At 39.8% G+C, this 72089-nt stretch overlaps 1 protein-coding gene across 2 annotated transcripts; it reads left to right on the top strand.

Annotated features, from left to right (window-relative positions):
• Positions 1-14715: 14715 nt before the first annotated feature.
• On the top strand, positions 14716-56762 carry ADRA1A (adrenoceptor alpha 1A). 2 transcript variants are annotated; one of them, XM_070952495.1, is made up of 4 exons: positions 14716-14871; positions 14959-15045; positions 18413-20117; positions 55403-56762. In XM_070952495.1, the coding sequence occupies exons 3-4, from the start codon at positions 19229-19231 to the stop codon at positions 55918-55920; spliced, it is 1407 nt and encodes a 468-aa protein (XP_070808596.1). In that variant the 5' UTR covers positions 14716-14871; positions 14959-15045; positions 18413-19228; the 3' UTR covers positions 55921-56762. The 2 variants fall into 2 exon arrangements, with proteins under 2 accessions (XP_070808596.1, XP_070808595.1); XM_070952494.1 differs by having other exon boundaries at positions 14954-15045.
• The last annotated feature ends 15327 nt before the right edge of the window (positions 56763-72089 follow it).

The following is a 72089-nucleotide window of genomic DNA, read 5'->3' as shown; positions in this document are numbered from 1 at the left end:
ACTACCTGAAGGTCTCCCTGAAGACATTTGGAGTCAAGCAGATTTCACTTACTATTAATTACCTTAATCAATATACTGTTCAGTTTGTCAGTTAAGTGTTGACAATGTCATTTATCTCTGTGGAAGGACTAAGTAATTTCCTGAGGGAACTTGGCAGATCCTTTCGGCCAGATATATTCACACATAACCTTTAAAAAAAAAAAAACATCAGCAAGCCTCTTTCAGGACAAATCCACAAAGCATCGATCTTGGCCAACTGTGGACATTTTTCCACCACAATCAACTAACCCTGCAGATATAAGCTAAATATTAATGTCCTGGAAAAGACAAACACTACTTAAGAGAGACTTTTGTCATAATCATGCATACATTATTCAGTAGTGCGCAGTATTACCTATAAACCGTAAAAGGAGCATTTTTATTCAGATGTAAATCTCGCTTTGTTCAAGAGAACTAGCAGCACAACCTAACATGCAAACTAGGACAATAAATCAGGAGTCCAGTAGCATCTTTTCCAAAGAGCACATTTTATTTAAGGGCACAAGCTTTTCTGAGCTGATTATATTTTTACTACCACAGACTAACAATGACTTTCCTCCTACACAATCTACAATGAGAACCATCAGTGGTGAAATCCAATTTTTTTTTAACTATGGGTTCTGTGGGCGTGGCTTGGTGGGCGTGGTAGGGGAAAGATACTGCAAAATCTCCATTCCCACCCCACTCCTGGGGGAAGGATGTTGCAAAATCCCCATTCCCACCCCACTCCTGGGGGAAGGATATTACAAAATCCCCATTCCCACCCCACTCCTGGGGGAAGGATGTTGAAAAATCCCCATTCCCACCCCACTCTGGGGCCAGCCAGAGGTGGTATTTGCCGGTTCTCCAAACTACTCAAAATTTCTGCCACCGGTTCTCCAAACTGCTCAAAATTTCCACTACCGGTTCTCCAGAACCTGCTGGATTTCACCCCTGAGAACCACCCTGTATGTCAAGTTTCCGAAAGATGGAAACTTCATGGCAACTTGAAAGCTTTGCAAGTTGACACTGCAGAGATCTCTCTGCGGGGATCATCCATGGTATATCTATCCCCAGCTCCATACAATCAGATCAGAATCTGGTGCAGGAAGTCTGCATATATGTTAACTTTTTGACCAAGATATATGAGAATAGAGAAGTTGACTGGTGTGTAATGAATCCTAGTAATCAAAAAAATAAAAACAAGAAGTGCTTCACCATAATGTAACATTTGTATCCTTCACCTAAAGATATTGTCAAGCCATTATGGTCCAGGAGATTCCCAAGATTATCTCTAGCTCAGATGAGGTCATAATCACTTCAACATTTAGAAGCCAACACTCAAAGCCTTGAAGTTAGAATTAAGTGCCTTTCTTATTAAGTTTTACACTTTTTACCCCACCTTCATTATTTTTTAATCAACAACCGAAGGGGGCAAACCAGTGATGAAATCTAAAAATTTGTTACTACCGGTTCTGTGGGCGTGGCTTAGTGGGGGAGGGTTAATGTGACTGGGTGGGCGTGGCCATTTTTTTTTTGCTTTAAAAACCATTTTTTACATGTAAAACCAAAATCAAAATCACTCAGTCATCTTTCATGACTAAGGTGGTGCTAGAACTCACAGTCTCCTAGTTTTTTAATCAGCACCTGACTAAAAAAGGTCCCCGTACACAACAAATAGATGTGTTGAGAAACAGCTTTCAAAAAAAGTTTGGAGGTCCATTTGTCCAGAATGGTATAAGGTCTCCTGTCTTGGGCAGGCAGTTTAAAAGACCTCCAAGGTACCCTATGATTCCGTCTCTCTTGGTTCTAACTTGATTCAAGACAAAGAACAAAAAAGAGACGGCAAGAAAAAGAGAGTATCTTTGTTTTCTGCATCTCTAAGTAAAAACTTTCCTCCCCGCCCCAACTATCAACAACTGGGCAGCCCCTATTAACAAACTGGCAGCATCCCATAGCAATCCAAAGTGGGCAGACTATAATCCGTTTCCATATACAGAAATATATGTTTAAATTGAGGGGGGCAATTAAAAGGCAAAATGAGAATCTGAAACCCTTGAAGACACTCATTTTGTCCTTTAGAAAAATAAATAAATAAATAAATAATAATAATAATAATAATAATAATAATAATGTTGTGTATTATATTATAATAATAATAATGTTGTGTATGATGTATGAAAAACAGTGAGCATTATATAGTGAGAAGGAGGCTATGGTGGCACAGTGGTTGGAAAAACAGTATTGCAGGCAACTCTGCCCACAGCCAGGAGTTCGGTCCTGATCGGCTCAAGATTGACTCAGTCTTCCGTCCTTCTGAAGTCAGTAAATTGAGGAGCCATATGCTTACTCCATAAACCACTTAGAGAGGACTGTAAAGCACTATGAAATGGTATCTGAGTCTAACTGCTACTGCTATTTCCACTATTTTTGACCTTCCTGCTCTTCCAACTTGTTAGCTGATGGCTGGACTGCCTTTTTTTGTAAGCTGAGTAAAAGGGGCAAGAGGAAAAAGCAAGAATTACAGCTCAGCATAAGTGGTCTTTCACAATTCTGCCCATCAAATGCATCATAGGCAAGAAAGTTCCTTGGAAAGAGCTTGGAAAGAGTTTTTTTTGAAGTCTGCTCTCTTTAGATTTAATGAAAAAGTGGGAAGGCCAGAGAGGTTGCAGATGCCTCTGGAAAGGATTATAAGGGCATTCACACAGCTCATAACAAAATAGGTTACACATAATCTTGCATGAGATTTTCTTCCAAATGATCTTCTCCTTTGAAAGAATTTTTAAATCCAATTTAGATTGCAAATATATTACAAACAGCTCTGGGAAAATTCACTTTTGAAGTGAGACGTTTTTTAAATGAAATTAAAACAAAAGAACTGAATTCATACGGAAAATGCAGTAAAAGGTTAAACTTCTGAACATCAGAAAGGTTAACATGTCCCTGTTTGGAACTATTATACAGGTTGCTAATGGTAACTTTTAAACAGCAGTGGAAATTGTCATAATGGAGCTCTGACAGGTGTCAATCTCAATACACTCCAGAGGTTTTGAAATAGCAATTCTGTGAGCAACTGCAAATTATTCTCTCAAGAGCTACATATCAGCTCAGATAGAAAATGTTGCATAAACCAAACAGTAAGGCCATAAATCTCCAATATCACCCCTCCATCTATAACCTGGAACATCATTACTTGTTGCATTTATTTCGAAAGAAAAAAAGAAAAATATTGGCTGGACTTTTGATCCTTCTGGGAAATTGTTGTGCAAAACATTTGCTGAAACTAAAATAAAAACCTTCTCTCAACCAGTCTTTATTTCTCTGGATTCTTTTACGGCATTTTCAGTATTCAGGAGAGAATCTGCTCAACTCTTTCAACCATCTTTCATGGAAAATGAAAAATGAAGAACACAAAAACCTTGCATTTATTTCTTTCATTGATGTCAGTCCTGGGAAACTGATAGCAATGGATACACTCAGCTAAATATGATGGAAGGAACGTTTTGAAATTCTTCCCTCTCCCTTATCTTACCTTCCTTGAATTGGCTGAAGAATTCAGGCCAAACTTCTCAGAATTTTGCTATCCCCAGGACTGTTTCTCTGTTGGGAAACATATTCAGGGAAAAGTTAAGTATACTCTTTTTGGTCTTTTTTAGAGATGAAATACACTTTCATATCCTTCCAAGTGGTGGAGGAGTCAAGATAGCAGCTTCTTAAAAAACTCCTGACTTATGACTAGCCTCTCCACCTTCCTGAAATACAGTCCAGGAGGGAAAAATAGATTCTGGATATGTCCTCACAAGGATACTGGAGCCATAAATTCAGTAAAGTAGAGAAATGTACAAGGTTTGATATCTATCTTGAGAGGAGAAGAGAGGAGAGGAGAGGGGAGGGGAGGGGAGAGAGGAGAGGAGGGGAGGAGAGGAGAAGGGAGGATTTATTAGAATAGAATAGAGGTGGAAGGGACTTTAGAGGTTTTACAGATTAACAGATTAACAGAGTTGGAAGGGACCTTATAGGTCATCTAGTCCAGCCCCCCGCTCAAGCAGGAGACCCTACACCATTTTTGACAAATGTCAGTCCAATCTTTTCTTGAAAGTCTCAAGTGATGAAGCTCCCACAACTTCTGAAGGCAACTTCTGTTCCATCGGTTGATTGTTCTCACTGTCAGAAAGTTCCTCCTCATTTCTAGGTTGAATCTCTCCTTGATCAGTTTTCATCCATTATTCCTTATCTGGCCTTCAGATCTAGTCCAAATCCTTGTTCAAGCAGAAGACCCTATACCCATGATGCTGAATCTATGGCACCCATGCCACCTGTGGCACACGGAACTATATTGGTGGGCACGCGAGCATTGCCCTAGCTCAGCTCCGGAGGGCCTCTGGAGGGGTGGGGAAGGCCGTTGTTGCCCTCCCCAGGCTCCAAGAAAGCCTCTGGAGCCTGGGGAGGGCGAAAAATGGGCTTACCGGGCCCAACGGGCCATCACGTGCCAAAAGCAACGGGAGCGTGGGGGTGTCACGTGCGCATACGTGGGGGGGCGGGGCACATTGAATTATGGGTGTGGGCATGCACGCGTGTGACACCCCCCCACTTCCCCCGCTTTTGGCACGTGACGGCAAAAAGGTTAGCCATTCCAGACAAGTGACTGTCCAATCTCTTCTTCAAAACCTCCAGTGATGAATCACCCACAACTTCTGAAGGCAAGATGTTCCACTGATTGAAAAGTAAAAAGCTGGTGTAAAATAGGTGATTTCTTGGGTGATTGGACCTCAGCTATTCAGGGCTTTAAAATGTCAGTGCTATTTTTGAATGTATCCATTATTAAAATATACTTAGAAGTGTAAGGAGATAGTAAATTCGATGTGGACTAAGTTAAGTGAAATGTGTTACCGCTAAGTTAAATGAAATTAGTTATCACTAAAATCACTGAGATTTAAATACTGACTAACTGGACAAAGTGATTTCCATGGAGAAAGCTTAATTTACTTAGCTTGGATTCAATCCAACATCCAGCCATCCTTCATCCATGTTCAGCTACATTATAAATGTTCCAAGTTGTAAAGACTACATTCAGCACTCTAGAAATTGATTATAAAACATAATAACTCATTAATTCATTGCCTTTGCTTTTTTTTCCCCCCTTCTTCCCGCTACTGTCTTACTGATGAATTTAATTTCTAACATAGTATATTGCAGTTTTTCAATTTCCTATAATTACTTCTAAAAGGGATTTCAGAGAAAGAAAGAAATTTAGTAAGTTAGAAGGCTGATCAGAGGAACATTCAACAAAAGGGGTCAAAAAAAATTTTTTTCTCTCTCTCTCTCTCCCTCCCTCCCTCCCTCCCTCCCTCTCTCTCTCTCTCTCTTCTCTACCTTAAATTGTGAGATGGTTGTGCAAATGGAAAGCTATGTATAGATGAGTTGCTAACCATAATTACTTCCAACCTTGCTTTACCCATTCCTCCTCCAGTTTGGCGTTTGGCATTTGGCATGGCTGTGAATTTACCTTCATTTTATATATGAACATGGGTGCCAAAAGGGAGGTCACAAGGTGTGAGCTGGCAGGTTCCACAATTCAAACTTAAGAGTGCTTTTGGAAGGCAAGGATGTCACGGTTTTCTAAAAACAAAACAGCATCGATGCAACGTACCTCCTTCCCTGAGGCACACAGCAAATGGCACCGATACAGTTGAAAATGGAAAATGAGTCATTTTCTGAGTCACGTATTCATGCAGTGCATCCAATTCAAATAACTATTTAGATGCAGATTTATCTACCACCTTCTCCATTGGGCAGTTTGCAAAGCAGATATTAAAAATCAAAAAAGGCCCAGTACAAAGCAAGTCCCATAAAAGAACCCCAAAATGTAACCTTAAGAATGTCAGCACAGAAGGATGCCCCATTTCCACAAAGTCATTGGGAGCAATATGATCTTCACTTTGAAAGGGTGGAAGAATGAGCCATCGCTAAAAAGGAATGCCACCAGACCAGACGTCTTACTCCTCTTGGGATTGATATCAACAAGGAGGGTTGTCCCAAAGGTGCTTTTTCAGCACCTTTCTTTGAAGATGTTTCGCTTCTCATCCAAGAAGTTTCTTCAGCTCTGACTGGGTAGTGGGGAATCAAACATGCCAATTGCAGCAATGTGGCTGAAGCTATGCTCTTTGCAAATGCATACAACCTTGATGGACGGGGATTGTCATGTTGCTGCAATTGCTGTCATGATGATGATGATGATGATGATGATGATGATGATGATGATGATGATGATGATGATGATTGGTTAATCTTTAGTGAGATTCACAGCCTTTGAGGCTGGTTAATACCTCAACAGCTCGAGTCCTAACCAAGGACCTAGGAACTGTTAAGGTATCGTCGGAGGATGTAAGCTGTTCCGACTAAGGTGGTTTTTTGTAGAGTCAAAATGTTCAAGTCCAGTAAATTTAGAATTTCTAAATAGCGGGGTAGCCCTTTGGGGATGATGATGATGATGATGATGATGATGATGATGATGATGATGATGATTTTGGACACTACTGTGGGAACAGGCATCAGAAGATCTAAATCTGGGCAGCAGACACCGTGGGAACTGAGTCACATAGGGCTTCACAGGCCCAAACCAACATTTTGAGTGGAGCCAGATCACATGCGTACCTGGGGCAGCAATGAGAGCACCAGAATTAGCTGCCACACAATAATATAAGCCCCTACATATGGATCTATAATGGAACTGTGGGGAGCCTCCCGCTTCCACAGAAGAATGAAATATTTTCTTATTGGGAATTATAGAAAGAAAATATAAGAAAGATACAAATTATTTATTACTGCATATACTCACAGCGGCACAAATAGCCTTCGCTCAAAAATGGAAAGAGAAAGATATTCCAACGGAAGAGGAAATATTACTGAAAATCTTTAACTGCGCAGAAATGGACAGACTCACTTTGGAACTCAAGGATAAAAGCGAAACTAAGTACTACAAAATCTGGGAACAATTTTATGATTGGATAGATAACAAGAGGGTAGCCAAGACAAATGTATAGTGTTAAAACAAAAATATAGATGTTATTATAGATAAATGTATGTTTAAGAGATAAATAAATATACAGAAATAAGGGAAAAAGTATTAATATCGTATCATATTATGCTTAAATAGTGAACAAAGCTTAAGAACTATATGTTTATATGAGTACTAATATTATTGTAAAGTGACGGAAGATGTTTGGAACCAGTGATGTCATATCTATGTCCAATTTTTTTTTTAATTTTGTATTATTAATAAAAAAACTTTTTTTAAAAAAAGAATGAAATATTTTGGGAAATGTTTTTAAAAAGGCAGACTATTATATTTCCCTAAAGCAGGGGTGAAATGCTTCCGGTTCGGACCAGATTGCCCAATCCGGTAGTGATGGCGGCGGGTGGTTCAGAGAACTGGTAGCAAAAATCCCTGCGCACCGCCCCCCATGCCCAGCTGAGCCAAAGAGGTTGCAGAAAAAAATGCGTTTAAAAGCCTCTGACGATCCCAGCTGAGCTGCACGATCATCAGAGGCTGTTTTTTTTTTAACTTTTAAAAGCATTTTTTCTACAACCTCTTCGGCCCAAAAAATGCTTTTAAAAGTAAAAAAAAAAAAAGCCTCTGATGATCGTGCAGCTCAGCTGGGATCGTCAGAGGCTTTTAAACGCATTTTTTTTCTGCAACCTCTTTGGTCAAAGAGGTTGTAGAAAAATTGCTTTTAAAAGTTAAAAAAAAAAGTTGGCCACGCCCACCCAATCACATTACCCACCACCACCAAGCCACACCCACAGAACCAGCAGTAACAAATTTTACATTTCACCACTGCCCTAAAGGAGACCATGGAGAAACATGTTTTTAAAGGAAGAAAGCAGCCCCCAATCTTTTTTAATAGCCCACAGCAGATGCCAGCACTTAAGGAGATAAAGAGCTTATTGAAAGAGGAAGCCAACTGTCTAGATGGCTCCATTCATAAGCAAAGCAAATACTTTTTTAGCACAAAAAAAGGAGTGAGGTGGCTCACAAGGTTAGAACTCTGGGCTGACAATCAGCAGGCTTCCATTTGAGACCCATTGCTACCAAGGGGCGGGGTGAGCTCCTGTCACATGCTCCAGCTCCTGCTGGCCTAGCAGTTTGAAAGCGGGCAACCATGAGTACATTAGTGAGTACCACTTCGATGGGCAACTTCACAGAGACACAAAAGGAGTCCCCAACTGGGCATCCCCCAGGGAAAGGTGATGTCACCAGCAAATCCTTTCATCACAGGAAGCACTTCGGTGCTTTCAACATGAAAAAAGAAAAGCACAAGAAGAATTATTTTGAGCTGTCTGCCTAGAACATGTTCCATCATGCAAAGATCCATCTAAAAGTTCCTTCTTAGTAACCCACTTCTGTGTCTGCTGAGCTGATCTGGGATAAAAGAAATTCCAGTTCATTCCCACATTCAGCCATATTTGTGGTTGCAACTGCAATGAGAATGAGTGGACTTTTTTTTTCCTCCGCTCAAATCATCCTTTGCCTCCATATACTAACATGGCTCATCTCTCCTTCCCTCGCATCTAGATACAAGCAACAAACCATATCCAGTGGTTTGTCCATATCCATATCCTAACTTTCAGATTACCCTGCCAAAAATGTGTACTCAGATTTTTCCAGTTTTTTTGCAGGAAGGAACAAATTGGTTGGTTGCAGAGGAGGGTTTCAGCAGGTTCTGACCAGTTCTGGTGAACCGGTAGCAGAAATTTTGAGTATTTCAGAGAACCGGTAGTAAACATTCTGACTGGCCCCACCCCCATCTATTCTCTGCCTCCCAAGTCCCAGCTGATTGGGAGGAAATGGGGATTTTGCAGTAAACTTCCCCTGGATTGGGGAGGGAATGGAGATTTTACAGTATCCTTCCCCTTCCACGCCCACCAAGCTATGCCCACCAAGCCATGCCATGCCCACCAAGCCACACCCACAGAACCGGTAGTAAAAAAATTTAAAGCCTACCACTGATTGGTTGGATGTATGAACTCCATTTCATGCACTTGCTGAATTTTCTGAGTTTGCACAAAGCACTGGATTACAATTATTCAAATCAGACGCCAAGATTGAATCCACTTCCATGACAAAGATTACAGAGCATGGAGGATTTTTCTAAAAAGAAAAAAGGGCAAAATGCAGAATAAAGAAGGAGGACTAAAACAGTAGAAAGACTAGGATGCAAAGAAAACAGAAGCAGCTTAGAAAAAGCTAAAATAACTTAACTATTAAATAAATTAAATAAATACAATCCAAAATTACTGAATGATGAAATACCAAGATATTGTAATTCTGCTTTAATGTTGGCTAAACAACCTTTAAAAATGAATGGATGGATATGTGCATGTGTGAACCTATGCGTGAAAATCATTACAATTTTACTTACTATTTCAAGTGTAAGAAATAGTATTACACAGTGAATTATATGCACCTTAGACAAATTTGGCAAGGTCTATCTGTCTATTCTTAGACCAACAACATAGATGGTAATGACAACATTCCTCAACACTCAGAGGTGACCAAGTGAGTGAAATTGAGCATGTTAAATGACCAGGAGAAGGGGAAACAATCTAATCAGTCACTAAATCATCAACTGATCTAATTAAACAAGCTTTATTATTAAATTCTGATTAGTATCGCTGTTTCCCCTTTTTTAGAAAATCCAGGTCACCCAGAAGAAAATGAGAGGCTCAAATTCCTGACCTAGCCAGAGGGTTGAATCGTTCCCTGTTCTTCCATTCTCAGTTGATATGACTGCTTTCATATCTCCCCTGGTCCTTCTCTTAACTTGACTAGCCATGCCCAGTTCCTGCAACCGTTCATCATAGAGTTGCCAGGTGTCCACTATTTGAGCGGACAGTCTGCTTTTTTCACATTATGTTCACTATTTTTTTGCACAAAATAGTGGACATTTTTTTTTTATTCAAAAGCTTTATGATGAAATGGTACGTAATCTAAAGCTGTACAGTCTAAGAGAATAAGGATAGGAGAATCGCGTTTTGTCTTTTTTTTCATAAGTTAGAATGAGACAAAGATTGAATATCCATTGAACTCGATTCCCCGAAAAAATTAATGATGAGATTAAAATAAAAATATATTATACAATTATGTACAGTTCACATTTTTAAAATGTATTGTAGCTTGTGTCGACCGACCTAAAATGGCATCGAGTGATGAGAGTGACAGCGGCGAGATTTCGAATTCTTTAAAACGAAAGAGAGGAGTGTGCGAATACACCAAAGACTGGGAAGCTACTTTTGCATGGATTACCAACAATGAAACCGACAGAACAAATACAACGGCCTACTGTAAATTGTTTGTAAGAAAATATATAATTTAATTGTAATTTTTTTTTATTTTTTTACTACTTAACACCCCCCCCCCCACTTGTCCGCTATTTTTTGGAAGCAGACCTGGCAACCCTAGTTTTAGACAAATCCCATACCCATCTCTGTCATGATGACTGACCACTAGATAATCTTAGGCTCTAAAAATCTGCTTTCTAAAATTATAAAATTGTTGTTTCTACTTCATCTTCTCCTTTTTCTTCTTTTTCTCCTGCTATTATAGTTATATATATATAAGTATATATATATAATATATTTTTCTCCTGCTATTATACTTATTACTATTGGCATTTAACTTTTTGAGAATGGGGAGGGAGGAAAAAAAAGGGGGGAAGTCAAAATGAATCAACAGAATTTACACGCATCCTAAAATTAAATTTCTTAGATAACAGTTTTCAGTATTTCATTAGCTGGTTTGACATAACTGAATTTAAAAAAAACAATAAAACAATAAAAGCCGGTTGATAAAATTCACTGGCATGTAAATATCAATGGCAATGATCAGGAACAGAATAACTCATAGAGCAAAATAACCGAACATTGAAAGTTAGAATATTTAAGAGAAAGAGAAATATTTCCTTAGATTGGCTTTTTCCATAAAGATGAATTGTATATGCATAATTCTCATAAGCAACGTTAAATCACTTTTGTATATCTTAGCATAGGGATCCCCAGGTTCTTTGTCTTAGAGCCACAGTGATGCATTGGTTAGAATGCAGTACTTCAGGCTACTTCTGCTGACTGCCGGCTGCCTGCAGTTCAATCCTCACCAGCTCAAGGTTGACTCAGCCTTCCATCCTTCCGAGATCAGTAAAATGAGGACCCAGATTGTTGGGGGCAAGAGGCTGACTCTGTAAACCGCTTAGAGAGGGCTGTAAAGCACCGTGAAGCGGTATATAAGTCTAAGTCCTATTGCTATTAAGCACTAAGCTTAGTCCAAGAGATCAAGAGCTACACTCCAAAAGTGAGTGAGTGAGTGCAGTTTATGATTCCAACACTGTGGTGAGTTCAGGTGTTTTAAGACATGAAAAGTTGATTAAAGCTTCTCTCCCTAACCTTCCTCCAGCACTTGAAAATAAAATAAAAGAGTCATGTTTTGGGTATACAGGTAGTCCTTGACTTACAACAGTTCATTTAGTGACCATCCAAAGTTACAATGAGACTGAAAAAAGGGACTTATGATCATTTTTCAACACATATGACCGTTGCAGCATCCCCCTGGTCATGTGATTTACATTCGGATGGTTGACAACGGATTCATATTTATGACGGTTGCAATGTCACAGGGTCAAGTGACTCTCTTTTGTGATCTTCTGACAAGCAATGGGGAAGGCCAGATTCACTTAACAACCGTGCTACTAATTTAACAACTGCAGTGACTCGCTTAACAAATATGGCAAGAAGAGACATAAAATGGGTCAAAACTCACTTAATAAATTCCTTACTTGACAACATAAATTCTGGGCTCAATTATGGTCGTAAATTGAGGACCACCTGTGTCATTCCTAGAGATTAGGAGGACTTCAGATGGAGGCCAATGGTATTTGGTTCCTCTCCCCCTTAGCTATGGTTTCGGTTGTACAATGAAAAATAAGCTCCCTTGAATGCAGTAGGAATTCCTTCTGAGTCCAAATGTGAATGCAATTAATGGTGAGTTTTATAAGCATCAGAAATAAATGGAATTCACTTAGATATAGTTTTCTTTTTTAAAAAAGAAAACTCTATAATGACTGCTTTATCTTTAAGCCTCTTGAAGCATTCTGCCCCACTTACAGAGTCATTAAAATGGGAGAAATACTTAAATATCTCTATTGAATGACCAGACCGGTTTTTTGTTTTTTTCTCTCTCTTTTTCTCTTTTTTTCAAGCCACAGCAGGAAATATTGAGTGGGCACAATTGACAGAATCAGATGGAAGATACGGGGAGCACTGCCACTTTTGGGGAACACCAGCTGCTACCATGCTGCTTTTAAACGAAAAAAGAAAATGATTCAGAGCAAGATTCCTTTCAATGTCAAAATGTTTAAAAACTGTCATTTTATATAAATAAATGTTTATATTATGTATTCTTTCCTGGAATTCTTTGATATACATACTGAATGTATTTTGCCCACAGTGACCAGTTATAGAATTTTAGCCTCTATATTTAAAGTATTTGAGGACCCAGTTTGTGGGGGCAATAATCTGACTTTGTATAAATATACAAAAGTATGAAGGCTATTGCTTAATGCATTGTAAGCCGACCTGAGTCTCCGGAGAAGGGCGGCATATAAATCAAATTTTAAAAAAAAAGTATTTATCCCCAGATATTCTCAGTGAAGAACTGCTGTCTGATGGTATAGCATCTACCTTATGGAACTACCTTCTCCTAGGAATACAGGTGGCCCTGGGATCTGTTTTTTTCTTCCACCAGGCACTGAGGCCCAAATGTTTTGGGGGAGTGATTTGGGGAGAAAACAAGTGATTTGGGGAGGAAACTTCACACTTTCTCTATTCAACACTTCTGTAGGTTTCCAACTTTGCAATGTAATCCTATCCATTTTAGATTTTTTTTTTCCTAGTGCCAATTTCAAAATGTTTTGTGATCTTCCGTGCCAAACTGCTTCAAAAGTGTTTGAAAGAGAGCAGCATATGTATCCTTTTAAACAATCACACAACAGCTAATCAAAAATGTAACAATCACATTAAGGGAAGCCATAAAAGTCTGCCTTTTTGTAAAAGAGATGTCTGGCCAAAATAACCAAAGATTTGGATGGAGAGAGTCAGAAAGAGGGGTGGATATTCGTAGGATGGTGCAAATTTTCAAAGATGTGCTTCATTTTGAGGAAGGTTCAGGTAAAGCTCTCCCTAAAAACTGTCCCATGAATAATGTTGTCATACACATCCAAAAACAAGCTGGAATGACCATGGTGCTTTGCTCTGTTTCACTCTGGAGAAGGTGCTGCTCCCTTATCAAATATGTTGGCATGCACCGTGGAGGGAACAGGATGCCAACTCAATTCCTGCAGCCTAGTTTACCCCATTCATTGACAAGTTATTACAGAAAAGATGCCTCCAACTTCTCTGGTATGCCCTCTCGTAAGCCCAAGGAGACCTTGGGTTTAGGAGAGGTCACCACACTATGAAAAAGATGTTGAGACTCTAGAAAGAGTACAGAGAAGAGCAAATAAGATGAGGAGGAGGCTGGAGGGTAAAACATACGATGAATGGTTGCAGGAACTGGGCATGGCTAGTCTAGTGAAGAGAAGGACCAGGGGAGACATGATAGCAGTCTTCCAATATTTGAGGGGCTGCCACAGAGAAGAAAGGGTCAAGCTATTATCCAAAGCACCTGAAGGCCAGACAAGGAATAATGGATGGAAACTGAACAAGGAGAGATTCAACCTGGAAATAAGGAGAAATTTTCTGACAGTGAGAACAATCAACCCATGGAAGAGAAGTTGCCTTCAGAAGTTGTGGGAGCTTCATCACCAACTCTGTTAATCCATTATCTTTACCTCATTCTGGACACAAGGCTTGGACAGAAGGTTCTGACAGGAAGGTGAGGGAAGAAGGTTCAAAAACAACCTTGATTCTTTGCCAAAATAAAGCATGTGGTGTCATTGGTGCTCTCTGAGCTTGGTTGTTTTGCTTGCAAACATTTCAGTATCTGAGTAGTTAACATTACCAGTGCTCCAATGATGTTACCTAGTCAATCATAAATCACCTGCAAGCAAACAACCATTCTCAGAGACAACCAAGGACTCCATAGTTCAATCCTGAGCTACATATATTCTCTTCTAAAATAAAACATGTTCTTTCAACAAGAACAATTGGGTTCCCTCTTGGTATGAATCTCATTGTCAAAGTCAATGGCAATTGACATTCTACAAATACACATCTACCCACCTACTCAATGTACATCCTTTTCTTCACAATCTTATTACTCCTTTCTTTCCCCTCCCCCTCTTCCCCCTCCCCCTTAACAAACTGCATTTATCTGTAATTCAGAATGTGCAAACACCCAGCATAAATACGATAGGTGGTGTGTAAATGCTAACTAGCTTCTCACCAGCTTGCTGTTGTATTCCTTTGCCACTTAGTTTCTTTCCCCCCCTTCTTTAAAGCAGAGTGAGTAACCAGTATTTGCTCACAGCTGTCAAGCAGACTCAGACAGAAAGAGGGAGGGAGAGAGAGAGAGAGAGAGAAAGAGAGGGAGGGAAAGAAAAGAAAGAGGAGTCAACAGAAAAAAATGTTGACAACTGTCAGAAGTGCCCTTTCTGGTGCTGAAATACGGTAACCAGCAAGAGATTACGGTAAATCACAACAGGGACCGTAGTGCTGCCTGCATCGGCTCCTACAGCACAGTAAAGTTACTGCTTCTCCTTGACAGTCGAGCAGGGGAGCATTATTCACCGAGGAAGAGGGAGGTATCATAAAACCAGCACTCAGCCACCCTTAGCCATTGGGACAGAGGGAATTCATGTAATTGTGAGTCATCAAAATATACTAGGGGGGAGGGGGGATGCTGATTTATTTTTGATTTATTTATTTCATTTTTGTTATTTGCAAGCAAAGTGTCCCACTGTGCCATTCGGATGACTGCCTGTGATTCGTCCCCTTTCAACCAGCCTGCAACAGGAGGCTTTCAGGAGCTTGAAGGAAGTAAGTAGAGGGAGATCTTGGATATCTATGTAAAAGAAGTCCTTAGCTAAAGATAATATACCTGCCTATTTTCCTTCCTTCCTTCCTTCCTTCCTTCCTTCCTTCCTTCCTTCCTTCCTTCCTTCCTTCCCTCTTTCCTTCTTTTCCTTCCGTCTTTCCTTCCTTCCTTCTGTCCTCCAAGTAATGTTGACAAGATTGACAACATTTTTTATTCCCTGTTTGGGATATGCCTCCATCCTACATTTTCTGAATTTCCCATATTTATTTAATTCCCCAAGTCCACAACAATCAACAGAGAAGAAGTAATGAAGGGGAAATTGACTAGAAATGTGTTGTGATGTTTTTATTTGCATGACTGCTTACTAATATTCATCGGTTCCTAACATTTTATACTGGGTCGCATCCCACCCCCCCCCCAAGCCCTGTTTTTGGTGCTGTTGTGGCCACATTTATTGTTTCAATTACCAATTGGCTAAGAAATGTTCTCCCACTAAAGGTATGTCTGGATTTTCACCTATTTTCTCCATTGCAATAGAAGCATCGTCAGCTTTTTAAAGAAGGAATGCCTTTTTTTTTTTTTTAAGGAAAGAAATATGACTGGATGAAGTTTTTTGTTTTACAAAAATTACACATTTAAAATCAAATGATCTTCTATTAATTATTAGTTCAATTATCATTTGTTATCTTGGGGATATCTATTTCTATTTCTATTTGCAGGAAGAGTGTGCCCTATTAAAGACAAGGAGGGTGCTTTTTTTTTTACTGCATGGAATTTAGCTTATCAGATGGATAGATTGTTGTCCTTAGTTGACCAAGCTTCTACCCACAAACATGGATAACAGTTGTAAACAGTGGGTCCAAAGGGCCAGAAAATGCAAGGCGCCCAACAGATCTGTGCTCTATACTATTTGTATGCAAAACCCCATTTGTATCCAAAGAGCAATGACCCTTCAAGTCAGAAACAACTGGCAATAACACAATGTTCTGAGCTTTGCTGCTAATTTGACCCATGCTGTAGAAAAGAAACCCCCGAGCCCTAAAGGAACAAAATCTAAGTTTAAAAAAATCATTTCTAAAGCAGCACCGCTGTGACTTGTGTGTATGCATGTGTATTTGTACTCTGCTTATGGGAGACATGGTCAAACTCATGCACGATTTCATTTTTTGTCTCCCTGCTATTATTAATCTTATAGAAAAGTGTTCCTATAAGAGTTGTATGATGTTATTGTCTCTGCTATTCTTAATTGGGAACAGCCCTTTGGCGAAATCGTAGCTCAGGAACACAAAACACGTTTTGTGTGCTAGGTGCAGTTCTTGGACTGTCCAGATGTAGCTGGAAGGACACTTTGCCGTTGTTCTGGATGCCGATGCCATGCTAATAATCCAGGGGTCTAGAATAGTCCTATGCCTTTTGTTTTCTTTTGCTAGAACAAGCTTAATCAGTCTGCTTTGCACTGCCAATTGTTTTTGTTCTCTGCCTAATAAATTTGGGTTGACAACATCAATGGGCTATCGGTTGGACCCTAAACCTTTTATAGCCTCTGGAATTTCCCCAGATTACTGCACTGAATTTTGGCTGCAAACCAACCAATTACCTTGGGTATGATTTCCAACTGTGTTCTTTTTTTTCTGGGAAATAAAAAGAAATCCATAATAGGCTTAACACACCTATTAAGAATTAATTAAAATCCTCAAGATCACAACCCATAAACCAGAGTTTCAAAATGTCAGTCCTGGTGTTGCTGATGGCATCATCTTCAGACTCCAGAAGCACCCGACAGCCAAAGAATAATATAATAATTTATAATGTAACAAATTTAATCTAATGATAAGAACATTATTTCCTCCCATCAGCCAAAATATGGTTGCCCACCTCTAAAATAAAAAATAGAGAAAGAACCTAGTGACTTCCAAGAGCTCTTAATCTATAATTCCCAACACCTCTAACCATTCTGACTAGCATTAATTGAACTTGGAATACAGCAAAATCTGGAATCCCAAAGGAAGATTAGCCAAACCCAAGTTAAAGGAACTGAGACTAAGAAAAACTCTTGAGAATCTATGAAGAAAAGAGATATCGGTATTTCATGGTTACACAATGGGATGATTGCTTGGGTTTCGCATGGTGGGAAAGGAGGGGAATTTTAAAATCTGGGGACACTAAATGAGTAAACTATGCAACTAACTCCTGTGCTCGCTTATTTGGAGCACCCAAAACTGAATCTGTGGAGATATTGATCTGTCCTCTGTAGAGAGAAATGCATGTACTGATTTCACCAAGGATACATTTTCTATTGTGGTCTAATATACAAACCTAATTGAGACACCAGGAATGACATGTTGTTGCTTTCTTGAAAACATGCATTTGTTCAAAACCTCTATTCTATTCTATTCTATTCTATTCTATTCTATTCTATTCTATTCTATTCTATTCTATTCTATTCTATTCTATTCCATTCCATTCCATTCCATTCCATTCCATTCCATTCCATTCCATTCCATTCCATGAATACCCAATATTCTAACCTTGAAACATGAGAAGCTTTATTTTGCCAAATCAGATATACAGTCCAATAGTGTTTCGTCTTCACTTTTAGAAGTTTTAGATAAGCAATTGGTCTTTATAGTCATTGTTATTTGTTCCTTTTAATTAGAGATCCCCAAATCTGGCCCTGGAATCTCCTGCATGTGTATTACAATAGACATCATCTATGCCGAAGGTATTTCTTACTGAGCCCCGAGCTAAATTCAGATATTTCAAACAGATCATTCCCTGATACTTATCAATCTGTTTTGACCAGACCAAATAAAAACTGAGCTGCAAAGAGAATTCCATACCTAGTAAGCATCGCAACTTCAGCCATGCATCTCAGATGGCAAGTGGAGCTTTCTCTGTTATCCTTTCAGTTAACGTAAGGCTCATTTGTAATGCAGAGCAGGAAGAGGAAGAGAAACCACTGGGATATTGGTTCTGTTGTGTTGCAAACTAACATGGAGATATCCGTGATTTCTTCTTAACATAAAACTGCAGAGTTAACTGAAAGAAGGCTTGTTCTAAAAGACCCAATGTTGCATTTTTATTTTCACCCGGGGGGGGGCTGCAGGGTAATCAATGGCCAATTTGTCAGAGATCAGCATTTTTATTGCCCAGGATTCAGAGGTGTGATTTGATGAAAAAAAAAACGTAAGAAGCAATCAGGCTGAGGAGCATCAATTGATGAGCAAGCAGTGTCAACAGCAGTCTGTACGCAATGATAAAAACTCAATAAAGTTTGATTCCTAATTTTGGGGAAATGTTGCCATCGGGATATTTGCCGAACAAGAAGCCTGATGTTTGAAATGTGTTTTCTCCTTTTGACTTCTTTAGGAAAGATCTCAACTGTCAAGCAGAAGAGTACAGATCACCATCTCCTCCGAGTTCCTAGCAGGTCCATAACCATTGTTTGTTAAAAGGATTATATGCTGGGTCAAGGTGTCACAACTTTAGAATTATTACAGCTTCTTTGGCAACTTGGAATCATAAAGTTAGTCATGGATGAAAAGACTAGACGTTGAGAAGTGTCAGCCAGAGTGACAGACAGCAATCTTCTTTCACCTGGGAAGATTTTTCAAAGTCAAATACGAAGAAGACGTAAGAAAGAGGAAAGAATATTCTGCCATTATTTGTGCTGCATCTTTCCATGAAGAACTTTTAAACAGCCTGGAAGTTGATGGCCTTTCTACCACTGCAATTTTCCTTGCTTAGTCACAAAAAGCATCTTGTGACTCAATGGGTATTATTTTAAAAACTAAACAGCAACTAAGAAAAGGGTCTTTAGCTCAGTCTTTAATATGGTTTCATCATCAAACGTCCAGCAAGGTATGGTAAACTTCAAAGAGACTGTTCCAAAGAGAACCATTATAATTGCTTTGGAATTATTTATGGGACAAGAAACGCCTGTGTTGTTTCTTCAGAGCAAATGCAAAAGAAGAAATGTGGATTTTCAAATATGTTCATTAGTCTAGGGTTTTGCTCTCTCCTCTGCATTTATAAAGAAGCCAGACTAGTATTTCCAATTAATTTCTATCTACAATGTGGAAATAAAGCTTCTCTCAACACTACCAAATATTTGCTCTTGGCTCTTTCAAAAAAAGGGCAGAGAGAACCACAAACACACTGGATGAACATTAACCAGTTTTGATAATGGGACTGACCTCTGAGAATATCTCTGCCCCTGAGTGCTTCAATTGCACCCAGACTGTGGAGCAAGTAAATATTTCCAAGGCCATATTATTAGGAGTCATCTTTGGAGGTCTGATTGTTTTTGGGGTCCTGGGCAACATTGTGGTTATCCTTTCAGTAGCCTGTCACAAACATCTACAAAGCGTAACCCATTACTACATTATCAACTTGGCTGTGGCTGATCTCCTCTTGACTTCTACTGTTCTCCCCTTTTCTGCTATTTTGGACATTCTGGGCTACTGGGCTTTTGGGAGGATCTTCTGCAACCTCTGGGCAGCTGTTGACGTTCTGTGCTGCACAGCTTCCATCATGAGCCTTTGTGTCATCTCTATAGACCGATATATTGGAGTAAGCTACCCACTGAGATACCCAGCCATAGTGACCGAAAAAAGAGGCCTCTTGGCTCTGCTGTGTGTGTGGGCATTGTCACTTGTGATATCCATAGGTCCCCTCTTTGGCTGGAGACAACCAGCTCCAGAAGATGAAAAAAGCTGCCAGATTAACACTGCCCCGAGTTATGTCTTGTTTTCTGCTCTTGGATCCTTCTATCTCCCCCTGGTCATCATACTGGTGATGTATTGCCGGGTATACATGGTAGCCAGAAGGGAAAGCAAAGGATTGTCATGTGGCCTGAAGACTGAGAAGTCCCGTTCAGAAGAAGTGACTCTCCGCATCCACCGCAAGAACAACACTGAAGCTGCAGGAGCTACTCCTTCCACCAAGCACAAATCCAATTTTTCCGTAAGGCTTCTAAAGTTCTCTCGGGAGAAGAAAGCAGCCAAAAGCTTGGGAATAGTTGTGGGATGTTTCATCCTGTGTTGGCTTCCTTTCTTTGTAATCATGCCAATTGGTAAGTAAATTATAAATACACCGGCCAATGAGAATGTGGGGTTGTGTGATGAGGAGTGAATATCTGAGATTCTAGATGAGTTCTTAATCTGACGTTAATGAGGAATTTACGTCAAGTCTCTCTGAGTTAAGTCATATATAGGTAATTTATGAGGTATGAGCGATGTTATTTTTGTACTCCCCTTTTGCTCTACTGTTGAGGATGTACATATACAGAGTTAGGCAGCTAGGGGATTACTGGTACTGGCTAAAAGAAGATGAGATTTTGGCACTGGTCATAGGGATCTAGATAAGGCAGAGGATGATTCTCGTTTTTGACAAGAAATTCAGATATCACATCCTGTTGGAGTCATAATGAAAACAGGAGATGATCAAACAAATGTGGCACACTGGGCATCATTCTGTGAAATCTTCGTATTTGTGGGATTTACTTTTTAAAACTAGGATATTGAGCCCAACCATTCAGAATCTGTAAGGATATATATCAGGGGCCTCCAAACTTGGCAACTTTAAGACTTGTGGACTTCAACTTCCAGAGTTTTTCAGCCAGAGTTGAAGTCCACAAGTCTTAAAGTTGCCAAGTTTGGAGAACCCTGATATATTTGGTCTTAATTAATAACAGAATGCCTCTGGGAACATAATCAGGCTAGGAATTTGTGATCCCTGGACCAGAGCCAAGGTCATAATTCCTTTCACCCAAAACTCCTCCCCTTGCTTCTTCTCAAACATTTATTATTATTTTCAGCAACTTAGTTTATAGGCAATGATCAACAAATCAGCTGTTTTGATGGTTAAGTAAATGGCAAGAGTTTTTGACTTCTAGTCTTCTGCAGGTCACCCAAACATCTATCTATCTACACACAACTATCCCCACATCTATTTGGGGTTCTCCTTTCACAAAGTCCAGGTTACATTTGAGTAAACATGCACAGAACCAATCTTCAAAAGGTTTACTGTCAAGATAGAGCTTTGGATTGTATTGACCTTATCTTACTATTATTTGTAAGAAATTATCTTTTCCTGTGATTTTCAAAAAGTTTATCTTTCTATCAAATGTATGAAACCTATTTATGAGGGTTTATCAAAACTATTTTAGCACCTGTTGCTGGAGAAAATTGTAAAAAAAAGGTCATGGACGACCCAATTCAACACAACACTAGCTAAGGGGAGACATCTTTATTTATTTATTCAATTTATTTATTCAATTTATATCCCGCCCTTCTCCAAGTGGACTCAGGGCGGTGCACAGCCAGAATTAAAACACATATCAATACAAAATTTAAAATTATTAAAAGAATTAAATAACTGTGGCCCAAAAATTTAAAACATTGAAAACTAAAACCCATTTGACAATTTAAAAAAGCTAAAAAGACTAAAAAAGGGGGGAGGGGTTTCACGCCAGCCCTGCTTGATGGAAAAGAAAAGTTTTCAGGGCACGGCAAAAGACCCGGAGATCTGATATCCTTCGTATCTCCAGGGGCAAATCGTTCCAGAGGGCAGGAGCTGCCACAGAGAAGGCCCTCTCCCTGGGGGTCGCCAGCCGACATTGCCTGGCTGACAGCACCCTGAGGAGTCCCTCTCTGTGGGAGCGTACTGGTCGGTGGGAGGCTATCGGTGGCAGAAGGCGGTCCCGCAAATACCCAGGTCCCATGCTATGGAGCGCTTTAAAGGTGGTGACCAACACCTTGAAGCACACCCGGAAGACCACTGGAAGCCAATGCAGCTCACACAGGAGAGGTGTCACATGGGAGCGCATCCCCCGCGCGGCCTCATTCTGCACCAGTTGGAGCCTCCGGGTGCTCCTCAAGGGAGTTCTCTTCTCTTATGTATGTTGAGTTGTAAAAAAAGGGGGGGCATTAAAAATGAGTAAGATACCTGTGAAAGGTCTTAATGTGTGTGTTTCAGAAATGAAAGTGAGCAATTACACAGGCAAAATGCATCTGGAAACAGTTCAAGTCCTGCTTTCAATCAGTGTCATTCCCAGCTTAGAAGGAATGTTGATATTTGTTTTAAATGCTGGATATGATAATGCTGAGGTGTCCTGCTTGATCTCCTTCAGACAGCTCAAGTGCCTTCCATAATTTAGACTAGGGTACTTCAAATTTGGCAACTTTAAGACTTGTGGACTTCAACTCCCAGAATTCCTCAGCCGTTCATGCTGGGTGAGGAAATCTGGGAATTGAAATCCACAAGTTTTTAAAGTTGCCAAGTGTGGAGACCCCTGACTTAGACATTTGGATGGCAATCATACTGCTTGGGTACAGCTTAGATTAGAGTCCACTAACAAATAAATGTTTGCTGATTTAAATGCTAAGCCGTTGAAGAAAAAGGCTGAATGTAGGAAGGGATTCTCCTGGAAACGCATAACATTGGATTCAAGAAAAAGAAACGTAATTCTAAAAATTGGTGCTTTTAGGCCAATTTGTCTTCAGCTGCCTGATTATTGCCTAAATGTGTGGAGGTGAGAAAGCAGAACAATAATAAAAATATTAACAGTGAAAAATAACAATTAGCCATGTTAAAGTAACAGAGGTGGAAATAGCTTCTCAGCTCATGGATCTGTTGATTTAGTAGCCACTTTTCTAGTTAGGATTTCTGATTGAGTGGAATCCTTGAGTGGATTCATAGATCTCAAAGAAATAATTTATGTATAGGAGTCTATGTCAATGCCCAGAATTTCTTTGTTTAAAAAAGGCACCTTTTCTTTGTAATGTTTATTAGATTTTTTAAAAATTGATACGAAAGTCAGTTTTAATAACAGCCAAGTCACTTTGGAGAACAAATTTCATTATAAAACCAATAGACTGTGGTTGTGTGATTTGATAGCTGTTAATTGCAGATGGTTTACTTGGCGATTATTTGAAGTTCCTCCTTACTGGAGTTCCACTTGGAATCATGAAACTGTGTTTCCAGATATATTGTGTGTTTTGTAAGATATACGAGCTGACGTTTCTCAGGAATGCGGCAGTCTATTGTGGATAGAAACTGCTACAGGAATTCAGCAAATCACATACCCACAACTGTGATGGACAATCCTAGCAATGCTTTTTAGCTTGGAGTCAAAATAAGTGTGTTGAACAAATCAAATATTTCTGATTTGTATAATTATCACTCATGTTGTCTGTGGAGATTCTCAGTCATCCAGGTCACAGTTGTCTCAAAAGTGCTTTCTTCTTCAAAAGGTAACTGAACTATTTTTTTTTTCTTCTTTGAGGAAGAAGAAAAAAACGAAAAGAAGAAAAATCTTCTTCTTCCTTGAAGAAAAAAAATAGTCCAGTTGCCTTTTGAACAAAAAAGCACCTTTGAGCTAACGTTTGTGTTTGATTTTTTCCTATTCAAAACTCTGAGAATTACTTTTTTTCCCTCTTTTAAACAATTTCTGCTACATCAATTATAATCCAGACCTATAAAATATAGATTTCTACAAAGCAAAAAATAAAAATAAAAAAATAGCCAAGAACTGCATACAATTCTTCTTCCTATTTTGGAAATACTTTGAATGAAACGTCTTTTACAAATTCTGGATATTGAATTAGTTCTAGTTCATACTCGGTAGACCTTTAAAATTGCCAGCATGTTAAAACCTAAAGTGTGATCAAGCATGGCCAGTGGGGTGGATGGATTAAGCAGTTTTTAAATGCTGGCATCTTATTCTGGGAAGTACAAATGCCAAGAGGGATTTAACAAAGTTAGGGTGCAGCCTGATTCAATTAATTTAAAAAAAGAGGTTAATCTACTTTTGCTTAACTTTATTAAATACATCGTACCTAGTTTGGGCTTGAAATACGAGAGAGTGGACAGTAATAACTGAGAGGAATACTTTTAGGAAAAGGTTTCATTGGAATGGCAGGATTTCATTTAATACAAACAGTAAGTTTTGTAATCCATTTTATTGTTTTATTACTTTCAAATGGCAAACTCAGTTTGGAAAAAAAAGAATCAGGCTTTGGTTAAAAATGCTAAATCCTCTTTCATCTATCCTTCATTTATTTCAAGGACTTGTGGTCAGCAAAGTTCACTATTTTAATAATTAAAATATTATTTAACTTCAGGTACGTCCTTCAATTATTAATTCCATTCATTCTTTTCAAGGGACAAAATGAATTTTCAGGATTATTATTTTTTTAATTAATATTTAATTGTTCAGCAACCTCAGGAAATGCCTTTCTGTAGATTATCTGTTCCCCAGTAGTTTTTATGTCAAGATTTTACTTAAACACCTTTGAAAAGCTGTAATTCAGTTCAACAAAGGAATCTTATTATATTTTTTTCTTCCTACAAAATCAATTAACTTATGTTTAAAATCTTCCTTTATGTACACTTCATCAAACAGTAAAATTATTAAACCCAAATAATGGCAGTTTAGTAATCACAATTTGGGATTGTGTGAACAGCTGGTACAACTAAATATTATGATTAGTATGTGTATTAGAAACAATTGAGTGCTAGGTTTATTTATTTATTTTTCTTTTTAAATTATTGTTTATCCATCATAAAAGGCAAATAACAAATAAAAATTAATGATTAAGAAATACTGCCAGTGAACCTATTACTCTGAAAATAAAAAACATAGTAACACAGAACGTTTGTTCTTTAAAGCAGCTTTATTTACATTATTTTTATTTATTTATTAAATTTATTTGATGCCCATCTTACTACAAGGTGACTCTTATGTTCTCATGTTTAATAAGATGTTCTTGCTAGTAAATTTACAATTGTTGCTTTAGCAGCCCTCATATACATTTACTTCTAAAAAGTAATCGCATTATTTATAGTTACTAAATTGATAGGAATCCACGGTTAATGCATTTATTGATGGCTTTTCTAATTGGCTGAAGTCTTAGAGATGTTGACTAAATTTGCTTTCACATTCTGGTTTTGAATTTGGCATCACATATGAACCTACCCCATAGTTGTTTATTAAATAAATTGTGTTAAAGCAAACCATTGCTATGTCCAGCCTTGGAGTTCCTTTCAGTGATGTTTATGTTAGAGATGTTTAATCAAGAAGTGAACAATAAACAACCCAACCCCCCCCCAAAAAAAAACGCACCCCACCACATCAAAACCACTTCCACCAACACTGACAGAACAAGTCAAATATAATATAAACTGAAAGCAAAGCCCACTCCCATACTACCACTGGTGATGTTACCTAGTTTGGGTAATGAAACCTCTGCAAGAAAACTATCAAGCTAGAGAGCACCAAGGACCCCTCATGTCAACCCTGAGCTGCGAATATTCTCCTTTATTGACATGTTTCTATGTACACATAGTCCTTCACTTACAACCATTTGCTTAGCAATTGCTTAACAGTGCAACAGCGCTGGGAAAAAAAAGTTACTTACACTTTTGGTCCTTGCAACTCACACCATTCACAGCATCCCCATGATCACATAATCAAAATAGCAGTAGCAGTTAGGCTTATATACCACTTTACAGCCCTCTCTAAGCGGTTTACAGAGTCAGCCTCTTGCCCCCAACAATCTGGGTCCTCATTTTACCCACCTTGGAAGGATGGAAGGCTGAGTCAACCTTGAGCCTGGTGAGATTCGAACTGCCAAATTGTTGGCAACCAGCAGTCAGCAGAAGTAGCTTTCAGTACTGCGTTCTAACCACTGCGCAACCTCAATTCAGCCTTGGTGGCGCAGCGGACTAAAGTGCTGTTAAGTAGCACTTAGCTGCCAGCTGCCTGCAATTACTGTGAGTTCAAATCTCACCAGGCTCAAGGTTGACTCAGCCTTCCATCCTTCCGAGGGAGGTAAAATGAGGACCTGGATTGTGGGGACAATAAACTGACTTTGTATAAAAAAGAACACTGCTTGGGGGGGGGGGCAAAAGCCCTACTAAGCAGGTATATACAAAAGTATGAAAGCTATTGCTTAACGCATTGTAAGCCACCCTGAGTCTCCGGAGAAGGGCGGCATATAAATCGAACCAATAAATAAATAAACCAATAAATTCAAGCAATTGGCAACCAACATATATTCATGAAGGTTGCAACATCCTGGAATCATGTGACCTTCGCAGCTGGCTTCCGACAAGCAAGGTTAATGGGAAAAGTTGGATTTGCTTAACAACCATATGATTCACTTAACCACTGCCGTGATTTGCTTAACAAGCATGGCATAAAGGTTGTAAAATCAGGGGTGACTCACATCACAATGCTCCCAATTTTGGTCATAAGTCAAAGACTGTCTGTACTTGCTTTCCAGTCAATCAGGTTAACTAACTTGAAAGGCTGACGAACCACGGTGGCGCAGTACAGTACTGCAGGCTACTTCTGCTGACTGCAATATGGCAGTTCAAATCTCACTGGCTCAAGATTGACTCAGCCTTCCATCCTTCCAAGGTTCGTAAAATGAGAACCCAGATTGTGTGGGGGCCATAGGCTGACTCAGTAAAACGATTAAAGAGGGCTGTAAAGCACTGTGAAGCAGTATATAAATCTAAGTGCTATTGCTATTGGTTAAAATAAGTAGAAGATAACCATAATCCAGAGTTTTCCATAACTTAATCTTGACACGGGACTCTCTTTTCTTTTGGTACGAAAGCTAGCCTTCAGTTTTGATTTCTTCCCCCCCCCCCAAAAAAAACACAAAATTCTAGGAAGCTTCCAGAGAGACTCTATTTAAACCTTGCAGTTCAAGAGCCATAATCAAATTTCACTCTCCCTTTAGAGCAATCAGTGAAGTCTGGCAAATATCCTGAGGGTAACACAGCTAAGTTTCAACAAAGGGAAGTCGTCACAAGGCTAATTCTGTGGGCCCTAGCTGTCGTAATATTGGAATGTGGTTGCCAAGAAATCATAAGCATATGTAAAAAAAAGATTATTTTTATTTTTTATTATTATTCATATTTCTATGCCGCCCACTCTCCGAGGACTCTGGGCGGCTTACACCAAAGACAGTATACTAAATAGCATATTGCCCCCAACAATCTGGGTCCTCATTTTACCCACCTCGGAAGGATGGAAAGCTGAGTCAACCTTGAGCTGGTGAGATTTGATCCGCTGATCTGCTGAACTAGCAGTCAGCTGAAGTAGCTGCAGTGCTGCACTCTAACCACTGCGCCACCTCAGCTCTTTAGACACAGTGTTCCCCTTCCCGCTCTGTGAATAGGGCACCTGAGTAAAATTCTTGCTGTACAAGTTCTTAAGTGAAATGCTTCTCATTTTGAAATTTAAACCCTCATAACTAGGAGCCCTTATAACCGTGATGGCGAACCTATGGCACGCGTGCCAGAGGTGGCATACAGAGCCTTCTCTGTGGGCATACATGCTGTTGCCCCGGCTCAGCCAGCTGGTCATCGGGTTTCCAAGGCACGCATGCACACCGACCAGCTAGTCATCAGGTTTCCGCTGCTCTGGTGTGCATGTGCATGCATGCACACCTTCTGATTTGGGCACTCTGTGCCTAAAAGGTTCGCCATCACTGCCTTATAAGGACAGTTGCCTACAGAATTTCTATCTTTGCATCATCCACATTACTTTAGAATCACGTTGTTTGTCTTTCTTCTCAAGTCTGGCCCTTGGCAAGATTCCTGTAAGGAGATCCAGTAGGCTTCTCAGTAAGTAAAATTCGGAGTTATTTACAAGGGAGATAAAAATGAGCTGCATTCCTCCAGATCCCTACTTGGGAATAGATTGACCTACTTTCTAAGATCTCGCTGTGGTGGTGTGCAAGATTATTATTTAACTGAGAGCCACATCAGCTTTGGAGTAGAATACCAGGGAGGGGTGTCTCCTTCCAAAATTTGAAAGTATTGGGCCAGTAATTGGATAGAGCCAAGACTTAGCTCTATCTCAAGAGAGATGGATGGTTAAGAAATATGAAATATAAACAAATAAATATCCAAGTCAGTTATTGTAGGAGGAGGAGAGATAGAATCTGGGGGTGGAGTCAAGAGAGGAATTGATCTGGCATCATGATGTTGCCACAAGCAATCCAAGTCTAGCAGGGGTGAAATCCAGCAGGTTCTGACAGGTTTTGGAGAACCGGTAGCAGAAATTTTGAGTAGTTCGGAGAACTGGAAAATACCACCTCTGGCTGGCCCCAGAATGGGATGGGAATGGAGATTTTGCAATATCCTCCCTCCAGGAGTGGGGAGGGAATGTGGATTTTGCAGTATCCTTCCCCTGCCACACCCACCAAGCCACACCATTCCCACCAACCCACATCCACAGAACCAGTAGTAAAAAAAATTGGATTTCACCACTGAAGTCCAGCCTCCCTTGAATTCTGTTGACTCTTATTTAGCGACAATTTAGTATTGACCATTAATTGACTAGATTCTTGTGTATAGGCTTGAGCAATAAATCTTTTGAAATAGAACTGATTCCTTGCACCTGGCAGTTACATATCTAACAGTTCATATAACATGCTAATCTTGGTTAATTTTTTGTGGCTTAGCATGAAATGGTTATGATGCAGAGTATTGTGCAACTCAGAAAGTTGGTTAATTCAGTAGCCAGTTTAAGTATCATATATGATTTATTCCACTATTGGTTTTAATTGTATTTACTGTTAAAATTAAATTAATTAATTAAATATAGGGAATATAGACAGTCCCCATGTCTTAAAGCATTTTCCCTACTCAGTTACATTTAAAAAAAGACAGTTCCTGACCAGTTTTGGAAGGGTTAGGGAATATTTGTCCTTGGGGGAGAAAATGCATAAATTGGGGACAATGCTCAGATTTTTCATGGCATAACCTAGTAGGCTGGGTCCTATTTGTTTCCCCCTTTTTAAACTGCCTTTTGTCTCAGCAGATCAGGATATCTTGTTACTCAGTCTCAAATACAGTGTATATAATGCAGTGGTCCCCCACCTTTTTATCGCCGCGGACCAATCAGCCTTTGATAATTTTACCGTGGCCCGCTGAGCGCGCGCAGGGGTGGGGGCTTTGGGCCACACGTGCGTACCTGCGCGGGGCTCTCTTCCCTGGAGCCTTTGCGCACGGCCCAGGAGCTTTTGCGCACGGCCCAGGAGCCTTTGCGCTGCAGCGTTCATGTCCCCCGGCCGCTGCGCGGCCCGGTGCCAGGTACTCCACGGCCCGGCACTGGTCCGCGGACCGGGGGTTGGGGACCACTGATATAATATACCAGTATATACTGTACACCAGTATAATATACCAGCATATAATATACCACATCGTTATGACTGGAACTTTTTTCACCCAGGAATTGACCATCAGAAAATATATTTGTTCCTTCCTGGCTTCTTAGTAGGTGTTTATTCAAAATTCTACTTCCTATTTAAGAAGACTAAGGTTGGCCAAAGCAAAATACATAGATAACTCGGTTCCATTGCTCCTATTGTATTTGTTCTGGCTTCCGCAAATGAATAATTAGTATATTCATTTTTTAACCTCTGGCGTCATTGAGATGTGAATTGCCTTCTGAGTTATGAATGGAAATGAAGCCTAAGAGGAGGGGCAGAACAGGGGGATAGAAATGCAAGCAATGGAAAATCAGCTTTGCCCAATGGTTAGGATGAAGGATTCGCAACCGAACTGATCTCGCAGATTGTTATAATGATAAAATTGGAGTGACCAGATGATGAGGAGAGCCCTAACCATAACTTTGGAGGAAAGATGGTTGTAAATAATGATTATGTGCCATCATGTTACTGCCAACTTAGCAATTACATCAGTGGTGAAATCCATTTTTTTTTTACTACCGGTTCTGTGGGCGTGGCTTGGTGGGCATGGTGTGGTGTGGCTTGGTGGGCGTGGCTTGGTGGGCATGACAGGGGAAGGATACTGCAAAATCCCCATTCCCTCCCCACTCCTGGGGGAAGGATACTGCAAAATCCCCATTCCCTCCCCACTCCTGGGGGAAGGATATTACAAAATCTCCATTCCCACCCCACTCTGGGGCCAGCCAGCCAGAGGTGGTATTTGCTGGTTCTCTGAACTACTCAAAATTTCCGCTACCGCTTCTCCGAACTGCTCAAAATTTCCGCTACCGGTTCTCCAGATTTCACCCCTGAATTACATAGATATTGGCATGATAAACTGTCTCCAACCTACTTTTTTGGGTTTTCCAATGGTGCATCCAATGCTTTTGTAACTTACTCTGTCCACCTTGCTGCTGATCATCCTCTTCTTCCCTTTCCTTTCACATTTCCCAGCACTGTAGCCTAATTTATAAAATAATAAGGCATTAAGCTGATTGTTAAAGCTCTGACAAGTTTAGTAGTAGAACATTCAAATGAAGATACCCACATTCACAGATATTCCTGCCGAGACACTTTCTTCTCACTGCTTACCATGTCAATGTAATTTCCCCTCTACGCTGCCTTTTGTTCAACAGCTCAGTAAATAATGGATGAAATTCAAACTTCCGAAATTACTGTTGCATTCAACTTGAATTCATTAGTTTCACTACCTTGAATGAGAGAAAAAGATCCATTTTTATCACTCCAAGCACTAAACCATATTTGGGCTGGAATGTCCTCCATCTGCGGATGCCTCAGACCATTCTCTCATCTTTGAAAATAGAAATACTAATGTATTTGTTCATCTGTTTATTGATTTATATCCGGTAGCTTTCATCCTACCTTTCCCCAAGGAGATGAAAATAATATGCACAGGATAATGTCCTTTTTTCCTCTTCATATAGCAGTATTTTGGGGAAGACAGAGCCAAGGAGAAGTAATTGGCTCAGAGTCACCTGAGGTTAGATTTGACCCTGAATGTCCTGCATCCTAGTTCAACTGCTTAACCATCACGGAACAGTGGCAATCACAATCCTTTATAAGGCTTCTCCTGTGAAGGTTTTGGATCAATCCCATCAGGTACATTCATTAATAGGACTATACAAAGGTTCAAATTTAAAGGTAATCTGATGTAATCATCCCTTTCAATTCCATGATCAAGGTCATTTAGCATGCTAAATTGAATCAGGTGCCTTGAATCAGTTCAGAGACCTGATGGGCTGCTGAGCACAAGCCTCCATGCTTTTATCATGTCTTCAGATCTTTTTGATTCAAGGGCACAAATTGTAAACTTGAAGTAGGCTCTTTGAATCAATCAAAATTCAAAATGAATTGTACTCTCCTAGTAATTGCATTCTTCCACTGGATTCAACAGGAAGGTGAGAGATTCCAAAGTATAAATATTATATGCTTTTAAAGGTCCAGAAACCTTTGTCTTTGCCAGCATCATCCAGTGCTTCTAAAGAACTTGAATTTTCTCACATCTTCTATCTAGACCAGGACTTAAGAAATTGAGTTCTCTTCCCTTTAACCCACTTAGGATTTTTCTGCCAACTTTTAGAGTTTCCCAAGATTTCATGGGAGGAAGTCATGACAGGGAGATCTTGATATGTAGCTTCATCGTGCTTCTCAAGATGCCGTCTCTGAAATCCTCTACTTCTGCAGACATGCTTGGCAGCATCTGGATTCTAATCATTCTTCCATCCATTTTCATGAAGTCTTATGGCAAGGTTCATTTGCAAAAATAAATTGAAATGAAATAAAAATAGAGGAACTGTTCCACAAGAGCAAAGACATCTTGCTTTGGGAGCAGACTTAATCCATCTTTCTTATAGCAAAACCCAAAACAGTTTGTGGGGGAAAGGGGTGGAATGGGATACCATAAATTTCAAAAAAATTCATAGTCATCTAATGCTTTGGGTCTGAGTTTGCTTTGTTTCTGAGAGCCATTGCAATCAATGTGTGCTGTCTGGGTCTTTTTAACCTCCAGACCAAATACAAGGACCATTTCCTATATACTATTCTAGGTAGAAATTCACATATTCCAGATGGCACATCATGTTTAAATGCTATTGATAGGTGGGAGCAGGGGTGGGTTCTAAATTTTTTTACTACCGGTTCTGTGGGCGTGGCTTATTTTGTGGGTGTGGCTTGGAGGTCATGTGACTAGGTGGGCGTGGCTAGCTGGTCAGAGTCATTTCTGGAAGGTCCTCGCACTTACGACCTGACTCATTTGTTTGCTTTTAACACCGATCAGCTGTAGGTCGGCCCTTGGAAGCCCCGCGGCAAGAGTTTAAACAGTTTTTTTCCCTCTAGTCATCAGCTGGGACTCAGGAGGCAGCAATAGATTGGGGGTGGGACCAAATAAAAGATAAGAATAACGTGGGTGTGTGGGAGGGGTGAGAGGGCAGGGGGGAGAACCGGTTCGGTGACGTCATATCATCACCGCTACCGGCTCGGCCGAACCGGACCGAACTGGGAGGAACCCACCACTGGGTGGGAGTGATTATTCAATTGCACTCTTTCTTTTTTTGCATGTTCTTGCCAACTTTGGATACATCATAAACTTGAATGTCATCAGCATCTTAACTATTGTTGGGTACAGTGGCCCATAAAGGGTCAGAACAGGATGGAAAAAAAGAAACGGCATTACAATTTTAGGACATAGCATAATAGCCTTCCAGCTTTGTTAATATTTCCTGAGGTCAAGATTTTAACAAACTGAACTATAATTCAGTATGCAAACAAATGCATTGTCTATAATGTATCATTATTTCTCTGTTAGATCCTCTCATAATATAGAGAGAGGGAGGGAGGGAGGGAAGGGGGGGAAACCAGCCATTTGGGGGGAAATGAATTAAAAGCTGCTAATTTCCAGTTATGTCCAATTTTTTTGGGTGGTGCTCATCTCCATTTCTTAGTCAAGGAAGCCATCATTGTCTGAAGATACTTCCGTGGTCATAGTAGCCAGCGTGACTATATGCTAAGGTCATGGAATGCTGTTACCTTTCCACCTAGGTGGTACCTATTTATCTATTCACATTTGCATGTTTTCAAACTGCTAGGTGGACAGAAGCTGGGGCAAGTAATGGGAGCTCCCTCTGTTGCCCGGCACTTGGGTCTTAAACCCAGACTATTAGTTTTCCAGCTGACAAGCTCAGTGTCTTTAACCACTGAGCCATTGCACCCCCTGCTCTGAATGCTTAAAAATATACCATTTTGCAGTGTTCTGAGCTCCTTTGCAGGGTAGTAGAGAATGCTCAGTTTTGTTTGCTTTTACCTTTTTGGGTGTGTGAATTGCCTTTGTCCCTGATCTGAAAAAAACTTCATAAATGAGTCCCCCCCAAGACTGGAGTGAGATGCAGGAAGTCAGAAAGGCTGATAGAAAAATATTTGAATGTGCCTACAGATTTGATAAGCTACGTAGAAAAATGTTTTGACTTATTAATAGAAAAAAAATGGAAACTACTTGACTTTCTGTTACAGAATTCCAAATCCTATAAGCAGGGTGGATTTGATTTAAATCGAGTTGATTTAAATCACAATTTAAATCATGATTTAAATCACTAGTAAAAAGGCTTGATTTAAATCATAATTTTTAAAGAGCAACTGTCATCTCTGCTACTCCTTTGACCCACTGTTGACTCACCGATAGTCCCAGCGTTGCAGAATATACAGCCTCCTGCTACATAACTAAGCTCCATTTCATGCTGAATAAACTAAATTATTTAGGTATCTTAAATAGAAAACTATCTTACAATAGATTTTTACCCCAAAAGTTTTTTATTAAAATAAATTCGATAAAAATAAAAAAAAATCCGATTTAAATCAAAAAAATCCGATTTAAATTTAAAAAAATCTGTTTTTTTTTTATTTTTTTAAAAAAATCATTGATTTTTATCCACCCTGCCTATAAGTAGCCACCAAAAAGGTCCATTCTCATGTTTCCACCACTGGCAGTTGTGTGGAAGCAAGAGAACATCTTATGATGCAGATCTTGTTCTTCAGAGAGATTTAAGACTCGAGACTAATGGGAAGTGTTGCTATGTGATCGGAATGTTCTATCTATGATGCCTGATTCACACATGAAAGTTCCCATTTCTTGCTACAACTACCACATAAACAATGCTATTTTAAGAAGCCAGGAATCTATTACAGCAGTTGTTTCATCAAAGAATATAAGATAACCGCTAAGGAGCTAGCCGACTTCCTGAATATGACTGTGCAATTGTTCATTTTAAACCATGAACATCTTGCTGGTTCGACTAATTGCATCATTTATCTAAACTCTATTAGGGCAGACAATTTTTAGTAAGCAGTGAGCTAAGAGAGGATTTAGGAGAAGAAATTAGCGAAGCAGCCATTGAACGTGGCTTAAGGGAGGGGAAATGGCAAGATACATTCTGTACAGCTTGCGTCAGAACTGAAGGAATACAGAATAACGGAGACACAAAATTTCTGCACTCTTGCAAATTATTACCCTGTTTCCCTCAAAATAAGACATCCCCTGATAATAAGCCCAATCGGGCTCTTGAGCGCATGGCAATAAGGCCAAGCGCTTATTTCAGGGTTCAAAAAAATATAAGGCAGGGTCTTATTTTCGGGGAAACATAGTAATAATTGTGTAATTTGCCTTTGTTTCTATCAAAGAAGGACTGCATATAAAAGAATATGTCCATTCATTGGTCTTGCCAACCATCCACAGGTTATCATTTTTAGGATATAATGATCTATTCCCCATTTTCATGCCAATGTTGCCTCTTTTGACCCCAATAGACCTTCATTGTTTTCTCTTAGCACTGTGATTTGCTTATCTTATTACAAAGGAGGAAGAGGAGTCTGGCAGAAACAGCCTTCCAGTGCGGCTGCCATTTCCTTTCAATCAATCAATCAGAATAGAGTTGGAAGGGACCTTGCAGGTCTTCTACAAGGTCCTAGTTTGTAGGTCCCCTGCTCAAGAAGGACACCCTATACCAGTGTTTCTCAACCTTGGAAGCTTGAAGATGGGTGGACTTCAACTTCCAGCGCGCTGGCTGGGGGATTCTGGGAGTTGAAGTCCACCCATCTTCAAGCTACCAAGGTTGAGAAACACTGCCCTATACCATTTCAAACAATTGACAACTGACTGTTCAGACTCTTCTTAAAAACTTCCAGTGATAAATCACCCATAACTTCTGGAGGCAAGCTGTTCCACTGATTAATTGCCCTCACTGTTAGGACGTTTCTCCTTAATTCCAGGCTGCTTCTCTCCTTGATTAGTTTCCATCCATTGTTTCTTCTCTTGCCTTCTGGTGCTTTGGAAAATAAGTTGCTCTCATCCTCTTTGTGGCAGCCCCTCAAATGCTGGGATACTGCTATCATGTCACTCCTAGTCCTTCTTTTCTCTAGACTAGCCATACCCAGTTCCTGCAACTGTTCTTCATACGTTGTAGTCCACAGTGAAGGGATTGTGCTACTTTCATTACAGCACCCAAATCATCAGAGAAGATAAATCAGAACACACAAGATTTTGCAGCATTTTTCTTTCTAAATTTCTAGCCAAACTCACTGCATTCCTCAAGTTGTTAAATCTCATCCTGCTCCTAAAAGAGAATTATAAATGCTTATATAAGGTCTTACCAAGTCCAAATCAGATGACCTCACCTATTTTCACTAGTCCAATATATTTTCTCCCTTCCCCCAAAATGCATGGAGAAAATCAACTTTTACAACCTGGTTATGCAGCACAATAATTCAACTTTGGGGATTGCTGTGGTGTTGGCTACCAGCTTTTCTGACTTCAAAATAGGGTTGGATCAAGTCACAGGGGATCAATGGATGTTAGCTTTGATTGGCTCTGAAGGTCATCAGCTGGAAAAGTGGGCTTCTAAGTTACGGTAATTGGCCTCAATGAGAATAGACTGCTGGGGGAAGGATCTGATCCATAAGGCACTACATATGTTTTCATCTGCTTCCTTTGCGAGATGTTAAACATGTGAGAAAAAAATATCAACCTAATTCAACAAATCAGATGGATTTCAGCTAAGGATATAACTGAAGGATATAAGGATAGATGAACCTGGACTCTCTACCCAAAGCACCTTTCCCTACTGGTATCTAATCATGGTACAAGAATGTCCTGGCTATGTATATTCTTCACCATTGCACGACATTGCCTCTATCTTGTCCAAAACTCATAGATGAGATGGATCATCTTCATTTGTACCACTGTTAAAACAGCATTTCTTCATTATTCTAGCACCACCTAAGGATAGTCTTGGAGTGTACAAAATTCTCCAGGCCTCTTAACCATTACCTTGGAGGGAAATCAAAGGACTTCAGGAATTTAAAGCAGAAGTATTAAAGGAAAGATAAGGATCATCCACAAGGGCAGCAAATTTCAAGCAAATACAGATTTGGAATAGCTCAGTGGCATCTGGATTAGCTCAGTGGAATAGCTCAGTGGGACAGATAGGTACAGCTGTGGGGAAAGGCTTTTAAAGAGCTCTGGGAGATTCCAAATCCAAGCAGGAATCCTCTATAAATCCTCCTCTTGATCTCACTGCAGGATCCAAACTGGGTTAGTCACCGGGACCAGAGGTTTAGTCTTCCAAGTTTTCAGACTTTTTCTGGAGCCCTTCCTCAGGGAACTTCCCTCTAGCAGAAGGTTAGAGAGAAGTTCCCTGAGGATGGGCTCCAGCACAAGCCTAAAAGCTCGGAAGACTAAACCTCTGGTCTCAGTGACCAACCCAGATTGGATCCTGCAACATTATCCTGGGACACGTATGTTTTTCTTCATTCATATATCCCTTTTAACCAGTGGTGGGATTCAGCTGGTTCGCACCAGTTCAGGCGAACCGGTTATTAAATTACCCACCCCACCCCTATCAAAGTGGATCCTGGGTCCTGCACTGCGCTGCAATGGAGAAACAGGCAACTGAGCGGCCAGCATAAGGGAAGGAGAAGGCAGCCTTCCCTCTTTCTTCTCCCTGATCCTTCTCCTTCCCTCGTGCCGGCCACTCTGTTGCCCGTTTCTCCATTGCAGAGCAGTGCCCAGGATCCACTTTGATTGCAGGGGGGAGGGGTGTAATTTAACAACCAGTTCGCCCAGGATCGTCCTACATATGCAGTGGAACTGGAGGAAGGGGATGGGCCACGCCTCCCACAACAGCCAATCTGACCCTGGGCAAACTGGTGGTTAAATTAAGAGCCTTGGTAGTACAGGGGTTTAAGGCACCCTGTTATTAAGCTGATTATTAAGACCAGCTGCCTGCAATTACTGCAGGGTTCGAATCTCGCCAAGGCTCAAGGTTGACTCAGCCTTCCATCCTTTCAAAGGTAGGTAAATTGAGGACCCAGTTGTGGGGGCAATAAGCTGACTTTGTATAAATATACAAAAGGATGAAGGCTATTGCTGAGCACATTGTAAGCCGCCCTGAGTCTTCGGAGAAGGGCGGCATATAAATCAAATTAAAAAAAAATTATTTGAATCCCACCACTTCTTTTAACTCCATAATAGAGCAGCTGGCATTAGTTAGTCTTCATTTTTTTTGCATGATGCCTTGTGGAACCAGCCAAAGGACAAAGTCACAGGGCAGACCAATTGTGCATGAAGTTAAATCAGCATATGCAGTTCAGACACGGTTCTTTTAATCTGGCATTCAGTGACAACTACTTACAGTAACCCATAGAAGATGTTGGCACAATGTCATTATTTTCCTTTCAGATATGTAGCCTGATTCTCAGATTTCAAATAGGCATGGGAATAAATTGTGTTAGAGCTAAAAATGGCTGTTTGTTTGGAGATAGGATGACTTGCAACGGTGTGTGTCCATATTGGGCTCGCCTGGCCACCAGTCTTTGAGATGTTTGTGTGATCTCAGTTACACAGTTACTTGTTAGGATGGCACGGTGTTCAAAAATAATCTTTTTTTTTTTTAAGAAAGAGTGTGAGAGTAATTAATAAACTTTCAATAAAGTTTTCATCTGGGCCTTACAAACTCAAGCAATTTCAGAATGGTCTCTAGGATCATTGTTTGAAAAATAACAGGAAGGTTTTACAAGAATTGCACTCTTTTTGATAGATCAGACTTTTCGGGGGTGTCCTATGCAATTTTCTTTGTTTAGAAAAAACTGGGGGTGGTAGTTGTTTCATTTTTGAAGAGCTGATACTTAACAGATCATTGCAATCAGATAAATGGTGGGGGGGGGGCGCTTTTAAAGAAGAGAGCCAGGCAACCATGCCACTAAATATCATAATAATAATAAGAATTGAATTAAGAATAATAAGAATTGAATTAAAGTTGCCATCTGGCATTAAGGTTCTTACTAGCTCATCAACATAATCAAAGTGAGTTACCTTACAGGTAGTCCTTGCTTACAACCATTTGTTTGATGTTACGATGGTGCTGAAAAAGGAGAGTTACGATTGGTCCTTGAAGTTGTGGCCATAATAGCACCCTTGCAGTCACGTGATCATGATCTCAGCACTTGGCAACCAGCTCGCACTTAAGATGGTTGCCATATCCCCTGGTCACATGATGGCCATTGGCAAACCTTCCTTCCGGTTTTCAGTTGCACACCCTGCCTCACCTACCTAACAAAGTGTGAGCCACTCTTAAACAATGTCAACTGGGAGTGCCAGGATCATTGTCACTAAGCAATGCGGTCACATGACATTGTGCTTTACAACAGCATTTCTTAGCAACAGAAATTCTGGCTCCAATTATCTTCCTTAACCAAATTAGTAATGTTAGTTAACAGGAGAATTCCTGGCTTAATGAAGGGCTTGTGATGTTAAAGTAGGAGTGGCAGAAGCCCTGTGCGTCCACACAAAAATAATTACTTGTATGTAAGATTTTCTTCTTAAGAAATTAGCTTTGAAAATGGGATTGCAATGTGCTCAAAGCATAGCATTAACTGGAATAACAATATTTTATTATATGAAAGAAATGTGTTTTGTCTGCAGAAGGATTTGGGAGCAAACCTATGTTTTCCAGATAAAATGGATCAGAAAACATGTCATGCTAAATATTTCTTTGACCCTGTAGCTCAAGGCAGCCAGCTTTTCTGCATCCAAGGATGCACTTGATTATTAATATAATTGCTCCTGAGGGAGCAATAAAAACTCCTTTAAGTATTATGACAAAGATATCAACAAGCTGAACAAGGCTGGATGTTTTCAGCCCCGTCGAGAATAAAAGATGGAAATTGATGTGTTGTGCATCGGAGAGGCATCCACTTCTATCCTCATTTTGCTTAAAAGTAGCAAATATAACACTCCTGAAAATAATGTTGCTGCTGAATCTCAAGATGCTCTACCACAGGTACGCTTCACACCATGAACTGTTTCCTTATTCTAAGCGTTGGGTTGGCCAGTGGGGCTCAAGAAAATCAGGATAGAGGTCGCAATTGTGTGATCAAAGGCCAACCCTTTTTAAAATATGTTGAATGTAAAAAAAAAAAAACAAGAACAGGAATTCAACTGCACAGACACACCAGAGCCTAGTGGCACAGCAGACTAATAGCCTGTTATTAACATACAGCTGCCTGCAATTACTGCAAGTTCGAATCTCCCCAGGCTCAAGGTTGACTCAGCCTTCCATCCTTTCTAAGGTAGGTAAATTGAGGACCCAGTTTGTGGGGGCAATAAGCTGACTTTGTATAAATATACAAAAGTATGAAGGCTATTGCTTAACGCATGGTAAGCCGCCCTGAGTCTCCGGAGAAGGGCGGCATATAAACATATGAGCCATGGTGGTACCATGGTTACAATACAGTATTGCAGACAAACTCTGCCCACAGCCTGGAGTTCAATTCTGATGGGGCTCAAGGTTTTACTCAAACCTTGAGTACTCAAACCTTCCAAGATCAGTAAAATGAGGACCCAGTTTGTTCAGGGCAATATACTGACATTGTAAATCATCCAGAGAGTGCTGTGAAGCACTATGGAGTGGTATATACAGTAAATCTAAGTACTATTGTTATTGCTGTTGCCATTTTGACTTTTGTGATTGCCTCCCACATATGATGGATTATTTCCTCTATACATTCTCAAATACTTCCATTTGTACTTCCGTACATTGTTTTTTGCAAATCATCTTCCCAAAGCACATTATTACTGTAATGAATGTGCACATTTTATAAGGATACTTCATACAGATGTACACAGACTTCGCTGCAAAATCCACTGATGTGCAAATTTCAAAAGAATGCTAAATTTCCATGTAGGTTGGTTCAAAAATATAAAATTAGGTACATTAATTCAAGTGCAATTTTCCCCATCTCTGTTTACCTCTCTCTTCCAGCAGTCAATAAAACCGACATCAGAAGCAAAAAATGCTAATAGCAATTCATCAGACAAGTAGCAAATGAACAGGGAACATGTGTTTGTTAACACTCATTAAAACACCCCATGAAGGAAGGACAAAATCTTTGAGGTTACAAAATTGTACTGATAACATTGTAGTCTTCTTATTTCTTCCTTCCTGTTAAAAATCAGAGGATTAGAAAAAAGGAAGAAAAGAAGACCTACCGTATATCATTGGCAAAGGAGAAAGTTTTGGTTTCCAAATGCAAAATTTAACAAAAAATTTTTTTTTAATTTTAAAAAAAAAAATTAAAAGTTTTAACAGATCTGTTAAATCTGTTAAATATCATTGGTAAAGGAGAAAGGGGTTAACAAAATGACAAAACATCCACTACTCCTAAAAATAATCGAGAAAAACTTTTCATTTTTATCTTAGAGCCACTATTCTTCAAAGTAGCTTGATGCCACATTGTTGATACCAGATGAGATATTCCCTCTTTCATGAAAATATGGACAAAATTACTGCATTGAGGAAAAATATTTGCAAAAAAATGTAGATTGTTGCTAGTGTTTTTGGGGGAAATGTAATCTAAAATACAGATTCACAAAAATGAAGAGAACTAAACCAAATCAAGCAGAATTCCTGCCACCAAATTGGTAAACCCAATGATAAGAATTGGTTTACTGCTTGTATGAAATAAGCCTTGAGTTAAACAGATTAAAAAGCAGTTAGACGGTAGTGATTGTCAAGATATGGTTAAACTACAACTCATGGCATCCTTCACCATTGGACATGGATATCAATTATCATTCTTGGAAAACAATTTATGATAGGTATAAGCCACTGGTGGGATTCAGCCAGTTCGCACCACTTTGGGAGAACCGGTTATTAAATTTCTGAGCAGTTTGGTGAACTGGTTATTGGAAGAAATCATTAGGACAGAAAACCGGTTGTTAAATTATTTGAATCCCACCACTGGTATAAGCTAATGCCAATTAATGTAAAAAATCTATTTGCTGTATTTATTTGTTTTTATTTATTTAATGTATTTATTAATACATTTGTAATACAAAATGTAATTTATTAATAAACCTCCTATACAATAAAAAAAAACAATGAAAGCAATTCCATTGAATGTATTTATTAATACATTCAAACAAGTGACAAAATCTGGAATCAGAATTCAAAAAATCATTGCATTATTTTATAAAATTTTGGAAAGAAAAGCGAAAGGGAAAGCGAAAGGGAAAGGAAAGGAAAGGAAAGGAAAGGAAAGGAAAGGAAAGGAAAGGAAAGGAAAGGAAAGGAAAGGAAAGGAAAGGAAAGGAAAGGAAAGGAAAGGAAAGGAAAGGAAAGGAATTTTTCTCAAGGCACTAGATCATTCAAAAAACAATGGGAGACATGTTTAAGAAAAGCCAGATTACAAATGGGAGATAGAATTCTTTACATGTTCATTAATTCTACATTTCCACTGCACCTCCAAAAGTGTGCACCTCAAAATTCAATATTCAATGAACAGTACAAGGCCTTACAGTATATACTGTTATGCAAGCATTTGAAACTTCCTTTCACTATTGCACCCCAAGATTGGGAAATGTGCCATCACTATTTTTAACAAACTTGGCATTATCTCAGGATTCCACTTAAAGTTTGCCAAAAGTTGCAGCAAAGTTGAATTACTGGGGAAATTTTCTCCAATACCTAACTCTGAATGATTTAATAAATCATTTTCCGTGTTGCCTCTTGTTTACCTCGGGTGTAAGATAGTTGAAGAAGGAAAGCTAAAAGGAAAATATTTGTACTTTGTTGCTACAGAGAATTAATACTGATGCGTTAAACGCTTTTTTTTTTTTTAGTACTGGCCCCAACTAGCTCTCCATTTCTTCTATTGTTTTTCCATCAACATCATCTTTATAGTTATCTTAACCTTTGATTCACACCAAACACAAACGCTGCACAGGATTGATGTATCATTACTATTTTTGTTAGCTTCGGTCCCATTAGTCATGTTTCAACTAGAACTATTTTAATCAGCAGGATTTTGATTGATGCTACTCTACTGCAGTCATAAGTAAAGATTGTCTCTCTTGAGTTGAAACACTATGTAATTCTAGTGAAGACTCATTATGAAGAAAGAGAAAGAATCAAAGAATTATACGGTTATGCAATAACCGTTAAAACCTCCTGTACAATAAAAAAAATAGCAATGAAAGTAATCCCATTCAATTGATTGAATGTAATGGATTCTCAATGCAGAGAATGATATATATTGATCTGCAACCAGTCTACACATATAAGACCAATGGATTCAGAATTACGATAAGCCAATGAACACAACCCTTTTGCTTGCTATTCCTCCACACACAAATATGGTCAATTCAACGTAGCTATTTATTGTTTCTTTGTTTTATTTGTAAATTTTATTGGCCATCCATCTTACCACAGGGTAACTCTGGGTGGGTTCCAATCTTAAAATTAAACACTAGTAAACATTTAAGCTAAGTATGTAGGATCATAGACCTTAAACTAAAATTACTCAGATCAAACTATAGCAACATATTCCATATTACCCTGTTTCTCCAAAAATAAGACCCAACCGGAAAATAAGCCCTAGCATGATTTTTCAGGATGCTCATAATATAAGCCCTACCCCCCAAAATAAGCCCCAGTTAAGATTGTCAGCCAGATGGATGCATTTAGTACCACATTTCCCCCCAAAATAAGACCTAACCAGAAAATAAGCCTGAAAATAAGACCTGGTCTTATTTTCGGGGAAACACGATACCAACAAGCGATGAATACAAAATTCCATATTATAAAGTTTGACAACTCCCTAACTATTCTGCTTTTAAGTAGTTAGCCAATGTTTTTAGGGTAGCTATCCATTAAGGAATCCTAGTTTCATTATCTCATAAGCAAGAGAAAAAAATGTTTTTCCTTGATGAATTCAGTTCATGAAGAATGAATCATTTCTATCACACAGATAAAGAACTGAAAGCAATAATAGGCAAATCTATCTGGGCTTAGCCACAAATGCAAAATCTACCGCCAAACAGATTTGGCCAACTTACTTTGAAATCTTTAATCTATAAACCCCAGGCATGGTGAAAATAAACCATATTACTTATATACATAATTCTTTCATTAGTGATGGTCTTTGTTTTTTTTTTAAAGGACATTTAAGAATCTGTGCAAACTTTCATCTGGGCTTTATAAATTGATAGGAAATTAGTACAAAGGAATATGCAGTCAACAACAACAACCAAACAAAGTAAAATTGATAGTTTGCCAATATATGATAGCAACATTAGAAGAAAACATCTGACAATATTTGATAGCAAAGCTGCAATAAAAAGCCTGAAATAAATTCTGCATTATCACTGAAACCCAGTACAGTAACTGTATTTCCTATATTGAAAATGGATTCCCTGAATCTGTTAAAAATAACAACATCTGTAAAAGAAGCAAATATTCAAAGTCAGCTACCCTGAGTACTGAAGATAAACTATCAGCCAGAGGCTTAGGGTCTGGCTGAGCTTTTTATAGACCAAACAGCTGTCCCCAGAATTCACTGGGATATTGAAATCTTTGAACACCATTTATATCAGCCATCTCTCTTTTTACTAGATTACAACGTGGCAAAAACAAGACGGGGCCGTTTACTGCTTAATCCTTGCCAAGTCTTCGTTCCCATAGGATTTCGTGTTTAAGTCAGTTTAGTGAATATATTTCAGTATAAAGAGAAGTGTTGACATATTTTTTTCCACTTAGAAAAGAAAATAACATGGAAATTACTCCAGCTGTTTTATAACAAACATGGTCACTTGTTGAAAGATATAACAAGAATGGGGGAGTTTATGGCCTTCCAGATAATACTGGAACTTTCACCAACACGGGCAATCGATTATATCAACCCTTCAAGACAGGGGTGGGTTTCACTTACCTTTGCTACCGTTTCGCTCATGCACGTGTGCTTGCTTTGCTTGTGCGTGTGCCACTTCCGCACATGTGCAGAAGCTTCTGTGCATGCACAGAGCGTATTTGATGATATCTGGGTGGGTGGGCGGAGCCTCCCACCGCCACTGCTACTGGTTTGCCCGAACCGGGGCGAACCGGTAGCAAACCACCACTGCTTCAAGATAGGACTTGTTAGGAAACAGGTTATATACACTGTTATCAGGATTATTAAATCAGAACACAATCTTGAAAGCTTGGCTGTATCTTACCCTACCCTCCCTCTTATATACCAGGGTATTAGGATGAGACAATCTGAGCTTCTTTCTAGTACTTTCTCTGTTTCCTGCATTTAAAGCATGCTTCTGTTTTGTAACCATTTCTTCATAATTTATTTTATTTATTTTATTTTATTTCTATACCGCCCTTCTCCTGCGGGACTCAGGGCAGTGTACAGCCAAGATAAAACATTGCATATAAAATTTAAAAACAATTTAAAAAACAATTAAATAATTTCAGCCCAAGATTTAAAAACAACCCAGTTAAAACCAAATTCAATTAAAACTGAGAGGATGGGATCAAGCCAGCCTGGCTAGATGGAATAGGTGTGTTTTCAGGGCCCAACAAAAAGTCCGGAGGTCTGATATCGTGCGTATCTCAGGGGGTAGGTCATTCCAGAGGGCAGGTGCTGCCACAGAGAAGGCTCCCCCCCTGGGGGTTTCCAGCCGGCACTGTCTGGCCGACGGCACCCTGAAGAGGCCCTTCAGGGTGCGAGTGAACCAGTCGGTGGGAGGCTATTGGCGGCAGAAGGCAATCTCGCACATACCGCGGCCCTAAGCCATGGAGTGCTTTAAAGGTGGTCACCAACACCTTGAAGCGCACCCAGAAGACCACAGGAAGCCAGTGCAGCTCACACAGGAGAGGTGTCATATGTGAGCACCCCGTCGCTCCCATAATCCCCTGAGCGGCCGCATTCTGGACTAACTGTAGCCTCCGGGTGCACCCCAAGGGGAGCCCCATGTAGAGAGCATTGCAGTAGTCCAGGCAGGAAGTGACGAGTACTTGAGTGACCGTGCGTAGGGAGTCCCAATCCAGAAAGGGGCGCAACTGGCGTATCAGGCGAACCTGATAAAAATTTCTCCAAGGTCAGCCCCCAAGCCTGATCTCTACAATTACAATGTGAAAGAGACTGCTTGAAATCTAGAAAGACTTTTAGTGAAAAGAAGGACTAGGGGTGAGATGATAGCAGTCTTCCAATATCTGAGAAGTTGTCACAAAGAAGAGGAAGTCAAGCTATTCTCCAAAGCACCCGAAGGTAGGATAAGAAGCAAAGGATGGAAACTAATCAAAGAGAGAAGCAATCTAGAAAGAAGGAGAAATTTCCTGACAGAACAATTAATCAGTGGGATGAATCAGGCCTCCAAAAGTCCTGGATACTCCAACACTGCAGGTTTTAAAAAGAGATTGGGCAACCATTTGTCTGAAATAGTATAGGGTTTCCTGCCTGATCAGGGAGTCGGACTAGAAGAACTCCAAGGTCCCTTCCAACTTTGTTACTCTGTTTTTCTGACTTAGCTTCCCCAGGCATTACTTAATAAATTTTCTGGGAAAGGTTGGTTCATCCCATAGTTCTAACAATAAAGTATGAAATGGAAAATGAAGCTGGACATAATAGAACAGTGTGTCACCAAGCATCTTTATAAAACTTTCTCCAGCATAATGTGTTTCACATAAGTTAAATTTAACTGCCCTGATTTCTTACGATCTTAGCCAACGAGCGTGCTTATTCAGAGATTGGGGAAACCGAATATATCTTGTAGCCATAAGGTTAGTAAAGGTTATTACAACTTGTATTCATTTCACTTTGTGAAGTCAGGAAGCATTGACTTTTTAATGCCTAATTACTGCTTTGAAGTTGACACCTGATCACCAACTGATCCCTTGGGCCAGATCCAACTGTTTGAAGAGTATAATTTTTCAGAGGTCAGAATGCCTGCGTATTGGCTCATTACAATAGGGATAAAGGGCCTCAGTTCCTGGAAGACAAAATATCTGGCAAGGTGTCATTGTATTAAAGTAGTCAGGCCATCTGTTGGCCCACCAACAGGGAAAATGAACATGATATTGTGTTTCCTCAAAGCAGATTCTGCCAACTCATAGAAATCCCATTAGGATTGGCGTCGTTTATTTTACATTGTGTTTTTAAAATTCACATTCATCTGCCTTTTCTGACCAAGGATTTTTTGCACTCTGAAGGATAGAATTAGTTCATCATTCCCCCTTCTTGAGTTTAAGGGCCAGATTACACAATCCACAGAAATCAAATTATAAACTTTCAATCTTAAACTGCAGATTATGGGGGCAGAGGCAATTAATACCCTAAAATGTTTCCCCTAGGAAAAAACCAAAGTATCTCTGCGGGTAGAAAAGCAATACCTATTTCTGTCTTTGATGATCTATTGGTTTTCGTTATTCTTTTTAAGTAATCCATCAAGATAAGTGTTTGTTATTGAGTGAAACTACCTTCTTGCTTTCCGTGTGTGAGGAGTTGTTCATTTGTTTTTGTGGAACCATCTGTAGTTTGGAGCCTTCCCTCCATCTGTTTAGCGAAAAGTTAAATTTTATTTCGTAGGTTTCTGCTAGAAATAAGAACACTGATGTCTATGGAGATTCTGTCATCCAGGTCATGATGGTCTCAAAAGTGCTTTTTCAAAAGGCAACTGGACTTTCTTTGGTGTTCCTTGAAGACATTTCACTTCTCATCCAGGAAGCTACTTTGGTTCTGGTAGGATGGTGGAAGAGATAGGAGGCTTAGTTCTGACAGGAATCTTTTGAGACAAGAACATTGATCTAACTATTGAAAGCAGGGGTGTTAAGTCTTTTTGAACGTATCAGAGGCGTGTCAAAAATTATCCCCTAGGACAGGGATGTCAAACTCAAGGCCCCGGGGGACGGATCTGGCCTGCAGGGTGCTTAGATCTGGCCCATTAGGCCACACTGGAAACAGCAAAGGACTGGGCCACAGTGCCTCTGCCAGCAAAAATGGAGCTCGGGAGGGCTATCCACCCAAGCTCCATTTTTGCTGGCAGAGGATTTCAGGAGGCCGTTGCAGCCAAATGCAGAGCTTGGGAGCCTATTTTCATTGCAGAATGTCTGAGCCACCACAGGCATCCCCCATGAGTAACGTCGAGCTGGCCATGTCCACCCTGGCTACCCCCACCCAGGGCCCCCAAGATCAAACACAACTCTGATGCGGCCCTCAAATGAAATTGAGTTTGAGACCCCTGCCCTAGGACCAGAGGTGAAATGCTCTCAGTTCAGACCAGATTGCCTGATCCGGTAGCGATGGAGGCGAGTGGTTCGGAGAACCGGTAGCAAAAATCCCTGCACCCCTCCTCCCATGCCCAGCTGAACCATGCGATCATCAGAGGCTGTTTTTTTTTTTAACTTTTAAAAGCATTTTTTCTACAACCTCTTCGGCCGAAAACATGCTTTTAAAAGTTTTTTTAAAAAAGCCTCTGATGATCCCGCGGCTCAGCTGGGATCGTCAGAGGCTTCTAAAAGCATTTTTTTTCTGCAACCTCTTCAGCCAAAGAGGTTGTAGGGAAAAAAATGCCTTTAAAAGTCTCCGGTGATCTCAGCTGAGTTGCCTGATTGTCAGAGGCTTCTAAAAGCATTTTTTTTCTGCAACCTCTTAAGGTTGTAGAAAAAATGCTTTTAAAAGTAAAAAAAAAAGTTGGCCATGCCCACCCAGTCACATTACCCCCCCCCAAGCCACGCCCACAGAACTGGTAGTAACAAATTTTAGATTTCACCCCTGCCTAGGACAAAATGATTCACTGATTCACAAAAAGGCTACTGTGTTAAGCATTACTAATCATAAAAGACCCATTTTTAAGAAGACAACCGATTGAGTTTCCTCCCAACGACTTTCTTTACCCCTTTTTGCCAAAATTCCTCAACTCTCCAACTTTAACTTCCTTTCTTAGGAGGTAATGCTAATCAAATAGCATATATCCACCCATGGTTTTTGATTTATTTTCTAAGGATGCCCCATGTGACATCTAACCATTTCAAAAGAAAGACAACATTAGAGGTTTGTGGTTCATTTTGTGATATGGCTGTTTCTCCCTTTTTTTAATATAAATATCAATTTTAAAAAGTGAAGTGGAACACCAGACTCAACTGAATATTCTTGATAAGTTTGCAACAACTTTTTGAAAGAGGGTTCATTTGATGCATGGATTTAGACTGGTTATCTGATATTCAGAAGTTCTTTTCTTATTGAACAATATGCTAATTAAAATTTCTGGATATCAACATCAGAATCCAATCAGGCAGTGCTAACTTACATGCATTACATTTTTTAAAATCCTAGGTTCACCTGTAGGCATCATCAATGCAGGTAATGTTTTTAAAAAATCTTTAAATTTATGAAAATCTTGTGCTATTTCAGTTAAAGAACATTTAACCATTACATTTCCACATACTCAATATTCTGTCTAAATGGCAGGCTTAGACTTATTTGCAAAATTTATCTAGCAATTAGAGTATACAGTGCTGAAAAAATGACACTTCGGGAGAACCGATTGTTAACTTTCTGAGCAGTTTGGCAAACTGGTTGTTGGAAGAAATCATTAGGGCAGAGAACCGGTTGTTAAATTACTTGAATCCCACCACTGCATATAGCCATATCCTAGTTTAGTTTAATTCAATGACTAATAATATTAAGTAATACCTGTTGAAGGATACATTAGAGTTATGTAAATACACAATCCTGAGTTTCAATCTGGAAATGAAGTTGATTCAAAATGTTGAATCAAATATTTTTACATTGAGTTAGATGGACTTGGATGAGAGTCTACGTGTATAGAAATATCTGTTCCCAAAATGAATTGGAAATATAAATCTATTCAATTGTAATGTCCAAATGAAATTGAGTTAATGTTCTGAACTGATTTAAATCAGATATCTTTGGTCTGATTATTCACACAGGACTTCTGACTAAGAGATTATAATCTAAATTTATAGTTTGGAATAAGAGAAACCATTTGGCAAATTAATAAAAATGTATCAGGAAATGGTCAAGAGAGAAACAGAAGAATTGTACAAAGTGTAACTGTTGTAGCAACTAAACAGATTGTTAAAAAGGAAAGTATTGATTGGATGAACCTTCTCAAATATAATCCAGTTATAATACTTAAGCAGCTGATCATCTGAAATAAGTATATTCCATCTTTTCCTGAAGTTTGTAACCTCCAGGTTACAATAATCACTGTCTCTTCTTGATGATGGTGATAATGGCTTCTGGAACAAACCCTAATGATATCAAATGTTGCCTCTAGATGAGATGAGCGTCATATAAATCTAATAAATAAAATGACACATATGTGTTACTGTTATCCTTCTCATCTTTTCTACTACTATTACTGGTATCACTGTTATGATTACTATTACTTTGTTGTTTTGTATGCACACTGCACCGGAGACAAATTCCTTGTGTGTTTAATCACACCTGGCCAAATAAAAGTATCCTATTCTATTCTATGGTACTTGTCTCTGCCTCCCTGAAGACATTCAAGGATGGTGGGAGTTTTAGCCCACAGCATATAAAAGATGCCACTTTGGAGAATGCTGCAATAACCTTGTTTTATAAGATGCAAATCATCCAAAGTGCTCTCTCTCTCTCTCTCTTTCAAAGATGTAATCAAAATGTTTGACACACCTGTCAGCTTCGTCTATGCTTACATGAAGGTAGAATGGCACTGTTATTAAGGGAAGGGATGGCAGTTTGCTAATTATGCATTAAGAACAAGCTGAAACCATTTTTTCTGATCGAAGTTACTTTACCTCTAGCTATCTTCCCTACCCATCCACCCACCCACCCACCCCTGCTAGAGAATCTGAAAGACTGCCTTGGCTCTGTGTCATTTTGCTTTCCACGTTATAATTACTTCAACGAGAAAATGCCTCTTCTTTCAGTGTTGGAATTAGGAGCTGCCCTTGAGGACTCAATGCAAAAACTCAGGCAGAAAGTAAGATAATATAACAGTATTTTAAATGGGTCTTTTTGCAAAGGCGGGGTGGGGGGATAAATCAGCATGGAGAAGATCCAAGTTTTGCTCTTACCATTCAGACTAAAAAATTTCCAGATTGCATGGCTAATAAACTTCTAATACCTTGGTGTTGACCTTGATGAGGTCATGCGACGTGCTGGTTAAATATAAAACTATTTTCTATTGTGGCAGCCCCCAACTTTTTGGGCACCAGGGACCAGTTCCAAGGAAAGAGGTTTTTCTGCAGAATGGGAGTGTGTGTGTTTTATTTATTTATTTATTTATTGGTTCGATTTATATGCCGCCCTTCTCCGGAGACTCAGGGTGGCTTACAATGCGTTAAGCAATAACCTTCATACTTTTGTATATTTATACAAAGTCAGCTTATTGCCCCCACAATCCAGGTCCTCATTTTACCTACCTTAGAAAGGATGGAAGGCTGAGTCAACCTTGAGCCTGGTGAGATTCGAACTTACAGTAATTGCAGGCAGCTAATGTTAATAACAGTGCTTTAGTCTGCTGTGCCACCAGGGCTCTTGTTCTATTGCATTTCTAGTTTCTAATACTGCATATTTGGTTTCTCTTTCTATGATATACCCACACATACTTGTCACATATGCCACTGAGTACTGAGTCATGTAAACCTATAATTGTAGGAGATGACCAGGCTGAGCCCGAAGGAGGGGTCAAACGCATCGTAAGTAAGTCATAAGTCCTTGCATGCTCACAAGAGATCTATGTCCAGCCCACCTTGAATGCCTTTATTCCCACTCATTTCTCTTGACCATTAGTAGGTCAGATTTTTATAGAGAGTTTAAGATTGCGCTAAACCAGGGGTCTGCAACCTTAAACACTTCAAAGAGCCATTTGGACCTGTTTCTCACAGAAAAGAAAACACCAGGAGCCACAAAACCCTTCCCGTGCCTGACAATTTCTTGAGTGGCCACAAAACTAGCATATGTAGTTGAATTAAATGTTCTGTTTTCTTCTGAAACTTTTCTTTTCTTGGGTATTTATTTTATTTTATTTATTTTAATTTGATTTATATGCCGCCCTTCTCCAGAGACTCAGGGCGGCTTACAATGCGTTAAGCAATAGCCTTCATACTTTTTGTATATTTATACAAAGTCAGCTTATTGCCCCCACAAACTGGGTCCTCATTTTACCTACCTTAGAAAGGATGGAAGGCTGAGTCAACCTTGAGCCTGGCGAGATTCGAACTTACAGTAATTGCAGACAGCTGGTGTTAATCACAATGCTTAGTCTGCTGAGCCACCAGGCCCTATATCCATGGTTGGCCTACTGGGGGCTGAAAAGCTCAATAAATCGCGTGCCAGCGGGTGTCACACATTGGCGGTTGTGATGCATATTTTGAGTGACAGGAAGCCGTAGCAGAGGGCTGAAAGAGACACATGTGGCTCCAGGGCCACAGGTTGCTGACCCCTGCACTAAACCTTTAAATTCATTTGAACTGCCTGAATCTCCTGAGGCGCTTGACAAGAATCTGCTTTGGAATTAGTCCTCCTCATGCATAAACCATGCTTTGTGACAAATTGCTGGATCAATGCAATATGCTTAACTTGGTTACTGAATTGACACATTTTTCTGCCTTTACAAACATTAAATCATGAATTAACTGAACACTTTGGGCTCACACATACTAAGCCACAAAAAAAAAAACTTGACAAGGTTAAAACTAAGCCTAAACGCAGCCACTAGGATTTTGACCGGTTTAAGCATATCATTAAACCTTGAATGGTCATAGTGAACCATCCCTGTTGTGATTCTGCTATTTTACAAAAGTATTTTTCTGTACCAGCCTTGTTTTAATAGAGTTATTAAAGAGATTGCCTGAAGGCTTTTGCATAAAGCTGGAGAAGAAACCTGGGACAGATACATAACAAAATAAATAAGTTGTGGGATTTTGGAAAAAAATAAAAAAACTTACTCTGATGCAAAATGTAACATCCAGTTGATGACTCCAAGACAGCAGGGGATCAGTTCTCCAAACTATCTTCATTGATTTCCCATCTGTTTCTGGTCCCTATTAAGAATGATAATTTTACTCTTTAAATCCCTAATTCAGCCACCTGAGCTTTTCCAGACGTTGCTGAACAGCAGCTCCCTAAATTCCACTGTCACTTACCAAGTTCTTGAAATATTACCTCTTGGCCTGTTTAATACAGGAAAGCAATCCAGCATTTTAAGACCTAGATGAAATTAATTCACCATTTTTCTGTTTATTTTGGCAAGCTACCAGCAACCAATTTCCACGAGTTTCATAGAAAGAAACTGATTAAGGAAGAAGAAAATAGGTTTGAGTAACTGCAGATGTTCCTTAGAGTCTTTTAAAAAGGGGGTTTGCAATTCGGAATGATTATTAAATTCCATTAGCAGCTCTCTAAAGTGTTTGGTATGCTGATTTAAACTTGAAGCAAGAGGCTTTGGGAATGTCATCCTACAATGCTGAATTTTACCATTAATGTTGAAACTGAATAGTCAATTAACCTGCATTGGGGGGGAACCCCTTTTAAAAGCTGCATTACAGAAGGTCTCTTAACTTTGTATTTCGTTTAATTTCGTTTAATTATTATAAGCGTTAACCACTTTTCTTAGAGAAACCACTATTAAGTAAATATCTCAGTTTCTGAAGATGCTTTCCACCTTTAACAACTTCAGACAATCTGACCTATCTAAACTCTGGTCTGTCTTTCTTTCTTTCTTTCTTTCTTTTTCTTTCTTTCTTTCTTTCTTTCTTTCTTTCTTTCTTTCTTTCTTTCTTTCTTTCTTTCTTTCTTTGTTTCTTTTATTAGATTTATATACCGCCCTACTCCCAAAGGACTCAGGGCGGTGAACAGGCACAAAATAAAATACATAAATACAAAAGTTAAAAGATATAATTAAAACCAGATTAAATAATTTAGCCCAAAACAATTAAAAAATCCCAATAATTTAAAACAAATTAAAATTTCAATGTAAAAGAATTTTAAAACAGGGGAGAAAATTAGGCCAGGCCGGCTTGCTGGAATAGAAGAATCTTAAGAGCACGGTGGAAAGTGCGTAGATCCGGGATCCTCCGTATCTCTGGGGGGAGCTCGTTCCAGATAGTGGGTGCCCCCACAGAGAAGGCCCTCCCCCTGGGGGCCGCCAGTCGACATTGTTTAGCTGACGGCACCTGGAGGAGCCCCTCTCTATGACAGCGTACCGGCCAGTGGGAGGCTGCTTGTGGTAGTAGGCGGTCCCGTAAATTCCGTAAATTCTGTTTTCCCCATCTCCCTTTTTATTCGCTTTAAGCGAATAAAAAGTCTAATCATTCAGCTACTGATTTCAATATCAGTCCTGTGTATTTGAGATGTGAAGAGCCATTAAAGCTCAGTGTTGAGCAAAATCATTACCATGCTAGATCTATCTGGCCTCTTCTGCTGCTGTGCTCTGCAAGTATATTGCTGTTGCTTGTAATACAATAATGTTTGATAAATGTTATTCCAAGTCCATGACGTAGGGCACATGAATGTTCCAGAAGGCCATTTTAACATCTTTTCCTCCAGTCTATGAGGCGTTTCTGAAATATTTGCTTTATCTGAATAGCTTCAGTAACAAAATGCCGGTTGGTACCAAACTTTTATTGCAGGACATGTTAAGATGTGGGGATTAGTGGCCATGTTTCTCCTCACACCAGCATCTCAACATAAGCAATGTCAGGTTAGTCAGGTTGATTGATAGTGCCACACTACTTCATGTTCTCCCTTCCACCAGCAACCCAATGGATCACCTACAATGCCTGATCTTCCATCACTGTCATCCCCATTTCACAGATCAGATGTTGCAGATGATTCATGCAATTGGGCAGGAGCTCAGAAGCACAGCCTGCCTGTGATGGGTAGGAGGAAGATAAGCAGGTCATGTACCATGTACTTGATCTAAAATTACCTCCAGCCAATTCAGCTTCCTTTGAACTCATATTCATGTTTTTCTTCCAAGTCTTTTGGCTGTTCTGCTGATAGATGTGTTGATTCATTGCACAGGGAAGGCAGCACACTGGGTGGATTTTAAAGGGAAATAATCCTCTGAAATAAGGGTTGTCTCTACCACACAATATCATGTAGGTTTGCTCATAAATTATTCCCATATATCCAAGTGCTTATTAGCAAGTAGCTCTTTTTTAATATTATTGCCTAAGACTTCTATAAGATGCTCTGACTATCTGAAGTAGAATGACGTTTGCTTTGTAATATCGGTACTTGTAGTGTACAATGAGTATGATTCCGGCATGAGAGGCTCTACAGCCTAAATTTGCAATGAGGGTGGTTTCTACTTCACTTGGATTAATCTTAATTATGTGCAACAAAGGCATAATGATTATCTACACTTAGTTCCCTGATCCTAGGTAATCTCATTAAATAAGGTTATGTGCGTTTTGCTTCTATGCAAGGGCCACTCTACGAAAAATTGGTACTGCATCTAAACAAATAAAAAGAATAAAACGGAATAAAACTCAGACCGAATTAAGCCTTTCAGGAGTCTGTGGATTTCAGTATTTCAACCTCTCCTGGCAAAATAAACAGGGACTTAAAACATTTAGCTGGATGTTTTCTTACATTATATTCTGAAATAGTTTTTCAGTTCCAATAGAAGAGAATATCTGTAGCTCATGGTTGAACCATGGAGTCCTTGGTGGTCTCTGAGCTTGGTTATTTTCTGGCAGATGTTTCATTACCCAACTAAATAACATCATCACTGTACACTACACAACTAGATAAGACACGGCGCACACTGATGATGTTACATTGTCAGGTAATGAAATGGTTGCAACCAAACAACCAAGCGCAGAGAGCACCAAGGGCTCCGCATACATTTTCTTGCCCAGAGATTACCTCAATTACGATGATTCATCATTAAAAACTTTGTAAAAAAAAATTATTTGCTTCCTTTGATTTCTTACTCTTTGATCCTATGAAGTTTTTTTTTTTTTTTTTTAATTTGATTTATATGCTGCCCTTCTCCGGAGACTCAGGGCGGCTTACAATGTGTTAAGCAATAGCCTTCATACTTTTGTATATTCATACAAAGTCAGCTTATTGCCCCCACAAACTGGGTAATTTAACCTACCTTAGAAAGGATGGAAGGCTGAGTCAACTTTGAGCCTGGTAAGATTCGAACCTGCAGAAATTGCAGGCAGCTGTGTTAATTACAGGGTGCATTAAACCACCGTACTACCAAGTTTTATAAATCCATTAAAATTCTTGTTTGCTTTTGTTTCCATTTCAGGTTCTTTCTTTCCTAACAGCAAGCCCTCCGAAACCATTTTTAAAATTGCCTTTTGGCTTGGGTATATAAACAGCTGCATCAACCCCATCATTTACCCTTGTTCGAGTCAAGAGTTTAAAAAAGCATTCCAAAATATCCTAAGAGGCCAGTGTCTCCACAGGAAGTATTCCTCTAACAAATACTCCCTGAGCTTCACCCTCAATCACCCAAGCAACCATGTTCCTGAAGCTCCCAAAGATATTGTACGTATACCTGTTGGCTCTGGAGAACACTTCTATAAGATTTCCAAATCGGATGGCGTGTGTGAATGGAAACTTTTTTCAGCCATGCAGAGCATGTCAACCAAGAACAATGCTTTGAAAGAGGGGTCCAGCTGTTCTACGGCCAAAGTGAAGAGCAAAGGTTTCCTGAGAGAGTGCTGCTGTGCAAACACATCAGGAGAAAACCCAATGGACCAGCAAATACCCTCCATTAAAATACATACTGTCTCCATCAGTGAAAATGGAGAAGATGTTTAAAGACTTTCCATCATTTTGATGGGAGTTCTGCACTTTTACAGTGTGTTTTCATGGTTTGAAAAGTCTGCATTTTCAATGGGTCACAAGAGGAGGGCAAATAAAGTTCAGATCAGGCCAACCTCTGTAGAGATGGAAACCATGGGAAGACTTCCATCCATGCTGTTCCATTGGATTCTATGGGAAGTAGAACGGGGGTCCCTGTGGGGCTGGATGAATTCTAATTATTCAGATTTGATTTCTTATTCTTTTAAAGGTTTTGTTGTACCTTGTTATTTTAATTCAAGTTATCTAGCCTTTCTTTTTGTAATGATCAGTGGCGTAAAAACATTCTTGTAATATATCCTACAACAGAGAACCATTAATATATGTTCCAGCTTTCATTGCAAATGCTTTTCTTTAGTTGTCAGCTTTTTTTTTTATTGTGAAATAACTCTGCATTATGAAGATAAATTTGACCAGGCTGCAGTGTAGGCTAATAGAGAAATTTGGGAGGGAGGGATATGACATGACGTGACCCTCACCTTTTTATTAATGGAATGATTGTGGTCTTGTGAAATTGTGAGTACCATAAAGGCTCAACTGATGCAACGGGAGCTTATAGCTAAGCCATGACTCCAATTTTTACTTTTTAAAGTTTGAATGTAGCTGTCTTTCCCCAAACAGGTTTAGCTATACTGCTGAGTTGTATTGAATTCATGCCAATTTAATTTATGCCTTCCCATCAAGAATGCTGAGAACTATAATGCATTTTGAGTGTTCAAAATTGTCTTAGACTCAATAGAGTAACTTTGGGAAAAGAGGGTTGTTATTAAATTTGTTAATTTGTTAATATTTGTAGTATAGCTAGGGCACAGAGCTTTCTTTCAAATGACTTTAGCTACCATAAATTAAATTGCTTTCCCTGAGATTACCAAACCATAAATCAATCCTCTACAAATTGGATGAAATCATTCATCTGTCAGTTACTTATTTTCTATGAGAAATTTTCCTCATGAGTATACTATTAAAAAAAGGAATGCAGTACTTTCTCGTTAATCCAGATTATCTGAATTTGGTTTATAGTTCTAAATCAACCAGGAAATCATGGCAATGCAAAGTTCTGAATGTTTTCAATTTATGAATGGACGCCAGTACAATAAAACCTCATTGTCTTCTATTACCGTAGTTTCAGCATTGGGAAATTATCCTCATTCATAAAGAGTTGTATAGAATATTCCTCAACGCTCAGATTAATGAGAAGTCTTCAATTCATGTGAAACTCTTGGCAGACTCATATATTTATATTTCACACATTGTCTCCTGGAAAATCAAGTGATGAGTGAACAGGTAATGGGACCATTAGAAATTAAAACAGAGTAGACTGGATCTAGGCAAATTTAGTAACAGACTACATTCAGATACTACATTAAACATTGCAGTCTTGGCTTCAATTTAAGGTGTTGCTTAAACCCAGCCATAGTTTAGGGAAATGTATGAGCCTAGTCACATACATTCATTTATTTTAACCATTAGTAACTTGGGAACCACAGATTTTGATGGGAACAAACCAAAAATAACATGGCAATTCTTACCAGCAATAGTAAATAATAATATATAGATCAGAATAACAGAGTTGAAAAGGACCTTGGACATCTTCTAGTCCAACCCCCTATTCAAGCAGGAGACCCAGTACCATTCCAGATAAGTGGTTGTCCAGTCTCTTCTTAAAAGATGGTGCATCCACAACTTCTAAAGGCAAGTTACAGTAATTGTTCCCATTGTTAGGATATTTCTCCTTAGTTCTAGGTTGGTTCTCTCCTTGATTAGGATATTTCTGGATTCTTAGAACTTTAGGACAGTATAAAAAGTGACACAGGATTAGGAAATGCAATTTAAATTAATCTGAATCCAGCCAAACTATTTTTAATGAAACCATTCACGCTGCCAGGATTATTCAAGGAAAAATAAAGCATAAAATGAATTGTCCCATGTGTGTTATCTGTGTGCATGCAAGATTGAGGCTGTTGTGCCCTGTTATTTGGGATTGCTAAATCATTTTTTTTTTTTCCTGGTGACATCAAGTTATTATCGATTAATATTAATCCAAGATCAAAGAATGTTCTCATTTCTCAGCAATTTTCTATTGCTATAGTGTCAAAGGATTACACGGAATGAATTACCCAAAATAATCACAAGTGTAATAGGAATTAGCCTTCTGTCCTTTTTGCTACAGCCTCGTGCTCCAGTTCTGCTCTGGGTTATATACCAATTCTCAAGAGGAGAAGAAATGGTACAATTTTTAAAAAGGAGACATCTTGTCCACCCGAAGCATCAAATAGAAAGGAAGTTCATGTCTTAAGTGTCTCTCAGGAAGTAGCTATTGTAGAAATTTCCCAGGACCAAACTGGAATTGACTGAGTGGTAATGTTCACATGGGAAGTTTACCCATGGAATGTTACATTCCTTTTTTTAATTTATTTTTTTTTTCATTTAATTTTCCTGCACGGTTCTTCTGTTTATACTGATGTCCTGCAAACCAAGCAGAAAGTACTTAGAAAATGGATTAAAAACTGCTTAAAATCCTAGCTTTTCCATTTTATTTTATTTTTTTCCACTCAGGTCATTACAGAATCACCTGGTGCTACTATTTTCATGCTGGAAAGATTTAGTATAGAATCTTCTTACACATCTTTCTTGCTTGCCTGCAGTGCTAATTTGCTAGCAGGTGGGGTGGAAATGCTTCTAGACTTTATAATACAGAAGAGAAAATGTTGACTGTAGGTATGGCTGTAGCCTAAGCACCTGACCTCTGTTTGCAAACATTTAGTAAAAAAGGACTCACTGCGGATTTTATTCTGCTAATCACTGCCAGCTATAGGGGCTGGTGCTCATTTCCATTTCAAGGACATTGAGCCAGCGCTGTCAAAAGAAATTTCTGTGGTCATGTGGCCAGCATGATGTCATGGAGCATTATTACCTTCCTACCAAAGTGGTACCTATTTATGTACTTGCATTTGCATGCTTTGGAACTGCTAGTTTGGCAGGTGCTGAGACGGAAAATAGGAGCTCATCCCATCATGTGGCACTCAGGTCTCAAACCTAGGCTGCCAGCTGTCCAGCCGACAAGCCCAGTATCTTAACAGATAATCTAAAATGCTGATTTCTGTCCAAAATCTAAATTGGGAACCAGAGTCTACCATTATTGTTTTTAAAATGTCCTGTGGCTGTGTATGTAACAGTGCATTGGAAATAGAAATGGATCTCTATTCAAAATGCTACAATACAGGCTAAACAATTGTATTATTTTTTTTTCCTGGTTGGCATTTTCATGATGGAAACTACTATATTGTGAGCACAGTAAAAAAAAAAATTGTGAGAAACTTCAGTGCGTGACTAAGAACTATTTATTTTGGAGAAGTCATGATGTAATGATAGAGTACATTTTTTTCATGGAGAAATTCCTTGCTTTAAGCCTCATATGTATGATTGGAAAGAAAACATGGACTGGTGGAGCTAATGCTATGCTAGATGGACCAGTGATTTGGTGTAGTATATACTTATTTTATGCACCATCATTTGAAGATGGAATATACATTACTATACTTAATAGATATCTTGTAATAATTCTTTACCGTTAGTCATTCTGATAGGGTTCAATGGGATCTGAAGATCAAATAACCAGAGGACAATGAGAAGATACATCTTGTTACCACATCTATGTGGAAAAAAGTCTAGATAATAATGGTCTAATGTGATTTTTCAATATCTCTGTATAGCTGTCTAGTGGTCATCCAGATTTTTTCAACGTAGATATCGTAGCCCTAACATATGTGATTCCCTTGGTTCATATTCAGGGGTGAAAAACCCATATCTCCAAATGTTATTGGATGACAATTCTTTGTGACCACTGTTGAAGACTACTGTTAGCTGTAGCCAGTTTGCACCACTTCGGGAGAACTGGTTATTAACTTTCTGAGCAATTTGGCAAACTGGTTGTTGGAAGAAATCATTAGGGCAGAGAACCGGTTGTTAAATTACTTGAATCCCACTACTGGCTGTAGCTCTACTACATCTGGAAGGATACATTACAGAATCAAAGGAAATCTCCTACCAAAAAAATCTCAAAATTTTGGGACTCCCCAAAAAGAAGAAAATAGTTCACTTATGTAGACCTTTTTTGACAGCATAAACAGAGAGGCAGCTACTAGCTTAATACATGCCTAAAACTTTGCATGAAAAGGGGGTTAAAATTCCATCTTTGGTATCTCCAGATTGGTCTGGAAAGTTTTCTATCAGAAATCCTGAAGAGCTACTGCCTGCCAGCATAGTCCACTGGCCAACCCAATATGGGTCCATTTCCTGTGCCTTTCCCATGTATAAATCAGCTTATTTATTTTTATACCATGGACTCTCTTGCAGCCTTCTGGCTTTATTTAGCATCTCTACAATATTTTTAGTGTTCAGAAACACTATCATGCTGATCTTGTTTGACCTTCCACAAACTGTTTTTTCGTTAGGGACTGAAAGGCAGAGAGGTTCAAAGCCAGTTACTCATATGGAATATCCATTTTCAATGGTCTAAGGTCCATACGATTAAATATTGAAATTAAATTAAACAAACCTGCAAGAATAACGCCATCGGGGGTGAAGGTGGGGTGGAAGATCAGAATTGCCACTTGCCACTAGAACTTGCTTCTTCTGAGATGGATTATTTCTAAAAAAATCAAAAATGAAGCATGGATTTCAAGTCCTTTTAAGGTACAATGAACAGGACAATGTGGAGCTGGGGATTTTAACAATGCATTCTGAGATCAAAGCAGTTGCTTGTGTATGCAGGAAGTCCTCGACTTACAACCATTTGTTTAATGATTGTTCAAAGTTACAACTGCACTGAAAAAAACGGGTCCCTCGCATGTTGCAGCACATGGTCACATGATAAAAATTCTGGTGCTTGGCAATTGGCATGTGTTTATGATGATTGCAACATCTTGGGGTCACATGGTCACTGTTCACATCAGTGTTTCTCAACTTTGGAAGCTTGAAGATGGGTGGACTTCAACTCCCAGAATCCCTCAGCCAGGGCTGCAGGCTGGGGGATTCTGGGAGTTGAAGTCCACCCATCTTCAAGCTACCAAGGTTGAGAAACACTGGTTCACATGGTCACAAGTCAATGAGGGGGATGCCTGATTTGCTTAACGACTGTCTGATTCACTTAACAACCACAGCCAAAAAAGGTCATAAAATTGGGTGCAACTCACTTAATAATTGCCTTATTTAACAATAAAAATTCTGACTGTATTTATTCAGTAATCAGATTCACTTCGCTGCCCATTTCACCAAAAACAACTTCCTTTTCCATTGATTAGTTGAGTGTTGAGAAGAAAAGAAAACTGGACACAAAGCCACTGGATCTCAGCATATGAACCTGTTTGAAGAACCCATAAAAGTAATATGCGTTTATGCAATCCACATGAACCTACAAAATGACATTATCCATATAGTTTAGTGTAGAAAATCTTAAAAAGTTCCCAAGATTGTGGATGAGAAAAACAAGCTCCTAACGTTGTTTGCAAAAACTGTTTCTAGGTGATTAAAACGTAAGTTCCTAAATAAATTATATAATATCATTGTAGCATAATAGGCCAAAAAAAAAAAAAAAAGAATGTCAGCACTCCAAACTACATTCGTTCCAGTGCTGACATAAGGAGGAGAAGAGGGGGCAGCTGGCAAGAGGACGCTTGACTTTTCATCTACTTATTTTCCCTGAAGATAATATCCCCTAGGAGATGGGATGGGAGGGGGGACATTCCTGGGAGCTGAAGTAGTAGATATGGGGAGAGTGATTTGAAAGATGGCCAATGAGATGCAGAGAATTGGGGAATGGAAAGGGAAGGTTTGGGGTCAGGAAATCAGTGTTGGCTACGATATAATCAGGGACAGATTGTCGTGCTTAATAAATGAAAGATTTCATCAAAGACTATTTGTTTGGAAATACAATTTATTTGAGACGACACCAAAACCTGACAAAGAAACCTCAAACTGAAGCACAGAGACTCTGGATTAAAAAAAAAAAATCTAAGTAGCAGAGAGTAGTTCCGGATGAAAAGATAATATATAACTTGCAGGTTCAGTATGTGGCAGCTTCATATGTCTTTCTGGGAGAAGCCGCCCCAGGAGCAGGGATTGCAGCTCTCTTGTCACAGCCAAGAAATTGCAGATAAATCCAAGAGCTTGTAGCAATCAGCCTTGCTACTCTATTCAGTAGACAAGCACTACTTAAAAACCCTACATTGGATACCTATTGTTGTGGCTCCATTACCTGAGCCTGTGTCATCAGCAGGAGAGGACTCCGAGAGTGAAGAAGAGGAGTTGGCAAGGCCTCCCTCTCCAGGACCCTCCTCTCTGGCAATGCCTTCAGTGTCCGCCGAAGGGCAAGAGATAGGGCCGGGGCCAAGCACGTCCACGCAGCCACAGATGGACAGTGATGAGGGTAATGAGTCTTGGCTGGATCCACGCCAGCGTCGCAGAGATAAGCACGCGCAACAGAAGAAAAGGCATGTCCGAGATTAGGCTGAGTCACTGGACCACACCCCACAGGATATAAAAGGGAGTGTGGTGGCCAGTCAAACCTTGTGACGAACAAAGCTGAAAGCTTCCACGCCATTCTGCATTGCCGGACTTTTGCTATAAGACTTAGCTGGACTATCTCTGGACTTGATTAACTCCGTAATTATTGAGCTGTTTCTTTTGATGTATCAGAAGTGGGGAGAAGTTATCTCTCCTCTTTGTAAATAATAAACTCTTGGCAGGCAGCCACTAGGTTGTTGCCAAGTTCCGTTATCTTAAGGAAAAGGATTTTGCTGGCTGGTTTGGTCTTTAACTCCTGAACATCTGTTGGTGTGTGTGCGTGTGGTTGGGGACAGAACACCTATATCTTCACTTAAGGTGCCCCCTGAGACTCTCCATCTGCAACGTGAGATGAGAAAAATTATAAAATAGATCAGACATCATCATATTACAATACAGACACCCTCACGTTCAACTCCTGGTGACTACAAGGATGTGTTTGTATAGGTTTCTTGGCAGTACTATGGAAAAGTTTTGCTGTTGCCTTCTACCAGTGTATTTTTTCCCTCTCAATCTAGCCTACAGTCCCCAGATTCCTTGATAGTCTCTTATCCAGATTTTATCAGATCTGCTCCTAATACCACCACTCATAGGACTTCACTCTATTAACTGAATTTAATTAATCTAACTTAATTGTAATTAAGTTTTCATTTACAATTAGGTTTTCATTCAAAAGCCATGGTGGCGCAGAGGTTAGAATCAGTGGTGGGTTGCTCCTGGTTCTATTAAAAATGGCGGGAGACTCCGCCCACCTGCCCTGATGTCACATTTGGTGATCTGCGCATGCGCAGAAGCTTCTGCGCATGTGCACACTCCCGTTGCGAACTGGTAGTAAAGGTAAGTAGAACCCACCCCTGGTTAGAATGCAGTACTACAGGCTACTTCTGCTGGCTGCCGGCTGGCTGCCTGCAGTTTGACAGTTTGATTCTCACCGGCTCAAGGTTGACTCAACCTTCCATCCTTCCGAGGTGGGTAAAATGAGGACCCAGATTGTTGGGGGCAATAGGCTGACTCTGTAAACCACTTAGAGAGAGGGCTGTTAAAAGCACTGTGAAGTAGTATATAAGTCTAAGTGCTATTGCTATATTGCTACATTAAATGAAATCAAATTACTTTTTTTAGTCTAAAGGTAAAAGTTTCCCCTGTCTGGTCATGTCCAACTCTTGGAGGTAGTGTCATTTATTTATTAGTCCAATTTATATGCCACCCTTCTCCATAGACTCAGGGTGGTTTATAATGCATTATAGCAATAGCCTGCATACTTTTTTGTATATACCTGCTTATTAGGGCTTTCGCCCCCCCCCCAATGCGGTGTTGTTCTATACAAAGTTGTCTTATTGCCCCCACAATCCTCAATTTACCTACCTCGAAAGGATGGAAGGCTGAGTCAACCTTGAGCCTGGTGAGATTCGAACTTGCACTAATTGCAGGCAGCTGGCAGCTAAATGCTAGCACTTAACAGCACTTAATCTGCTGCACCACCAAGGCTCTTTTATCTCCATTTTCTAGCTGAGGGAGCCAGTATTGTCTGAAGATGCTTCCTCGGTCATGTGACCAGCATGACATAGGGCAAAGTGCATGGAATGCTGTTACCTTCTCACTGAAGTGGTACCTATTTATCTACTTGCATTTACATCCTTACGAACTGCTAGGTTGCCAGGAGCTGGGAAAATAGGGGGAGCGCAACCCATCCTGCGATCCTTAAGTATTGAACTGTCAACATTCCGGTCGACAAGCCCAGAATCTTAATCATTAGATAACTGTATCTTCCTCCTCCCCCCACCCCCACCCCCCGCTGCCACTTTTTTTTTTCTTATCCTATACTACCCAATTTTCAGATTGTAACTTTAAAAACCATGCTTAAGTTGAATTTTTGCAAGAAACATAGGATAAATGCTGGCGATTCAGAAGAGACAGTGATAAAACTGATGCCTAATGACCTCAGCAGTTGATTGATTTTTAGATTCACTTTGGATAGCAGTAACTATTCCACCACGTTCCCAGAAAATCTTGGCTACAGGCAAGCTGTTAAGTTAGCTCTCTGCAAAGAGATAGGTATATGATGGTAGATCAATATAAAAGCATGCTTTGCATACAGAGGTCCTCAGGTTTCCAAGTTTAGGTTTCTGCTGTCTGAGAATTTTTTTTTTTTAATTTGATTTATATGCCGCCCTTCTCCGGAGACTCAGGGCGGCTTACAATGCGTTAAGCAATAGCCTTCATACTTCTGTATATTTATACAAAGTCAGCTTATTGCCCCCACAAACTGGGTCCTCATTTCACCTACCTTAGAAAGGATGGAAGGCTAAGTCAACCTTGAGCCTTGGAGAGATTCGAACCAGCAGTAAATTGCAGGCAGCTGTGTTAATAACAGGGTGCGTAGACCACTGTACTATCAAGGCTCTTTTAGAGCTTTTAGAGCTGCTATCAAGCAGAATAAGGAAAAACATTGGGAGAACATTGCTTTGGGAGGCAACAATCCCCACAACTAGTTAAGCCAGGGGTTGGCAACCTTAAACACTCAAAGAGCCACAAAGGTCCTAACCAGAAGCCCTCCGTTTAATTCTGGAGCCAACTGGAAGTCCAGTTCCCCCACCATAGAATCTTCTCCTAGCGCAGCATCCTTTTTCCTCTACCTGTCCTAACCAAAAGCCCTATCAATTGTGGAGCCGACCAGCAACAGGGAGCCACAGCAAAGGAATGAAAGAGCCATATGAGGCTCCAGAGCTGCGGGTTGCTGACCCCGGAGTTAAGCAAACCACATATAGACATCTGCTTCTCAAACTACTTTGGTTGATGAATATGTGCCTGCAAGTTAATGTCAACTCTTAGCCATAACATAGATCATAGCCATAGATCTTCAACATAGATTTTCTCCAGGAGGATCTGTCCTCAAGCTAGTCCAGCAGGAGGCATCTAATGGCAAGCTTTGGCAATCAACCATTTGCATTCATACCTGCAAAACGTGCTCCTTGTTTCAGTCTCCCAGTAGGGAGGAACAGCCTGTAAATGGCTGTGTTCCTTGGCTTTGTGCAGTGAACAAAGTATGCTAATCAAATTGATAGACATCTGGATCAATGTTTACACAGGGCTATTTCGAGGATTTTGTGAGGGTAAGAAAAAGAAGAAGTCCACATTGCTGGGTTATCTACAAAATTAAAGAGCCTCCTGTCGTCCTGTTCTTTAAAGTTACTATCTGATTGAAGAATAGGAAACAGCTCTGCAAGTTTTCAATTTACCAGAAGTAAAATGGGGAGGGGATAATTATTTACAATAAGAAGAGATCCCAGAAAGAAGCAGTGTCAAATCCCTTGCACAATACTGCCAAGATAGCTACATACATGTGTTCATATAGTCTTCAGGAGTTAAGTTCAAGGTAAGGAAAGCTTTATTTTCATGATAAACAGGAACCATTGAGCAGAGGAGGAGGAGGAGGATTAAAAGGCTAAAATGGGAGAAAAGAGACACACCTTCCTGGATAATCCAGTAAGGAAGAGGAACTTTACAAATCGATAGAACATGGAATAATAGAGTTGGAATGGGCCTTAGAGGTCTTCTAGTCCAACCCCCTGCTTGACCAGGAGACCCTATACTATGTCTCAGATTTTTTTTTTCAGGATGCCTGAGAACTACCATATTTTTTGGAGCATAAGACACACCGGAGTATAAGATGCACCTTAGTTTTTGGGGAGGAAAATAAGAAAAAGGCTGCTTGGTGAGTGGATCGGCCTCCCGGAATACCCCCAATCAGCTGTTCCCAGAGGTGAACTTTAGCAACAAGTTTGTTGGTTGAGAGCTCTGTGCCTTGCTTTTTTTTTTCAGCCTCTGAAACTTCTGAAACTCTGTTTCAGAAAAAAACTTTTTTTTCTGCCTCTGAAAGCCTCTGAAACAGAGCTTCAGAAAAAAAGCCTCTGAAGCTCTGTTTCAGCGGCTTTTTTTCTGAAGCTCTGTTTGGGGGCTTTTTTTCTGAAGCTTCATTTCTGATGCTTTTTTCAGCACCCAGATACATCCAGATTTTCACCCTCTTTTTGGGTGGGGGGAAGGTGCGTCTTATACTCCGAAAAATATGGTAATTTTAACTTTTGAAATCTGGAGCTTTTGAATTGACTTCATTGTTGGAATTGGAATTGTGGTTTCTTGCTCTCAATCTTTCTCTACCTCTTGCCTATCCATACTTTTCCAGCCTGAAAAAACTTCCTAGAGCAGAGGTGTCGAACTCAATTTCATTGAGGGCCGCATCAGGGTTGTGTTTGATCTTGGGGGGGTGGGGTGGAGGGGGTTGGCAGAGTGGCCAGCTTGATGTCACTCATGTCGGGGCACCTGTGGCAGCTTGAGTGCTCTGCCAGCAAAAACAGGCTCCCAAGGTCTGTTTTTGGCTGCGATGGCTTCCTGCAACCCTCTGCCAGTGAAAACAGAGCTTGGGAGGGCTACAGCCCTAGTGAGTTCATGCAGCCCTCCTGAGCTCCGTTTTCACTGGCAGAGGCACCATGGGTTAGTCCTTTGCTGTTTCCAGGGTGGCCCTGCAGGCCAGATCTAAGCACCCCATGGGTTGGATCGAGCCCCCAGGCCTTGAGTTTGACACCCCTGTTCTAGAGGAATTCTCCAGTGAAGTTTTCTTTTGGACTTAATGAAAGCACTGGAAGTCAGAAAGATTGTATAATGAAATGGGCCACATAAATAAATGCAAGTATGCCACATTCCGAGAATTTGTTTCCAATGCATTGTTCTCACTGTACCCCAAGATTCTTTTCTTCCTCCAAAATGGATGCATTTATACTTCAACATGTTTTTTAAGGAAATATGGGATGACATACCATTCCTCTAAGAAGCTATGTTAAGAATCTATATCTGTAACTTTTGCATTAGAGCCAAAAGGAATAAAGTTCATCTCCATTTCCTGCCCAAATGTTTTCATAAGAACCAACAAGACATTCTTAGAGAAGGACAACATGGCTTCCATTTGTGATTTCTGATAACCTTTCGTGACCCAATCAGCACTTTAAGCAAATAAACAGAAGAATAATCCTGCCCTTTGGAACTCTCCAAACGCCAAGTTTTGTGAGTTGAGTATCTTTAGGATAAACACTCTATAAATTCAGCTTAACAATCTATCCTTAAGGAAGGTTATCTCTTATTTCAGAGCACTGCTTATAAATTTTTGCAGTTTTTCTTTTCAGGGATATGGTTTCAAGAGAGTCTTCTGGAAGCCTTGAACGTTGCCTGGAGTCCTTACAGATCATTATAACTTGCAATATGATCAAATTCATCAATTATGAAATAGGGAAACAGTAATCTTCTCCACAGCCAAGAAATTAAAAGACCCTTGCTCCTGGGGAGGAAAGCTATGGCAAAGTTAGACAGCATACTAAAAAGCAGAGACATCACCCTGCCAACAAAAGTGCGTATAGTCAAAGCGATGGTTTTCCCAGTTGCAATGAATGGCTGTGAAAGTTGGACCATAAGGAAGGGTGAGCACCAAAGAATTGAGGCCTTCGAACTCTGGTGCTGGAGAAGACTCCTGCGAGTCCCTTGGACTGCAAGGCGATCAAACCAGTCAGTTCTAGAGGAGATCAACCCTGACTGCTCTTTAGAAGGCCAGATCCTGAAGATGAAACTCAAATACTTTGGCCACTTAATGAGAAGGAAGGACTCACTGGAGAAGAGCCTAAAGCTAGGAACCACTGAGGGTAAAAGAAGAAGGGGATGGCAGAGAATGAGGTGGCTAGATGGAGTCACTGAAGCAGTCGGCGTGAGCTTAAATGGATTCCGGGGGATGGTAGAGGACAGGAAGGCCTGGAGGAAAGTTGTCCATGGGATCATGATCGGTCAGACATGACTTCGCATCTAACAACAACAACAACAACAATCTTCTCCACTGTAATCAACTTAATGTCAGTTGAAGAGTAATTCAACAATAAATTCATCCTTATCCTATCCTGTTCTAATTTGCTCTCTTGCAACTTCTGTATTCTGCTTTCTGGCATGCACTCCAAAGCCCATATAATCCTTGGGCTGAAAAGCAGTTTTTCATTCTGCCTTAAACAAGGAACTTCAGTCATATAAGCCCATGTCATTTTTATCCATTATTACCTGTATTTTTCCATTGGTCCACTAAATATACTAAGCCTTGTGGTGAGATGGATCCCTAGGTTCAGCCTGACCTACCTTGCTATTTCCCTCTTCTCTTCCCATGGAATACAAATACCTCTTTTTGCTTTGTGTTAAGCTATGATTTGATCAAATCCTTCAGAAATAGCTGATACACACAGACCAAGACCAAAAATGGGAATCTGTGTGTTATTTCCAACCTACCATGGTTGAAATGCAATTTCCTGTAATGATTGAAAGGGCAAATTGACTTTTTCTCTCAAGCCAGGGAGAAAAGAAATTAAAAATAATGGTTTAGGAGCAGACTCATTCCAAGGTGCTTAAACTGTCAAACAACAGTATTATACCATACCTGAAGCAGCCTACCTCAAAAGTAATATAGGCCCAAAGATATTTCCTTGCATTATCAATAAATACTAAAACTCCAAGATAGATGGAGCATCAACAGGGAAATTAGTAATTTCTAACTGCCTTTTTCCAAAAAAGAAAAAGGAAAAAAAAGATGATCTAAAACTAAAAAGACAAATTAATCTATTGGTGGCTCGTGCTAATTTTTATCTTTGTTCCAAAGTCATTCCATGCTATTTTTGCAGGGTGGTTAAAAATATGTTTTCATGAAAGTCCATTTCAATGTACATTATTAAACCTATTATTATTCCCAACAATATATATTTCTGAATGCATTTTTTCTCGAAATGTGTGATTAAAATGCATTTAGATAGTAATGGGGAATGAGAACTATGTGGCTCCATTGCTTCATTTGTATGTTTTGTTTGCATCATCCAGTATTGGGAAAGGCTTCTGCAGGAAGTGGTCAAGGCTTCGAATAATGGAAAGTACCTTGTTGAGCCGAGACATGTCATCTCCTTGCATCAATGAGATGCATCTAATTCAGATTTCAGATTCAAAGAATCTTGTTGAAGCAATCAAAACCACCTACCATTGCATTGATGAATGAATGGATTTGATAGATGGGTGGGTAGATTTATAGCGTGTATACGGCTAGGTGTGCATCAAACATAGACACAGCCTTCCCTCTTCTAGCCCAGACACATTAAATAAATAGAACGTCCCCATCAGCAGAAACATTTTAAGTAATTTATTAGCAAAAGAACACAAAGGCAAAGTCCTAGACATTGGCTGAATATTTTTGCATGCATCGGGATGACTACAGTCAGAGATTTCCAAATATAATTAATTCACTGTGATTTGATTACATTTGGAATCACCTGCAAAGCTGCATTGCAAATGCTTTGTGTTGGAAGAGAAGAAAGAGCTGTTGCTGGAGAACAAACAGTGCAATAAAACATCCCAGGTGCACAAAGATATAGGCACAACTAGTCTGCTGCATGATCTCCCCTTTTTTTGCCCGGCACTTTGCAGTAAAATTAATGACTAAACAAGAAGACTGATGCCACTTCCAATTTGACATAGTCAGAGAAATGTCCACAGGGAACATTCCCTTCTTTCTTTCTTTCTCCGCCCTCTGTATTGGAATCTAAAACCAGGTAAGAGAGTTGCCATTTTCTTTTCCCAGATTCTTATAGGATGCTGACTTATCTTGAGTTGCATTGTTGCTCCATTAAACTCCACTGGATGCAGTGGTGGGATTCAAATAATTTAACAACCGGTTCTCTGCCCTAATGATACCTTCCAACAACCAGTTCACCAAACTGCTCAGAAAGTTAACAACCGGCTCTCCCGAAGTGGTGCGAACTGGCTGAGTCCCACCACTGACTGGATGTAAACGGAAGTGAAAACAAGACACAATCATTTCACATGCTGATGAGGGTACTCGGCACTCAGTTGGTATTTATAGTTCTGAATATTTTCTGTGTTTTTAAAAGCATCTCTCCATTCCTCACTCTCACTCTCCCTTCCTCACTCTCTCCCTCTTTTCCCCTCTCTCCCCCTCTCCCCTTCTGTCTCCCTCCCCCTTTTCTCTCCTTCCATCTCCTCTCCCTCCCTTTCTCCCTTTCCTCCTCTCTCTCTCTCCCTCCTCCTTTTTCCCTCCCATCTCCCCCTCCCCCACTCCCTCTCCCCCTTCTCTCCCTCTTTATCTCCCTCTCCCCCTTCCTTCCCTCCCTCTTCAAGAAGAAAGTCAACTTCCTATTGATGCACTGTAGAACAATCTAGTGTGGAACTATTAAACCAACAGACAAAAGAAAAGGTTTCACCGTGTGTCAAAATGGCAGAGAGAAATACTTGCTTCCAACTAATAGTTGATCTGGAAAGAAGACATATCCTTTGGTAGCGGTTTGTCTTTTTCCTCCCCCTCACCCCCCTCGGTGTTCTTAAATACATCTAACAAGAATAACCATGTTTTTATCTGTTAAATGCGGCAGCAAGTGAAACCCAGGTTTTCTGACTGCAAATGCAAAGAAATTTGCTCACTTGGCTCAGTGTTTTCCATAACAGTGGCATCTTGAGCTGAATGTCAAAGTGTTCTGTTATTGATCCAGTGGTAGATTTAGATACGGCTATTAATTTTCGCCAAGGAGCCATCTGTGTTATGTTCACAAATCCAACCAGCAAGTTTATGCTTTTCTGGGACTAACTCAGTTGATTCCAAGCAATCACCAACTGCTGAGCGTGTCTCTGGTTTTCATCCCAAGTCAATAAAGCTATGGCCCTGGATATGCTGCATTTTGTTAAAAATGAACACAAGCAGACATCCATTCTTCCAATGTCTTGCCAAAACATGTGATTTCCTTGCTCTGGAAATCAGCATGCAAACTCTTCAGAGTATAAACGGATAGTCCATAGTTTAGAAGAAAAGTATTTCCTCAGAATAAGCACTATATTACTCAAATATGAGTTAGAATACAAAACTGAATATGAGACATCTCCATGGGAAGCAGTGAGGTTCCCATGGAAATAGAGAAAAAAAACTGGTTCAAGGCTGAATATAAGTCTCTATTTGTTGCCAAATATGCATAAAGGCCAAGGAAACCCGCAAGGAAAAAGCATCGAACTAGACAAGGGTCTTTACTTAGCACACTGCTCAGCAAAGCCAAAGAAACGCTGATTTGTTTTGTACATTCTTGTTTTTCATTTCAAGAATGATAGGGCTGGAAGAGACCTTGGCAGTCTTCTAGTCCAATCCTCTGCTCAAGCAGGAGTCTCTGTACAGGGTGAAATGCTACCAGTTCGCACGGGTTCAAGCGAACTGGTAGTAATAAAAGATACCAGTTCGGGCAAACTGATAGTAAAAAATATGCTACCAGTTCGTCTGAACCGGTATTTCCAACCATCAGCTCTACCACCCTATTTATATTTGCTAGAAAGCAGGAAATCCTGCTTTCTAGCGAATCTAAATCGCGCGGCACAGCTGTTTCCCCCCCTCGCTGTTCTACTTACCTTCTTAAGCCTCCTTTTCTGTGCACAATGCACATTTGGCGCACACTATGCATGCACACATGAAGCATGCATTTGGTGTGCACCGCACATGCACA

The sequence above is a fragment of the Pituophis catenifer genome, unplaced genomic scaffold (assembly GCF_029215685.1).
Source record: "Pituophis catenifer annectens isolate HBS135680 unplaced genomic scaffold, rPitCat1.0.hap2 SCAF_12, whole genome shotgun sequence".
Taxonomy (NCBI): Eukaryota; Metazoa; Chordata; class Lepidosauria; order Squamata; family Colubridae; genus Pituophis; species Pituophis catenifer.
This window is presented reverse-complemented; position numbering and strand designations above follow the sequence as displayed.

What these genes read in the sequence shown, in the direction of transcription:
- ADRA1A (XM_070952495.1), top strand. Translation starts at nt 19,229, where the DNA reads ATGGGACTGACCTCTGAGAATATCTCTGCCCCTGAGTGCTTCAATTGC. An exon ending in CTTTGTAATCATGCCAATTG is followed by an intron (nt 20,118 to 55,402) that starts GTAAGTAAATTA and finishes TTTCCATTTCAG; the next exon opens with GTTCTTTCTTTCCTAACAGC.